Source organism: Nomascus leucogenys, chromosome 14, assembly GCF_006542625.1.
Source record: "Nomascus leucogenys isolate Asia chromosome 14, Asia_NLE_v1, whole genome shotgun sequence".
Lineage (NCBI taxonomy): Eukaryota > Metazoa > Chordata > Mammalia > Primates > Hylobatidae > Nomascus > Nomascus leucogenys.
Window position 1 is genome coordinate 17,105,623 of NC_044394.1, and position 72,089 is coordinate 17,177,711.

Consider the following 72,089-nt stretch of genomic DNA (forward strand, 5'->3'; position numbering starts at 1 on the left):
AAAACAGAATGACATATGAAGAGTGAAATACTATTTCTTTTACTTTTTTTTTTTTTTTTTTTTTTTTTTTGAGGCGAGTCTTACTCTGTCACCCAGGCGGGAGTGCAGTGGTGCAATCTTAGCTCACTGCAAGCTTTGCCTCCTGGGTTCACACCATTCTCCTGCCTCAGCCTCCCCAGCAGCTGGGACTACAGGCGCACGCTGCCGCGCCCGGCTAATTTTTTGTATTTTTAGTAGAGACGGGGTTTCAGCGTGTTAGCCAGGATGGTCTCGATCTCCTGACCTCGTGATCCACCTGCCTCGGCCTCCCAAAGTGCTGGGATTACAGGCGTGGGCCACCTCGCCTGGCTACTTCTTTTACTTTAAATGCTAAATTAAAGGTTACAGCTTAGTTGTGAGAACCAAACAGACACCTAACACTGAACCCAAGCATTAGACAAACTTACCCACCCAGTCCCTCTCATGGTCAGAGGTAGCAGAAAGCAGGCAGTACCTCTAGAAAAGCTGAACAACTTGTGTGCTTAGTAGGCAGCTTACTTCAAATCTAAGAGTTTGAAGAAGCGATAGATCTAAGCAAGCAAGTTTATTTTTTACTTCCTCCCAATTTTACCAGTCATATGTCACTCCCCTGCCCTGGGTTGAAGTGAGTAAAGGGACAAACAGATTCATTTACAGGGAGAAAACAGAGTGAGAATTAAGTATTCCCCATACCTTCCTATTTTTATTCAAAACCCATTAAGCTTTTTCACAAATCCTGTAGTCAAGCAAGAATATGGCTGTCCTCTTTGGAAGATGGAATCAGTGGTCCATCAGGAAAATCCTACTGGACCTTATTAGGCTGCATATCCATTACCAACCACTGCTTTTTGGGAATCATCCTGGAACCACTGGTAGTCACTTTAGATTTCGCTAAAATGGATAGGAACGATGTATTATCTAAATCAGCTCCAAAGCCTCTCTGTACCAGAGTAAAAATCTACTTCCTAACCAATTTGCCATCCCAAATTACAAGCAACCATATTACCCACATAGCATTCCAGAAATTCACAATGACATTAAAACATTCTAACAATAAAAATGCCCACAATAGTAAAGACAACCATTCGAGGAAGGAAACACTCTCCGGTTATCAAATTCCAAGGGAGAATGGTTAAGTCCTCCCGCAAGATAATGCCCAAAAATTCAAATGCCAACTGGACTCGAATTAATTTGCCCTCTTGAGTTAAAAGTCCATATCCTCAATATTTATTTATTTATTTATTTATTGAGACAGAGTCACTTGCTCCGTCACCCAGGCTGGACTGCAATGGCACGAGCTCGGTTCACTGCAACCTCTGCCTCCCAGGTTCAAGCGTTTCTCCTGCCTTGGCCTCCCAAGCAGCTGGGGCTACAGGCGTGCATCACCACGCCCAGTTAATTTTTTGTATTTTTAGTAGAGATGGGGTTTCACTATAATTGGTCAGGCTGGTCTCGAACACCTGACCTCAAGTGATCCGCCCGTCTCGGCCTCCCAAAAGGCTGGGATTACAGGCATGAGCCACCGTGCCCGGCCCCAAGTCCTCAAATTTTTAAGTTAAAGACCAAACCATCTTTTTTAGCAAAATCTTCGTGGTGTGGAACAGGGTTTTTTTAAAGTCTCAGAAAGGGGGATAGTTTCTTTGGGATCAGAAATTGCAATGCCAAGTCTGATATATTTCAATTTGAAACATCCCAATGATAAGACATGCATGACTATTAAGCACTGGCCTCACAATCGCCGAAGTGAAAAAGAAAGCCAACATCCAGGCCCCAGAGCCATTATGTCAGGCAACACCGTGCTCCCCGTACTTAGTGCTGAAAAGGCCACAGTAAAGGGTGATAAGGCTTTGATGGCTTCAGCCTTGCCAAGATAGGTCGATGTCCACATATTTAGAATCCCCAAATGAAGAACGTAAAAAGGAGGGGAGAGCTCAGACTTTCCTTGCAGAGAGAGGCCGGGTGTCCTGCTTCATATAGCTTGGGCGGAATGGGCGCTCAGAGCCAGCCGCCCACAAATTCGCAGAGCCCCGCAGGGGACCGGCCACCACCGCCATTATCGCCTGCGTCTGCGCCAGGGCTCGGCTCCGTGGCGCCACCAACCGCCGGTCCGCGGGAGCCTTCGGTCTTCCTGTGTGTGACCTACTACTTCGACCACGACGCGGTGACTTGGAGGAACTTTCCCAAGTATTTTCTTCACCAGTATCACGAGGAGAGGAAACAAGCTGAAAAACTCGTAAAGCTACGGAACGGCCCGGGCAGCGCTTCGGGAGATGGAGGAAGCCCAGAGCCCGGCCTGCCCCGGCGGGAGGGCAGCAGAGCCGCTCACACTTGGAAAACGGTGTGAACTCGTCACTACCGGAACTGCGCAGTCTGGCTGCCGCCAAAAACGACACTCACAGGAGTGCCCTCTTTGAGATTTATGACCTGAAGGAATAGGTAGGTGAAAGCCATGCAAGAATTGGGTGCGCGAGACGACGGAAGTGCCCCTCCCTGCTGGGGTGGTCCTCCTAGTCCCCTTCCCTGTCCCCGCCCCGCCCCCAGCTGTGCCAAGTGTCTGTGACAAGTTCATCCCAGGAGACAGTGATGACTTAGAGCTGAGCCTGGATTGGCTTCCCCATGGCCATGGGGCCGATACATATTTACCCTGTCAGTTGTACCAGATCATCTATTACTGTCATTTGTACCATTCCTTCAAATGAAATAATTTGGTACCCTTCCCTGTCAAAGATAAAATGAACTGAGAAAAATCTCCCAGAATGGGATTCATTTTGCACCTATGTATATATAATATTTGGGGGAACAAGAAGGACGGGGGAGCCTTTCTCTCCCATGCAGTCTGTATGTTTTAAACATTTTTCCTTTTTTTTTGGAGATAAAGTCTTGCTTTTGTCCCCCAGGCTGTAGGGCGATGGCACGATCTCGGCTCACTGCAAGCTCCACCTCCCGGGTTCACTCATGCCATTCTCCTGCCTCAGCCTCCCGAGTAGCTGGGACTACAGGTGTGCCCGCCACCACACCCAGCGAATTTTTTGTATTTTTAGTGGAGACAGGGTTTCACCATGTTAGCCAGGATGGTCTCGATCTCCTGACCCGATCTCCTGATCGGCCCGCCTTGGCCTCCCAAAGTGCTGGGATTACAGGCGTGAGCCACCGGGCCCGGCCCTAATTTTTGTATTTTTAGTAGAGATGGGGTTTCACCATGTTGGCCAGGCTGATCTCGAACTCACGACCTCCAGTAATCCGCCCGCCTGAGCCTCCCAAAGTGTTGGGATTACAGGTGTGAGCCACCATAACTGTACATTTCCTCTTAGAGTCACATGATTTTTGAATCCTGCTACTTGAATACAAACTCTGTTAACATGCTGAGTTTTTATTTCCTTTCTTTTCTGTCTTTTATTTGTTTGTTTGTTTTCTTTCATTTATAGTGCCTGTCATTACTTTTTGTGATAGATTCTTTGGTCTAAGGCTTTCGCCTCATTTGACGTCACTGCAAATCATGCTTAGCAAATTACAGACATTGCTATGGTTGCTTCTGAAGCTTGTGCCTAGGAAAATGGTTCTCAAGTGTGGGCTCCAGACAAAAACATAAGCATTACTAGGATTTGATAGAAATGCAAATTATTGGACTTGCATCTGAAACTTTGGAGATAGGCCTCCTAATAGGTAAGTTAACAAGCCTGCTGGATAATTCTGATGCATGTTCAAGTTTGATAATTATAACCCACCTCTAAGAGCTGACAAAGTTTTTTTCTATGAAAAGCCAGTGGACATTATGGTTTTTGTCACAACTATGAACCTCTGCCCCTGTGGAGAGAAAGTGGATTTAGACAAATGGCTGTAGTGGTGTTCCAAGAAAGTTTTATTTACCAAAATAGCTGGTTTGCTGACCGCCACCCTAGAGGATTAGAATACAATAATAATTTGCCTATGTCCCTCAAGACACTGTCTTTCTTCCACTTTTCAATCAATTCCATACACTTTTTTTTTTTTTTTTTTTTTTTGAGACCGAGTTTCACTCTTGTCGCCCAACTGGAGTGCAATGGCTCAATCTCGACTCACTGCACCCTCTGCTTCCTGGGTTCAAGCAATTCTCGCCCAAGCAGCTGGGATTACAGGCCTGCGTCACTATGCCCAGATAATTTTTCTTTTTTCTTTTTTTTTTTCAGATGGAGTCTCGCTCTGTTGCCCAGGCTGGAGTGCAGTGGCACGATCTCGGCTAACTGCAACCTCTGCCTCTGGGGTTCATGCCATTCTCCTGCCTCAGCCTCCCAAGTAGCTGAGACTACAGCTGCCCACTGCCACGCCTGGCTAAATTTTTTGTGTTTTTAGTAGAGATGGGGTTTCACTGTGTTAGCCAGGATGGTCTCGATCTCCTGACCTTGTGATCTGCCCACCTCGGCCTCCCAAAGTGCTGGGATTACAGGTGTGAGCCACCGCTCCCGGCCAATTTTTCTATTTTTAATAAAGCTGGGGTTTCACCATGTTGGCCAGGCTGGTCTCGAACTCCTGACATCAGGTGATCCACCTTTCCCGGCCTCCCAAAGTGTTGGAATTACAGGTGTGAGCCACCGCGCCTGGCCCAATCCCATATAATTTTGAAACATGTTCTTTCAGGGCACAAGCATGCCACCAAGAGTAGCTCGATCATCTTGAAATATTCCCACTAGCTCTTTAAGAATTATTCATTCTTATTCATGAAAAAGCTACATTAGAGATAATTCTTTCATCAATTTCTCCTCAGCTCTGAATATGTGATAGAATTTGGAACAGTCATCTGGCAATGCCTAACTATGCCTGGCACTAAGACTTTAAACTAGATTCTGTGAACCGTAAATCATAGAACTATGAGATCTTGGCTCTTTTAATGTTTAAATGCAGCAAATATTTTATGCTTATCAATACAAAAGAAGCATATATTCTCTTTTTCCTATAGTACAATCTTTGCCACAGAAATATCTGTTAGCAAAACCTCAGTTTATGAATTAAGCTTTGGTCACATACAACTGTTAGAAGCACATCCGGGCTCTCTATACTGCAGCTAAGAAGCTTTGTGATTCGTGTGCACCTTTGCTGAGGCCACCCATCTGAGCCATGTACCACTGCTGGTGCCCTCTTGCTTTTCCCAGACTCTTTGGTGTCCTTGCCTAAGGCCTGGGCAGCCTTATAAAACTGGGCTGGCCTTATTTTAGCCTGCAGTGTGAAGCGAAGTTGTAGCAGCTGAAGATTGGTCATTGACTATAAGTCTGTAAAAAACCTCCAAGATCACAAAACCATGGTGACACATAAAAGTCCAGTATCCAAAGATAGAGCTGTGATCCCATCAAAATCTTCCTAATGTACTTTTTTCACTCCAAAATTTTACTCCTTTCTAAATATTCATTGCCTGTAGCCAACGTACCAAATGTTGAGGCCCCTTAGAAGATTTAATAAATAGCTCCCTTCTCCCATATCCAAGTTCTAAATGCATTGAAAACTAATATAGAGGCTAGTTGTCATCAACTTTATTGCTTATAAATTGTGAGTGAGAGAAAACAGCTTGGGTATAAGGACCTAAAGGGCTTTCTAACACGAGCCCCAGAATTGACAGGCATTATACAGTTTTGATACCTAAAGACCTTCCTATCCTAGTTTGCTGCAGAAATAGAGCCTGACCTTGTTTGGGCAGCAGGGTATGTGCTCCCTCTGGAAAGCTCCTTTAAAAAGATAACTGCTGAGTTAAGTACGGCCTGTCTATTCTTCTCAAACTTACCCAACAACTAAATCACTTCCTGCCTTTGGGGTACAGTGAGTAAAACAGTAGAGAGTACAAAGGGATAATATCAATTGAGCTTCTTCCACCTGGAAAAATACATATTGGGTGCAGAAAGTAATTAATTATACCATTTAACAGAGACTACTGACCATTTGTAAATTTTGCCATGTGAATGGTCTGCTCAAGTCCTTGGCTCACTATAATTAGATTTTCTTATTGTTGATTTGTAGCAATCATTTATATATTCTGCAAATGAGTTATTTGACAATTATATCCATTGAGAATATGTTCTCCCAGCTTACGACCAATCTGTTTCTTTCTTAATGGTTTTTTTTTTTCTGATGAGCAGAAGTTTTAAATTTTGATCATTATTATTTAATCAGTTTGTTCTTCTTATAATTATTACTCTCTGCTTTCTTCTATTTAAGAAACATTTTTTTAACCAAAGACTATAAAAATATCATCCTGTGTTTTCTTCCAGTCTTAGTATTTTTAATTTATTCATTTGGGTCATTCATTTATCTTATATTAATTTTTGTGCCTGGTGCAAGGTAGACGTCATATGAATACAGACATGCAGTTGTTCCGGAAAGATTTCCCTTTCCTTCCCACATATAACCGTTACACCTTTTTCAAAAATCAATGGACTGAATACGTGTGATTTTATAAATGATTCCTTTTATCCATTTGTCTGTTCTTGTATTAATAACAAACAATCCTAATTAGTGTTAATTTGTAAGTCCTGAAATCAGCTAATGTAGATACTCTGACTTGGATTTTTATTTTCAAACTTGTTTTGTTTTTTCAAGTAATTTGCATTTCTGTATAAATTTTAGAATCAGCTGACTGATTTCTATCAAAATGTTCTAGGTATCCTACTGGGATTGAATAATATCTGTAAATCTATTTGGAAAAAATGACTTTTTAACGGTTTTGAGGATTACAAACTATAAACATGGGATGTATCGCCGTTTGTTTAGGTCTTATTTAATTTCTCTTGGAAGCAGTGTTTTGTAGTTTTCAGTGTAGAAATTTGAAAACCTCACATTAAATTTATCTACACATTTTGTTATTTTTCCATGCTGGTATAAATCATATCTATTTCATCATTTTAACCGTTTGTTACTCATACACAAAAGTTTAATTGATCTTTGCTATTGGCATTTCTTCCATTAATCTATGAAATGTATTTATTAGTTCTAGTATTTTTTGGCAAATTACTTAAGATTTTTCACACAATCATGCTGTCTACATATAAAATTGTTTGAATTTTCCACTTGTAATCTCTATGACTTTTATTTACTTTACTTACATTGTACCTCTAGTACAATGATGAATAAAAGTGATGAGAGTGTGCAAATCTTGCACATTTCCAAATGTATTAACTTTAGAGAAAAGACTTAAGTTTTCCACCATTAATTTTGATGTTAGCTCCAAGTTTTCCATAAATACCATATTTCATTTTGTGGAAATTCACTTTCATTTCCCATTTGCTGAGAGTATATATGAAAAATGTTGATTTTTTAAAATGCTTATTTTGATTCTATTAAGATACACTTTTTAAAAAATGTTAAATAAATACTTCTGTTAGAATAGATGCGAGGAAAACAAATTCAGCTTTAGTATTGTCTGTCGTATTTCAGTAGGTTTTCTTTTTCCAAATTGAATTTTGAGACCTCTTACATTTAAATGGAACGGGATTGATAAATTAAAAGTCTTATACTTGGTAGAGTAGCTAAACAAAATTATAATGAATAAAGCAAAATAGTGAAGTATTTACAACAATTTCAATGGAACAAGTGACTAATCTTAAACAGCCTGTATTGTCAATTTCAAGTTGGATTCACCAATGGTCATTCATTCCTTTATTCATGGTTTTATTTACAAAAAATCTATCAAGTACTTATTACATTTTAGTAATAAATAAATGTGCATACATATAAAGGAAAGATTGCTGGAAGGTTTATCAAAGTGATAACTATAGTTATCACTAGGTAGTGTGAGTAGGCCTGGCTTATTTTCTTCTCTAAATAACTGTATTTAATGAATTATCTTCAAAAGCAATATTTTATTTTTATAAATTGAAAAAAGTTACTTTTAAAAATTGTTCTGAGATGAAAACAGTATAACCTCTCAATCTCAACATCAGTTACCTAGGACAGGAATTCATATGGTAGAGACTGGCAAATTGCCATGTACAGACATATAGCCTCTGTAGCCCCTAGTTTACTGTGATCCGGAACAGCATCCATCATGTTTGTGCTAGATATCTGATATGGTTTGGCTGTGTCCTCCCAACCAAATCTCATCTTGAAATGTAGCATAATCCCCATGTGTCAAAGGAGGGAATTTGTAGGAGGTAATTGAATCACGGGGGCAGCTGTCCCCTATGGGCTGCTGTTCTCGTGATAGTGAGTGGGTCTCACAAGATCTGATGGCTTTATAAAGCACAGTTCCCCTGCACATGATCTCTTTTCAGCTGCCATGTAAGATGTGCCTTTGCTCCTCCTTCACCTTCCACCCTGATTGTGAGGCCTCCCCAGCCATGTGAAACTTGAATCCATTAAACCTCTTTTTTTTTATAAATTACCCAGTGTTGGGTATTTTTTTTATAACAGTATGAAAATGGACTAATACAATATCACACAACAACTTCTTCCCCTTTATTCCATTATACCTGGTAGTAAATTAAATGTTTAGCATATGACAAAAACAGGACAAAGGGAATGGAGAATCTATTTCTAATGCCCAAGCCCAGGTTCAATGCATACTTTTCCTGAAGTGCATCTAATTTTATATACTTTTAAGCCAAATAGACTTTCAGTAGGGAAAGTCATAATGTCTCTTTATTCATGCCTGATTTTTCTAAACTGATTCTATCTATTCCTTAGAGCCCTGCTCATTATTAGCTCAGTCCATTGGATCTATGAAGGTATCAGAGGCATCAAGAATGTAGGAGAGGCATTCTCTCCTTCAACAAGGACTTAATGTCTTCCTGGAAATATCCTAAGTATTGAGAATATACAGATGAACAGCACAGAGAAGACTCCTGCTTCCATAGGGTTTCTATTCTAGTGAAAAGTGGGAGATAGAAAATAAAGGAATAGGCCAGGCATGGTGGCTGATGCCTGTAATCCCAGCACTTTGAGAGGTTGAGGTGGGCGGATCACATGAGGTCAAGAGTTCCAACACTAGCCGGGCCAACAAGGTGAAACCCTGTCTCTACCAAATAAAAATTAGCTGGGCTTGGTGGGATATGCCTGTAATCCCAGCTATTTGGGAGGCTGAGGCACGAGAATCACTTGAACCCAGAAGGAAGAGGTTGTAATTCATTATGCATAAAAACGAAAACAAACAAACATACCAGAAACTATTAAAGTACTATATCCACTCTAGAAGTGCTGATCAGAAAAGGCCTGAGTAGTGACATTTAAGCTAAACGATAAGAAAAAGTCAGTCATGAAAAAATCTAGGTGACAGCATTCCGCGCATAAGGAACATAAGCATGTAAGCACTGGGACAGAGAAGAGCTCACTGTGTCAAGACATAGAAAGAAGGCTGGTGAGACTGAAATACAATGGACAGGGAAATGCGGTTTAAGAGGTAGACAAGGGTGGTCCCTGTATGATTTCCAAAATTACTACAGATCATGACAAACTATTCATTTTCCTTTCTAGCTTTTTAGTTTCTTTACAGAAATGACCTCACTCGTACCTTATAAATGTATCTCATAACACTAATTGTGGGAATAATTATCCAGCAGTAGAAAAAAATGACAGATAGTTGTATCCATTCTGCAGTAACTTACAATAGAAGAGCAAATGATATTCAAGATTCCAAATGTTTGTTTCATTTTTTCCTGCTCTCAATTTTACACTGTTGTATGTCATCTCTACTGGTTCATGAATGTGAGTTATTGAAGCTCTTTACCCTTAATTTGCTGATACGTTAAATGTGTATAATAATAGTTTCTATAATAGCAACTGGGTAGTCATGATATGAGATTTTAGTGAGATAACAGATGTGAAAAAAACTTTAAAGAGCTGGAAGCACTAAGCTGACAGTGAGAAACTGGTATTAAAGTGGAAGATGGTAACCTATAAAAGATCTCTTGCAAAATAGAAACTAGGGTTTTTTTCTTCCTCTTCCCATTGGTTAGGAGACTGTTGTAACTATCAATGAAATCACCACCTTGATTAGCTTCCTACTGCTGCTATAGAAGATTATAACAAACCTAGTGGCTTAAAAGAACACTAATTTATAATCTATTCTGGAAGTCAAAAGTTAGAAGGGTCTCAATGAGCTAAAATCAAGATGTTGACAGGGCCACACTTTTTCTGGAAGCTTTAGAGAACTTCTTTCCTTGCTTTTTCTAGCTTCTAATGGCTGCTCACATTCTTTGATTCTGGGACTATTCCTCCATCTTTAAAGCCAACTTAGTCCATTGAATCTAATGGGACTGGGTGTTTCCCATGCTGTCATATCTGTAGTTCTCTCCCTTCTTCCTTCTTCTTCCACTTATAAGTATTCTTGTGATACTGGCTTCACTCAGATAATCCAGGATTAACTTCCCATCTCAGGACTGGCTGATTAACAACCGTAATTCTAGCTTTAGCATTAATTCCTCCTTGCTATGTAATCTATTTACAAGTTCCAGGAATTAGAATGTAGACATTTTGTGGAGCTGTTATTTGGCATCTCACACCACATTAGAGTGGTTTATTGTGGAAGTCTAATGTAGACAGTCATGGATAACACAGTGACGGTTTTGAAGTAGGCTAAGATTGCACTGAGGTTTCGGTGCTTAGATGAAGAGATAGTCCGTATCAGTCTGAGGTAGACACACAGAGAACAAAAAACTGTCTCAAGGGGAGAAGGAAGCAGTCAGTCAGTTCTCCATTAGTAGTAGCTCAATCTATATGAAGAATAGCACAAACCTTCTGGTACTTAGGCCCTCATGACAAAGAACACATGTGATGGTTAATATTGAGTGTCAACTTGATTGGATTGAAGGATGCAAAGTATTGATCCAGGGTGTGTCTGTGAGAATGTTGCCAAAGGAGATTAACATATGAGTCAGTGGGCTGGGAAAGGCAGACCCACCCTTAATCTAGGTGAGCACCATCTCATCAGCTGCTAGTGTGGCTAGAATATAAGCAAGCAGAAACATGTGAAAAGAGAGACTGGCCTACCCTCCCAGCCTACATCTTTCTCCCCTGCTGGACGCTTCCTGGCCTCAAACATCGGACTCCAAGAACTCCATTAGCTCTGTCCCTCTAGAGAACCCTGACTATGATGACACATGAGGTGAGATTTTTAAAAAATCTAAACTCCACCAATCAGAGGTCCCTTTTTATAGCGTTTTCAGTCCCTGTTTCTTTTTCTCATGCAACAGTCTTCCAATCTGAACCCAATCAAGCTTTGCTGTTTTTGTAAGTATCTTCTCGTTCGGCCAATAATTCTTTTGGTTGGCTTTTAATTTAGGAGTTGGTTAATTATAAGAAAAATTACTTTGGACCAAAATGTTTATAGTTACTTTGCCTATGCTAACATATAGGCAAAGCAACTATAACATGACAAATACAAATTCTCCCTAACGCCAAGGCTGTGACAAACCAGGAACTTAAGTGTAACATATGATCTGTACATAACTAAAACTTATTAAAATCATCAGCATCAAATATTAATCATGAGCACACTACCTACAGGGCTTTCCATATCAGGCAATGAAGATAAATAGTTATGAGATATGGTTTCTGCTCTTAAGAGGCCTGTCAAGCTCTTTGGTGTGACAGGATTCATACATAAAATAAGCAAAAATGTAAGGCAAAATGCCAAGAGAGGGGCTGAGACAATGAGTACTACAGAATTTCAGAGAACAAAAAAAAATCACTGAAAGAACATTTATGGCAGGATATATGGAGCTTAGTTCAGTTAGTCTTGAACAAGTATAAAGGAACAAATAGATTATTCCAGGCAAAGAGAATACCTTGATGGGTACAAAGGTACATAGGTAAAATCACATGATTGTTCTGAGGGACAATGAAGAGTCCATTTTGACTAACACAGGAGATGTGTGTCAAGAATACAAGGAGTTCACCTTGACACATGACTGTGTAAGACTATATCAAGGTAATTCATTTGATCCTTAGGTTTACCCAAAAGGAAAGAGCTATGAGTAAGGGAATACCAGTGTGAAGAGCCAGTTCAGGAAGAAAATCTAATGGAATGTATTAGTGAGAGGATATTATTATAATGATGAGTCTCTGATTAAATCATCATCTATTTCATTATCTCCATCTGTATTTCTATATCTGTACAGTCATGTACTACATAACGACATTTTGGTCAATGACGAACTGCATGTGCTACAGTGGTCCCACAAGATTAAAATGAAGCTGAAAAATTCCTGTGGCCTAGTAATGTCATAAGCATCAAAATGTGGTAATGCAATGCATTTTCACATGTTTGTGGTAATGCTGGTGTAAACAAACCTACTGTGCTGCCACTCAAAGTATAGCACATAATACTTGGTAATGACAGTAAGTGACTATGTAACTGGTTTATGTATTTACTATACTTTTTATTATTATTTTAGAGGATAGTCCTTCTATGTTTATAAAAAAAAGAATTAACTGTATAACAGCCTCAGGTAGGTCCTTCAGGAGGCTTTCCAGAAGAAGGCATTGTTACCATGGGAGATGACAGTTCCATGCATGTCCCAAAGACCTTTCAGTGGGACGAGATGTGGAGGTGAAAGAGAATCACACTGATTATCCTGACCCTGTGTAGGCCTAGGCTAATGTATGTGTTTGTGTTTAAGTTTTTAACAAAAAGTTTAAAAAAGTAAAAAATAAATTAAAAATACAAAAACAGAAAAAGTTTGTAGAATAAGGATACAAGGAAAATATTTTTGTATAGCTGTACAATGTGTTTGTATTTTAAACTAAGTTTTATCACAAGAGTCAAAGTTAAAAAAGTTTATAAAGTAAAAAGAGATTCCAGTATGCTAAAGTTAATTTATTATTAAAGAAAGAAAAATATATTTTTAAAATTTATTATATCCTAAGTATGAAGTGTTTATGAAGTCTAGAGTAGTGTAATGATTTAGGCCTTTACATTCACTCACCATTCACTCACCAGCTCACCCAGGGCAACTTCTAGTCCTTCATGCCCCATTCTTGGGACGTGCCTAATACAGGTGCACCATTTAAAAAATAAATCTTTTATACTGTATTTTAAATATACCTTTTCGATATCTAAATATACAAATATTTACCATTTTGTCACACTTACCTATAGTATTTAGTATAGTAACATGTTGTACAGGTTTGTTGCCTAGGAACAAAAGACTACACCATATAACCTAGGTTTGTAGAAGGCTATACCATGTATATTTGTGTAAGTACACTCCATGATGTGCATACAATAGTGAAATTTCCTAATGATACATTTCTCAGAACGTATCCTTGTCACTAAGTAATACATGGCAATATGTGAATTTACAAGCTTCTATCTATATTTATTTACTTATTTATAGTTTGACCTATTTTTCCCATTAAATAATAACTTCCTTGGTCCAAAAGATGATGCTGTTTTATTTTTATGAAGCTGAACCATAGCTTTCTTAGTAGCAAGGAGGTACCAAGAAAAAATATTGGCCTTTAACATGTGAGTATATTGTCTAATATTGCTGCAGTTGAAAACTGTAATAACGATGCCTTCTAAAGCTGACTGCCCTCCTGAAAGCAGAAATACTCCTCTGGTAAATATATTTTAGTGAACAAGTCTCCTGGGAACAAGCAGAAAAATCATACTCTCAGTACCAGGTTTCAAGTGGCTACCTGACACTCTCCACTCCTTTAAATTTGCTCCTTGCCATCTTTCTAAAACTGAAGGAGTTGGGTGGGTATGTGAATGTGGATCTTAACTAAAAATGCCTTCAGCTTTGGTGGTTTAGCTCTAGAAAAGACAGTGATATGGCTTAAAGGAGATGAATTCACTAAGAATCAAGCTAATACACAGTAGTGGTTGAAAAAACAACCTGAAAGTTAACGGATTTTGTGAATAAACAAGCAATGGAAAATAAAGCATTACCAATGTCTCTGAATTTTTATAAACCTTCAAATTTGGGGAGCATTATTTTGTTCTTACGTGTGGCTTCTTTTCCTAATAATGGCAAAATAGTACACAAAATTAAAGGAACAGTAAGTGCATTAATAAAAATATTTAAAAAGAGGCATAACTTTTTCCATTCAAGACAAAAATTCGTATGCCTTATAAGATATAATTTCAAATAGTGTCAAAATTTACATAGATAGATAGATAGCTAGATAATCGCAGATATTAAGCTATGCAGGGTACTTTATACATGCCTAAGATCATCAAACTAACCCTGCAGATTAGACAACAAAGATTTTATGAGTTTTGTTTTATGAATGAGAAAAACTTTTACAGAGAGTCAATGACTCACCAAGGTCGTATAGTCAGTTAATAAAATTATACTTACATATGTAAGCACAGGCTTTTCGTTCTAATATATCCTGGGTAGGAATCCTTTCTCAGTCCCTTTCTATTAATAACTGAGAAATGTTCTAACAGAAACTCCCTGAGTTTCACTTTCTTCATATCTAAAGTGAGACTACTATCTAATATATAAATTTTGGTGAAGATTAAATGAGATAAGAAATATAAAGTTTCCAGCACAGTATCTGGCACATAATGAGAGCTCAATAAATGCAGATATTTTGGTTTATTGTTTCTGCATAACAAAACACCCAAGATTCAGTAGCTTATAACAACGAAAATTGTTTATTATCCCTTGAGAGTCTGTGACCTGACAGTGTTCGATTAGATTCTTCTGCCACAGGCTTGCTGAGCTTTGGCTGGTGGACGATCCAAAATGGCTTGCTCATATGACTGACAGTTAAGGCTGGTGTGTTAGCGTGGGGCTCAGCTGGGGCTGTAGCCAGATCACCTCGGTTTTACTCTATCTTGTCTCTGTGTGACGTGAGCTTCTATCGACATGGTCAAAGAGAGAGTATTCCCAGTGCACAAAAGCAGAAGCTGATGATCTCTTCAGGCTCAGTCCTTGAAACTATATAGAATCATTTTCTTCATAGTCTGTTGATCAAACAAAGGTATAAATTCAGCCTAGATTTAGGAGGAAAAGGAATAAGCTATACCTTCCATGAAGAGGTGTGGCAAAGAATTTATAGCTACTTTTAATCTACCATAGCCCTCCCTATGACCAAAAATTATTTACATTCTTCCCACAGGCAAAAATACACACACCCTGTGTCAGTTTTCTAGGGCTGACATATCAAACTGCCTCCAAATGGGTGCCTTAAAGCAAATATTTACTGTCTCTCAGTTTCAAAGGTGGAAGTGAGAAGTCAAGACATCCACAGGGCCATGCTCCCTTGGAAACCTGGAGAAGAGCACAGTTTCTTTCCTTTTCTAAATTTTGAGTTTGTCCGAAATCCTGGTTGTTTCTTGGCTTGTAGGTGTTTCATTCCAGTCTCTGCCACTATAATCACATGGCCGTCTTCTTTGTGTGTCTCCTTTTTTCTTAAAGCATATCAGTCCTACTGGATTAAACGTTTCACCCACCCTACTCCTTATGACCTTATCTCCTTATAAGCTCCTATGACCTTATCTTAACTAGTTACATTTACAATGACCTTATTTCCAAATAAGGTCACATTTTGAGGTATTAGCGGCTAGGGCTTTAACACACGTTTTAGGGAACACAATTCAACTAAAGCATACCACTTCCCAATTCCCTCCAAAGTCTGATTCCATTACAATATCAGACTCTGGCTCAGCATCAAGGATTACATATATATACATACATACATACATATATCTATACACACACATACATACATACGTATATATATACATACATACATATATATACACACACATACATACATATATATATATAAATATGTATATTATATAAATACAGTCCAGAATTTCTTGGTTCATATTCTTAGGTGCCACTCCATGAATATAGTTATTTTCATTTGGAAGACATGGAAACTAAATGGATGAGTTATTCCACCTCAGGACAGTTCTCCAGGTGACTTTGACTAACGCAGTTCTCCCTCATTTCTTGCCTATAGTTCTCAAGAATAACTGTAGAATATGCTGGTAATGCAATATCCTGAGATAATGGAGTTATCTCTTATTAGGTTTTGTTCCAGTCACTCACTTCCCATCAGCAACAGGATGTCATCCTTCAATGCTTTAGCTCATTCAGTCACGTGACCCTGAGGTATATAACCCAAGAAGGTAAGTTTATTTTCCAGGTTCATCATCTGTGGTGCAAGTGGGGCACATGCAGTCAAGACCCCATCTGCCCCAGACAGCTTTCTGTCTTGGCAGACGAGCTCACCATAAATCTTAGCCTTCTGTTGTCCCTTGCTGTCTATCTGTAAATAATAAATCCATTTTATGCAACTTGCTGCATATAAGTGGGTGGTATCTCACTGGACTCAGATGAATTGGTAACCAGGGCACAGTTGACCTGCTTCACACCACACACCCCTCAACAGACAAAGCACACAGGTAAAATGAAGTTAGGATTATTACAATAAACACTCCTGTTAAAATAAGAGTAAATGAGAGGCACAGGACAGTCACTGGTTCACATCAATTGTGGTGTCCAATTGGATACTTTCTTTCAATTCCTCCTGCTCTGGGGGAAGGAAATGTTCCATATTAATGCTGTTTTGTTCACTAATAGCTTTTCTCTCTTGCTCATGGCTCTAACTTCTGAGTCACGTTTGTAACCAGGTTTCTCAGCCTTATTCCTTTTATTTTGAGTTTTCTTCTGTCACTTTTCATCCAAGCTGGTACAATCCCTTTAAAAACTCTGTGGGTTTTCTATGCACAAACTTATGAACCACTCCATTAGGCAAAGCCACACCTACAAAAATCCCCTTCAAATCAGGCTCAAGTCTAGTTTTGGATGTGAGTCAGAAAACTATGGGAAGACATTGCCAAGAGTCTTAGATGCCTTTTTGTTTAGCTGAAAGGGACTAAGAGGCTTTGCTGTAAATATTGCTAAAAAGGCACCCTGGATTTGATCCTGATCTTGGGCCACGTTTTACTGACACTGCCCTGAACTGGACCCTTGTCCTGGGGCATTTTTTTACATTGAGAAACTTGGTGGCTAGAGATACAGTCCTGAGCCCTCTATAGTTCTTTTATAATCTGCCTGAAAATTTTCTAATGTTTTCTTGTGCTTACCATAGGTAGCTTTAAAAATCCAGTTGTGACTTTCAAGATTCTGCCTCAAAATCTTCTTAACCAGATCCAAAGTTGGTTAGGTACATTTTCTATCCTCCCCATGGGAATATAGAACATTTTTTTCATCAGTATATAACTATTTCATTATGCAAAGATAATAGAAAAGTAAAATAATTATCTATTTAGCATGTCATTATGAGTTAATATGGGAAAATAATGGGTTTGTAATCTAATGTCCATTTTTTAAATAAAGCATGTCTAGTAAGATTCCTCCTCATCTACAAACTGATATGTAATCTGCATCATTGTATTTAAATTATCCTTAACTTGTTTAAAAATAAATTTGGAGCTAGTGATTTAATGAGGTACTTTATAATATTTATTCCAAATCTACAGTTATGATTTTGGTGGTCTATAATAATATAATTGGATATTTTTAATCCTAATCCCAAAGAAATTACATATATACTGTTAAGGTTTGGGTATAACATTCCCTCAACATATACTTATAAAATAATGATGATAATGGTAGTAACAATAATAATAATAATTGACGTAAGTGCATACTATGCTCCAGACACTGTTCCTTGATCTTTGCCCTAATTAATACATTTAATCTTCAATACAACCTAAGAGGTAGGTAGTCACTATTATTATCCTCTACATTTTACTGATAAGTAAACTGAGGCACAGGAGTGTTAAGAAATTTGTTCAAGGTCACACAAATAAGAAAAAGCAAGTCAGGATTTCAACACAGATAATTTAGGTACAGGGTTCACAATTGTAACTACTTGTATTGAATGAACTTTATATGCTAGCAAGCACTTTGCCAAAATTAGTAATGAGAAAGAATGATTAAACAGATCCTCAACTCCCTAGGTGTTTATATTCAGAAAGAGGTTATATACATGATGCCAATTATAATTCAGTATTATGCTTGAGGAAATAAAGGTAGGTATACACAGAGTTACAAGAGTGAGGAAAAGATATGCCAAACTCTGCTGGAAGAATGAGCTGGAGTTTGGGATTCAGATAAATTTTATGTTAAATAAATTATGTTTGAATTCAGTCTTAAAGAATACGTAGAAATCACAAGACCCACAGAGGTAATGAGAACATCTCAACCAAAAATACGTGAAGCACATACTAATAATGCTATTTCAAGAGTGAAATATTAAGTATCACCAAATATCGATGAGCATGCATCCATTCAAAAGCAGTTTAAGTAACAAATTTAAATTATGAACCCAAGCCTAAGAAACTCGATTAAAAATAGATATGTTCAGTAATTTTTTTAAAAGGCAGGATGTAAAGTTATATATTCATTGATTACGAAATAAAAAACAATTTCATGGGAAAATGAATGGAAAGAATCATAAAGTGCAGCAAGGGACTTAATTTGCTTTTTTGTTTAAAAATGTAATATTGTAATGAGATTTGCAAGGCAAAATATGCATGCTATAAAAATAGTAACGGGCATGGAGAAAGATAGTTATATTCCTCTCTTAAAAGGCAATGTTTCTCATTTATTGCAGTACATATAAACTTAAAATATCACGGATATTAAATGCTGTTATAAAACAAAAGTTTCACAGATGGTGTGATGATGTGGATGACTAGAAGAAAAGATTATCATAGAAAGTTATAAATAGACTCCATGTTATAAAAATATAGTATATGATAAATGAAGCATCACAAAATAATGTGACAAAACAAGATTTCTGTAAAATAAATGAAAGCCAAGGGAAAGATGACTTTATACACATGTGTTAAATCATATTTACATTACCTTTTATGAGAAGCAGTGGATATACATAAAATTAATTCGTTAGAATATTAGAGATTATAGAAGCTAGTGTGAACAGAAATAGTATGTGACTATTTTCCTAGAAGGATCAAGATAAACTCAGGTTATTGTTGTCAAATCAATTATACACCTCACAATCATTGAATTTATTCTAATATCTAGGACATATAAATTTAAAAGTGTATGTCTGAGACTTGTTCTTTGTATTAATTCATTCTCACACTCATAAAGTATCTCATAAAGATACTAACCAAAACTGGATAATTTATTAACAAAGGAGCTTTACTTGATGCATAGTTTCAGAGGCTAAACAGGAAGCATGGCTAGGAGGCCTCAAGAAACTTACAGTCATGGTGGAAGGCAAGGGGGAAGCAGGCACCCTCTTCACAAGTTGTTTGGAGGGAGTATGTGTAAGAACAAGGAAGTGCCACGCTTTAAAAAAATCAGGACTAATAAGAACTCACTCACTATCATGAAAGAGCATGGGGAAACTGCCCCCCATGATTCAATCACCTCCCACTGGGCACCTCCTGGGACACATAAGGATTATGGGGATTACAATTCAAGATGAGATTTGAATGGGTAAACAGCCAAATCATATCATTCCACCCCTGGCCCTTCCCAAATCTCATGTCCTCACATTTCAAAACAAAATTATTTCTTCCTAATAGTCTCCCAAAGTCTTAACTCAGTCCAGCATTAATCCAAAAGTCCAAGTCCGAAGTCTCATCTGAGACAAGGCAAGCCCATTCCACCTAGAAGCCTATAAAATAAAAAGCAAGTTAGTTACTTCTAAGATACAATGAGGGTACAGGCATTGAATAAATGCTCCCATTCCAAATGGGAGAAATTGGCCAAAACAAAGGGACTACAGGCCCCATGCACGTTCAAAATCCAGCAGGGCAGTCATTAAATCTTAAAGCTCCAAAATAATCTCCTTTGACTCCATGCCTCACATCCAGGGCACACTGATGCAAGGGGTGGGGTCTCAAGGCTTTGGGCAGCCCTTCACTGGCTGGCATTGAGTGCCTGAGGCTTTTCCATATGCATAGGGTAAGCTGTCGATGGATCTATCATTCTGGGGACTGGAGGACAGTTGTCTTCTTTTCACAGCTCCACTATGCAGTGCCCCAGTGGGGACTCTGTGTGGGGGCCACACCCCACTCTTTCCTTTCACACTGTCCTAGCAGAGTTTCTCCATGTGGGCTCCACTCCTGAAGCAGACTTCTACCTGGACATCCAGGCATTTCCATACATCCTCTGAAATCTAGGCAGAAGTTCCCAAACCTCAATTCTTGACTTTTATGCACCTGCAGGTCCAACACCATGTGGAGGCCAGCAAGGCTTGTGGCTTGCACCCTCTGAAACAACAGTCTGAGCTGTACCTTGACCCCTTTTAGTCATGGCTGGGACACAGGGGGCCAAATTCTAAGGCTGCACAGAGCAGCACTGGGGCCCTGGGCCCAGCCCATGAAACCATTTTTCCCTCCTAGGTTCTGGGTCTGTGATGAGAGGAGCTGCTGTGAAGGTCTCTGACATGCCCTGGAGACACCTTCTTCATTGTCTTGGTGATTAACAGTGGGGTTCTAGTGACTTATGAAAATTTCTGCAGCTGACTTGAAGAAAATGGGTTTTTCTTTTCTACCATATGGTGAGGCTGCAAATTTTCCAAACCTTTATGCTCTGCTTCCCTTTAAAACAGAAGTTCCAAGTTCAAGCCATCTCTTTGTAAGTGCATATAACTGAATGTTTTTCAGAGCACCCAGGTCAAATTTTGAATGCTTTCCTGCCTAGAATTTTTTTTTTCTGCCAGATACCCTAAATCCTCTCTCAGGTTCAAAGTTCCATAGATCTCTAGGGCAGGGGCAAAATGCTGCCAGTATCTTTGCTAAAGCATAGCATATATTACCTTTACTCCAGTTCCCAATATGTTCCCCATGAAGTTTGCCTCAGCCTGCACTTCATTGTTCACATCACTATCAGCATTTTGGTCAAAACTATTCAACATGTCTCTAGGAAGGGCCAAACTTTCCTACATCTTCCTATCTTCTTCTGAGCCCTTCAAACTGTTCTAACCTCTGCTTGTTACCCAGTTCCAAAGTCACTTCCACATTCTTAAGTATCTTTATAACAGTGCCCCACTAGCTCAGTACCAATTTACTGTATTAGTCCATTCTCACATTGCAATAAAGATATTCCCCAAAATATAAACAAAGAAGGTTTAATTGACTCATAGTTTCACAGGCTTAACAGGAAGCATGGCTAGGAGGTCTCAGGAAACTCACAATCATGGTGGAAGGTGAGGGGGAAGCAGACCCCTTCTTCACCAGGCAGCAATAGGGAGTGTGTGCAAGAATGAGGAAGTGCCACACATTAAAATCATCACCTCTTTTGAGAACTCACTATCATAGGAACAGCATGAAGGAAACTGCCACCATGATCCAATCACCTCCCACCAGATCCCTCCCTGGATACATGGGGATTATGGGCATTATAATTTGTATTAGGGTTCTCTAGAGGGGCAGAACTAATAGGGTAGGTATATATACGAAAGGGAGTTTATTAAGTAGTATTAACTCATACAATCACAAGGTCCTACAATAGGTCATCTACAAGTTGAGGAGCAAGGAAGCCAGTCGCAGTTCCAAAGCTGAAGAACTTGAAGTCTGACGTATGAGGGCAGGAAGCATCCAGCATGAAAGACAGATGTAGGCTGGGAGGCTAAGCCAGTCTATTGTTTTCACGTTTTCCTGCCTGCTTTACATCCTGGCCATGCTGGTGGCTAATTAGATGGTGCTAATCCAGATTAAGTGTGAGTCTGCCTTTCCCAGTCCACTGAATCAAATGTTAATCTCCTTTGGCAACACCCTCATAGACAAACCCAAGATCAATAGTTTGCATCTTTCAATCCAATCAAGTTGACACTCAGTATTAACCATCACAAGTCCACCCCTTTTCAACTTGAACCCATACACATCTCCTGAGATCATACATAATCTTCAAATAAAGACAATAATAAGGTCATAATTATGCCTAACATAATGCAACTAACCTTCATACAACCAGAAATGCACCAATCCCCTACCCAAATTCTATTACATAAAGCTAATAACACTTAAATGCTGATAGGAAGTCAATAAATCTTATGTCACATGATAAATGAAGATATTTTCTTAGTACTAGTTTATACCTGCACAAACATGTTTTTAACAAAAGGAGGAGGAAATACTCATGACAATTACAGTCCCCATTTCTGCAACTGATCACATGGTCATAGCTGGTATCGATGACTAACTTCTACGACACATTGTGTGTTCCCTTTGCCTTCAGCAAGCACCTCAGCAGGTTATGGCTTTTTTTGTTGCTGTTGTTCCTGGTGGAGTGACCCAAACCTTCATTCCTGAAGGGTCCTCACCATTTGTAATTCTGCCTGGATTGGGCTGTTGTGGTTTCCCATTGACATTAATCACAGGGCATGGTAATACTAAGAGATGCCCCAATGGATCTCCTATATTTAATGCATACTCTTCCTTACCTCCGTTGTGGAGTAGTAGGCTGATTTCATTTTGATAGTCCAGGTCAATCGCCCCAGCCAACACTATAACTCCCTTCTTAGCCTGTTGACTTATAGGTAGGAGGAGCCCAAAGTGTCCAGGTGGCAACCTTAACTTCCAGTTTAATGGAATCATTGCTGTGTCTCCTGGTGGCAGCATTCCTCCCTCTGGAACTAAGACTTCTAGGTCCACAGAATGTAATGTTGAAGGAACAGGAAGCAAAAATTTTGCTAGTGGATCAGTAGGGGTGATGGTGAGTGGTGTCACTTCCACCCCCAGCCCTTGATTATTCCTGAACCTGTGAATCCCAGCTATGGAAGAAATGGTACCATACACTGGAGGCTGATTCAGAACATGCATGGCCTTCTGGAGAACTTTGTCCCAGACCTGCAAAGTATTGTCACCTAGTTGACATTCTAATTGTGACTTCAAAAGGCCATTCCACTTTTCTATCAATCCAGCTGCTCCAGGATGATGGGGAACATGGCAAGACTGGTGAATTTCATGAGCATGAGCCCACTGCCACACTTTTTTAGCCATAAAGTGAGTGCCTTGGTCAGATGCAATACTGTGTGGAATACCATGATGGTGTAGGAAACATTCTGAGTCCACAGACGGTAGTCATGGCAGAAGCATTGCGTGCAGGATAGGCAAACCGATATCTGGAGTAACTGTCTATTCCAGTGAGGACAAACCTCTGCCCTTTCCATGATGGAAGAGGTCCAATATAATTAACCTGCCACCAGATAGCTGGCTGATTACCCCAAGGAATGGTACCATAACTAAGGTGTTCGTCTCTGCTGCTGACAAATTGGGTGCTCAGCAGTGGCTGTAGCCAGGTTAGCCTTGATGAGTGGAAGTCCATGTTGCTGAGACCATGTGTAACCTCCATTCCTGCCACCATGGCCACTTTGTTCATGGGCCATTGGAGCGATGACAGGGGGGCTGGGGAAAGAGGCTAAGTGGTGTCCACAGAACGGATCATTCTATGCACTTGATCATTAAAACACTTCTCTGCTGAGATCAAACATTGGTGTGCACTCACATAAGATACAAATATTTTCAGTTTTTGACCACTCAGAAAGGTCCATCTACATATCTCTTCCCCAAATTTCTTCATCACCAATTTTCCAATCATGTTTCTTCCAAGTTCCTGACCATCCAGCTAAACCATTGGCTATAGCCAATGAATCAGTATATAATTGCACATCTGGCTATTTCTCCTTCCATGCAAACTTCACAGCCAAGTGCACTGCTTAAAGATCTGCCCACTGGGAAGATTTCCCCTCACCACTCCCCTTCAGGGATGTCCTAGAAAGGTGCTGTAATGCTGCGCTGTCCATTTTTGTGTAGCGCCTGCATATTGTGCAGAACCATCTGTGAACCAGGTCCTAGTCTTCTCATCTGTCAACTAATCTTGGGAACTCCCCATGAGGCCACCAGTGCAGGTTGGCGGAGAGAAGGCAGGGTAGCAGGAGTGGAGACCATGGGCATTTGAGCCACTTCATCATGTAATTTACTTATGCCTTCAGGACCTGCTCAAGCCCGATCACATATATACCACTTCCATTTAATGCTGGAATGCTGCTGTGCATGAGCCACTTTATGGCTAGATGTGTCAGAAAGCAATCAGTTCATGATAGGCAGTTCAGGTCGCATGGGGACTTGATGACCCATAGTGAAACATTTAGTTTCCACCAAAGCTTAGTAACAGGCCAAGAGTTGTCTCTCAAAAGGAGAGTAGTTATCTGCAGAAGACAGCAGAGCCTTGCTCCCAAATCTTAGAGGCCTCCACCGTGATTCACCTACAGGGGCCTGCCAGAGGCTCCAAATAGCATCCCTATTTGCCACTGACACCTCAAGCACCATTGGAACTGCTGGGTCATATGGCCCAAGTGGCAGAGCAGCTTGCACAGCAGCCTGGACCTGTTGCAGAGCTTTTTCCTGTTCTGGACCCCACTCAAAACTAGCAGCCTTTTGGGTCACGCAGTAAATGGGCTGGAGTAACACACCCAAATAAGGAATGTGTTGCCTCCAAAATCCAAATAGGCCCACTAGGTGTTGTGCCTTTTTCTTGGTTGTAGGAGGGACCTAATGCAGCAACTTATCCTTTGCCTTAGAAGGAATATCTTGACAGGCCCCACACCACTGAACCTCTAGAAAATTTACTGAGGTAGAAGGTCCATGAATTTTAGACGGATTTATTTTTCATCCTCTGGCACACAAATGTCTCACCAATAAGTCCAGTGTGTTTGCTACTTCTTGCTCATTGGATCCAATCAGCATAATGTCATAAATGTAATGGATCAGTGTGATATCTTGTGGAAACAAAAAGCAATTAAGTTCTGTCCGGATAAGATTAAGACACAAAGCTGGAGAGTTGATATATCCCTGAGGCAAGACAGTGAAGGTATATTGCCGGCCTCGCCAGCTGAAGGCAAATTGCTTCCGGTGGGCTTTATGGACAGGAATGGAGAAAAAGGCTTTTGCCAAGTCAGTGGCTGCATACCAGATACCAGATGTGTTGATTTGCTCAAGCAATGAAACCACATCTGGTACAGCAGCTGCAATTGGAGTCATCACTTGGTTAAGCTTATGATAATCCACTGTCATTTTCCAAGATCCATTTGTCTTCTGCACAGGCCAACTAGGAGAGTTGAATGGGGGTAGAGTGGGAATGCCTATCACTGCACCTTTCAAGTCCTTGATGGTGGCACTAATCTCCACAATCCATCCAGGGATGCAATGCTGTTTTTGATTTACTATCTTTCTAGGCAGAGGCAGCTCTAATGGCTTCAATTTGTCCTTTGCCACCATAATAGTCCTCACCCTACCAGTCAGGGAGCCAATGTGGGGGTTCTGCCAGCCACTAAGTATGTCTATGCCAATTATGCATTCTGACACTGGGGAAGTGACCACAGGATGAGTCCGGGGACCCACTGGACCCACTTTAAGTTGGCCCTGAACTAAAACTTCATTAATTACCTGACTTCCATAAGCCCCTACTTTAACTGCAGGACCACAGTGACATTTTGGGTACCCTGGAATCAATGTCAGCTCAGAGCCAGTGTCCAGTAGTCTCCAAAATTTCTGATTATTTCCCTTTCCCTAATGCACAGTTAATCTGGTAAAAGGCCAAAGGTCTTCTTGGGGAAGAATGGGAGAAGGATTAACAGAATAAACTGTCAGTGATTTAGTGGAATCTTTCCTCCAGGTGACCCACCTTCACCTTCATTCAGTGGGTTCTGGGTCTGTAAAGTAGCTCAAGTCTGGAAATTGATTGAGGGACCATGATTCTCTGTTTTTATAATTCAAATTAGTCTTTTTCTACTCAACCTGGAATTTTTCTGCTTATATAAATTAAGTAGGAATGCAGTAGGTTTCCTATAAATTTCACTTCTAGGAACACAGTGATTAATTAGCCAATGCCAGAGCTTTACAAGAATCAGACTATTCTGATTGCTGTTTTGCCTCTGCTGTCTAATATGGTAGCTATGTCCACGTTGCCTTTGAGGAGTGCCACCACTTGACCCCTGCCACCTTGGGATTCAATTATTCCCACTGTATTTACATTTTGTAGTTGAGTGACTGCAGTTCCCACTATTAGATCTGACATACAGAGAAGAGCAATTACAGGACTCTTAAAAAATGCAGGTGCTGCCCTCACAAATCTATTTCTCAAAGCATTCATCAAGGGTATATCTTCTGGACCCTCCCAGCTGGTATGAGTAGGTCTAAAGTGACTAATCCACTCCACCATCCCAATCTCCCTAAGCCTTTGGATCCCTTCCTCTACATTAAACCAAGGAAGATCAGGCATTTCCAGTTCACTCACAGTAGGCCATCCTTTAATCCACGTTACAACTAACCAAGTAACCAAGCAAATAACCTATTAGAAACTTTTTAAACTCCCTGAGCTGCAACATTAAATGCAGAATCCCTATTAGTGGGCCCGAATCAATAAATTCAGCCTGATCCAACTCTATGTTCCTTCCAACATTATCCCACTCCCTTCATATCCATTCCCATGCAAGTTCTCCAGATTTCTGCTTATATAAATAAGAAAAGTTAAGCAGTTCTTTTTGAGTGTAGTGCACCCCGTCATAGGTCACACTCAGAACCTCACCTCTAGGGGCCCACTAGGACTTTGGTTATAGGCCTAGAATCAAACAGGGGTGTTGGAAATGGCTCCTGAGGAGAATCAACATTATCTTGCCTGGCAACTTCCTCAGGGGAGGCCATCACTATTGCCTCAGGCAGCACAGGGTTTAATCTCCTCAGAAAAATGTGGGAAGGCTGATGGAAGCATGGGTTGGAGAGAGGGTGTTGCCATTACTGGGGATGGGGAAATTATTTCTTCTGCCAAAAAAAGGTTCATCAGAGTTTACAAGCCCAGTGTCCCCACCTTCATCAGGGTCCTCCCACATGTCCCCATTCTAAGTTACAGGGTCCTTTTCTTTTCCAATCAATGCCCTCACTTTAACAGTAGACACCTGGTGAGGCTGTGCATGCACTTTTCATTTCAGGTCAGCTGCTCACTTGATAAGAGCTTGTGTCTGTTTTTCCACAATTTAAACTCCTTCTCTACAGGAGGTAAGACTCACTCAGGGAAATCTTAGCAGATTTGTGTCTCAGTATCTGCTTCTGAAACTGGGAGAGAGAATCCCTGACTTCATCATTTTCTTTCATCACTTTGTCCAGTGAACTTAGGAGCAACCAACCAACTTCATTATTTTCCTTGGTTCTCCACATATAGTCAAAGGTATTATGTATAGAGTCACTAAACTCCTTGGATCTTACAAGCAGTGAATCAGGAGTGTCAAGTGCATTTATTTTGCATAACTCTCTAAACAGTTCATACCAAGAACTATCAGTGTTCTCCACACTATTAAAAGTAGAATCCTTAGCAATTTGGGGTCTAATCATATTAAGCAGCCAACCCCAGAAATCCCAAAACTAATGAAAGAGCTCCATCCTTACTATTCTCTTTCTCTAGAACCACTCCTGGTATCAAAATCTGTATTAGAGTTCTCTAGAGGGACAGAACTAATGATATATATATATATATATATATATATAATATATATATAAAGAAGTATTAACTCACACAATCACAAGGTCCCACAATAGTCCTTCTGTAAGCTGAGAAGAAAGGAAGCCAGTCTGAATCCCAAAGCTTAAGAACTTGGAGTCTGATGTTCAAGGGCAGGAAGCATCCAGCATGAAAGAAAAATGTAGGCTGGGAGGCTAAGCCAGTCTAGCCTTTTCACGTTTTCCTGCCTGCTTTACATCCTGGCCATGCTAGCAGCTGATTAGATGGTACCCGCCCAGATTAGCTCTCGGTCTGCCTTTCCCAGCCCAATGACTCAAATGTTAATCTACTTTGGCAACATCCTCACAGACACACCCAGGATCAATACTTTGCATCCTTCAATCCAATCAAGTTGACAATATTACCCATCACACAATTCAAGATGAGATTTGGGTGAGGACACAGCCAAACCATATCACTCTTTGAAACATTTCCCAGCAATATATGGACAATGACTGCTTAAAGGGAACTCAGTCAACACAGGAAAGATAGCCTTAGAACAATTTGGAGAACTGGTCTTGAACACAGAATCTTACAACTGAATTTATTCCATTTAAATAGTACTTTTTAGAGTCTAAATTGTACATGGGACTATACATACAGTATTCAGCTATGTAGTTACTATTAAATGAAATTAAGTCAGATTCTGGGAATTTTGGGAACAATATGTAAAACAGAGTATATATCCTAGAGGAAGTTATAATATGGAAAGACATGGGAAAATAGACACGGATATGTGGTGAATGATACAGAAAACAAATACTATAATCCAAATGTTGAAGAAGTCACATGAAAGCACACATTAGGGAGCATTTGTTTCTGCCTATTAAAATGCCAGAAGTGCTATGCCAAATAAGGCTATATAATAGGTCCACATGTTAGCTAGAATTTTAAGAAAAATGCAAGTTTGGTAAGCAATGAAATGTATTATAAAGTCTTTCCAGGATGATAAAATTTCAAAAGCAAATCTATGGGATCTTATAACAATATGTCACATGGATTAGTTTCTTGTAGCTGTTGTAACAAATTGTCACAAACTTAGTGGCTGAATACAACATAAATGTATTACCTTACGTTCTGTGGGCCAGAAGTCCAAAATCAGTATCACTGGACTGGAGTGAAGTGTTGGCTGGGCCATGCTGTCTTTGGGGACTAAAGGATGAATCCATTCCTTGCCTTGTCCAGCTTCTGGTCACAGCCAACATTACTTGGCTTGTGGCTGCCTCACTCCAATATATGCCCAGGGGATCACACTGCCTTCTTCTCTTCTTCCTCTTCTTCTGTGTGTCTCAAATCTCCCTTTCTCTCCTTCCTATAAGAATACATGTAATTCATAGTGAGCCCACCAAGAAAATCTGCGAATGCCTTCACCTCAAAATTCTTTTCTTCATTACATCTGTAAAAACACTTTCTCAAATAAGGTAACATTTACACGTTCCATGGATTAGGACTGGATATCATTGGGGGCCATTATTCAGTTTATTACACTATGTTTAGCAAGTCTTATGATCAGGCAGAATGTCCCGATTTCTGTACTGTTGTATTACATTGAGATCTAGATAATTTTTATAGCAATTATTAAAACGCTTCATCAAGTGATCAATAAATTATATCACCAAATATTTCTTAAATGCATGACTGTGACTTTCAAGGTTTATTATTTAGCAATTGGAACATTCTATAGCTGTGCAACAATCAATTCCTGAATATTTGACTTTGCTAATTTGGCAGCTAGATTTCTACTGGAGAAAGAGAGAGAAAAGTGAAAGATTCAGGAGACGACAAAATGGGGCATAATATATGAGGAGCAAAGCTGGGCAAGAAGAGCAGTGAGAAAGAAACAGAAGGGGGAAAGGGGAAAAAAGAGAATGGGGAGTCAAATTGTTTTGAATATAAAATTAATTTTCTAATTAATACAACAACATATCTATTCTAAAAAATAATATACTACATGAAAATCGAATCAGGCATAATTATTCTTAATATTTTAATAAATATTCTTTCAAACGTGCTAAACAAAGGAGATTTTCCACACACACCCACCCACACACACACACACACATACGAAGCCTGTTTTGCATGAATGGGATCATTTATTGTTTTCTGTTTTCTTTCTTCAGCTCTTTGTTGTACAGACCTTCACATGTTAATAAACATGAATACATGTATAATTAATTATAATAGCATAGTGCTTTAATATCATTTAAGTTTTGTACAGTTTATTACAAAAGCAGATAATTCTTAAATAAGTATCTTTTCATGAATATTCTTACATTATTCTAAAGGTAGAATTGCTAGTTGAAGACAATGCTTGGTACTTTCAATGTTTTTAATTATTCCCAATATAAAATGTGAAATATTTAGTTTGTATTTGTGGTTGCCAGCAACATGAAACATCTGATTCATTGGTTATTGCACATTTCAATATCTTCTGTAAATTGCATGTTTCTACAGTAACATTTTATATATTTCTTATTGATTCATTAACCAGCTCTCTATATTAGAAATACTAGCCCAACAATATATATTTTGTGATAATTTTACAAGTTTGTTGTTTTTTATAATTGTATTTATAGTATACACATGCTTTTAATTATTACAACACAATCATTACAAAATATATACAGTAGATGTGCATTTTCAATACTTAAGTATAGGGTGATTCTCAGAAGACGGTAGTAGTGGCAACATAGTATTATACTTTTGCTAAGTCTCTCAATATAAACACATAGAACAATAGGATAGTGCAGGGTGCAGAGGTAGTCTATGAGACCACCCTTCCTTTTAACACCAATTGCAAGTTTGTAGGTTCCCAAAAACGTCTTCAGTTGTGATAATTCACTAGGAGGAGTAATTCACAAGGAGGACTCACAAAAAACACTGAAAGCAGTTACACTCATGGTTGTGATTCATTACGTGAAATAATGTAAATTAAAATCAGTCAAGAGAAGAAATGAATGGGAAGGAGTCCAGGAATGAACCACATGTGGAGCTTTCGGTTGTCCTCTTCCAGGAGAGTTACTGATAGCATTAAATTATTGCAGAATAATATGTGACAATATACTTGGAATATTGCCAATTGGGAAAGCTAGCTTGAACCTTGGGTCAGAGATTTGATTGGGGTTGGTCAAACACGTGGTTGACTGTGCACATGACTCAGTATAAGTCTGCAGCTTCTCTGGGAGTCGAGCTGATACCACATGACTCAAAGCCCCCATGAATGAACCACATAGTTATATTGTGGGTTTGGTTCAAGGCTCTCAAGTAAGCAAAAACACTCCTGTAAGACAGGACATTCCAAGGGTTTAGCCATCACCTCTCAGGAGCCAAGAGTAAAGGATGGAGCTAACTTTTGTGAGGTCAATATTTTACTACACAGATAGCAAAACTAAAATCCCAAAGCAAATATTACCAAAATGTCTAAGTAACAAGATATCACCATGAATCTGTCTCTGTGCAGGAGAAAACAAAGGGAAGCAAGGGAATATGTGACAATCCTGAAAACTATAAAATTACTAATGGGTACTCATTTGAAAGCCAACCTAAGGACAGCAGATGATATTGGAAGGAATTTCAGTTTCCCAATAGCAGTCAAGTATAGTTAATCCAAAAATATAGATCAGTATGGAATGCTTAACATTTTCACAGAAGCACATACTTGGACGTCTTAGAGAATTAGATTCAGAAAGCCAGAAATGACCAGAGACACATTGTTATAAAGATATAAAAACACACATTCCATAAAGAGTATAAAAATGAGACCACATGCCAAAAATCTTTTAACTATTTTCAGTTATTATTTTAGTGCTAGTAATGGTGTTGTTACTCTGAAGTTACTTTTGTAATGCAAGATAAAAAAAAACAGGTAATTATATGATATACAAATTCTGTGAATAAAGATATCTGTGAGACTTATTCTCTCTGTGGGAGAAAAACAAAACAGACATAGATAGAGGAAGCTAAATAAATATCCAATAATCACATCTGAATTGAAAACAGTGACTGAATCAGAACCAATGTGCATACCTAACATCCAGATCATGGCTTTGGTATATACATTCCTACGAAGTGGAAAATGGAAAAATGTTGGATTCCAGACTGAAGCAAGAAAAGTACAAAATATGCCTAGAGTATCTGTAATATTTGATAGCAAAAGACTATCAAAGACTAATAGAGTTATATTTAAAGTATAATCGTCCCTCAGTAGAGATGGGGAATATGTGAAAAATTGGTTCCAGGATGCCATGCACGCCAAAATCCCCACATACTCAAATCCATCAGTTGGTTCTATGGAACTGGCTGATTTGAAAAGTCAGCACTCCACTAAGCAAGTTTCACATCCCCAAAATACTGTATTTTCCATCTGAGTTTTCATGAAAAAAATCTGTGTATAACTTTTCCATCCCCAAAATACTGTATTTTCCACCTGTGTTTGGACCTGCACTGTTCAAACTCATGTTCCTTAAAGGTCAACTGTATATTGTTGCTAAATTAAAGAAACTACAATGGCCACAGAGTAGCAAATTGAGCCCCAATACATAAAACCTCTGCAAATGATCAAAACACATAAAATATGTTTAAATCTATCAATTCATAAGGATACTAAAACTCTAACTAGTTAATTTGGAGGATGCAAGGGAACCATCTTTTTATTTTCAGAACAGGTAACTAAAGAAAATAGTTTTTTAAAAATTACCCTGACACTCCTATCCAAGCTTCACCACTAGGTAACCACATAAAAGATAAGGTAATGTTTCTCCTTAAAAGTGCATTTCAACAAATAAATAATGAAAGAATGATAGAACTGGAATATCATTATTTGGCTACTTTTATTAAATTAATAGATTGAGTCATTAAGACTCAGTGTCTTCCGACATCACATGAAGGAAGAGATAATCAGACATCATGAGTTAGCTTTGTCCAGAAGAAATAAAATGCAGGTGCACATATGTAATTTTAAATTTTCTAGTAACCTCATTTTAAAAATGTACTAGTCCTCAAAATCCAGTGTATATCCTACATTAATCATATGCTTCAATTTATATATGAGCTCCCATTTCAAGGGTTCAATAGCCGCATGTAATAGTAGCTACTATATTGGATGGAGCCATCATGTGCTTCATAATACAAAAAAGTAAAGCACTTAAAAAGAAGCATTATCAAGATAAATTGAACTGCAATCTGAGCTTCTATATCAATATATATAGAAACTATATATTTATGAAAGGAACACTAGAGTGGCACCACGTAAATGAACTCACTAACATGCAGACTGTGAGAAACCCCACAGAACAAGTAATGTGGTTGCTTTAAGAGATGAACTGAGGCTGTAGACGGTGGCTCACACCTGTAATCCCAGCACTTTGGGAGGCCAAGGTGGGCAGATCACGAGGTCAGGAGTTCAAGACCAGCCTGGCCAACATGGCAAAACCCTGTCTCTACCAAAAATACAAAAATTAGCTGGGCATGGTGGCGCTTTCCTGTAATTCCAGCTACTCAGGAGGCTGAGGCAGGAGAGCTGCTTGAACAGGGACCTGGGAGGCAGAGGTTGCAGTGAGCTGAGATTGCACCACTGCACTCCAGCCTGGGCTACAGAGCGAGACTCCATCTCAAAAAAAAAAAAAAAAAAAAAGAAAAAGAGAAAGAGAGAGAGAGAGAGAGAGAGAGAGAAATTGCAAGGGGAATAATATGGCATAGAGAAGTAATTATTAAAAATGAGACTTAAAAGACATTACAAACAGGCAAAATTAAAGACTTCTGGAAAAGATGGAACCATATTTACCCTTTCACCTGAAACTCTCGAACAAACAAACAATAGTTTTTAAGATGCTAGTCATTAGGGAAAAAAAGGCAGTGATTCTTAAGAGAAGGGCAACATAAGGTAAGCTCAACTATTGAAAAAAAAAAAAAAGGAAAGATACACAGGTTGCCAAAAACAGGAATGGAAGAGGTGACATCAATACAGAGTCTACAGATTTTAAGAGAAGATATGAAAATATCATAAACAACTTATGCCAATAAGTTTGACAAATACTTTGAAAAAAATATCGAACTTCACTCAGGAAGCAATAGCTTATATAGACCAATAATCTATTAAAAATGAATGTATAGTTAAAAACCTTCCCACAAAGAAAACTCCAGGCCTATATGGCTTCACTGACAAACTTGGCTAAAAATTTATGGAAGAAATAATACCAATTTTACACAAACGCTTCAAGAAAATTGAAGAGTAGGAAATATTTTAAAACTCACTCTATGACGCCAGAATTTTATATCAAAATGACAAAAAGACATTACAAGAAAACAGTAGATTCATAATCCTCATAAGCATAGATGTAAACATTCTTAACAAAATGTTAGCAATATTTTAAAAAATGGCACATAAGCAAATGGGGCTTACCGGAAATTCAAGGTTGATTTAACATTTGAAAAAAATTAATGTTAATATAGTCTCCATTACTTAACAAATTAAAGTATAACCATATAATCATCTTGATAGACACAGAAGAAGCATTTGTTGAAATTCAACAAATAGTTCTGATTTTTTGAAAACAATACAAAGCAAAAAACTTCTCTGAAAACTAGGAACTTCCTCTGCTTGATAAAGGACGTCTACGAAAAGCTTCAGCTAAGATTATACTTTATGATGAAAGATGAAATGCTTTTCCCCCAGGAAAATGGCAAAGATATCTGATCATTCCAGTTTTATTCAATATTGTGGTGATGGTTTTATCTAGTAGAATAAGGAAATAAAATAAAATAAAGAGCATCCATAAAGGAAGAAAAACATCAAAGTGTTTTAGTTAGCAGATAACATGATTACATATAAAGAAAATCATATGGAAGCTAAAAAAAAGTTACTAGAACTATTGGTAGGCAAGTTTAGCAATTCAGCAGAATATAAGATAAAGAACAATAATTGATTTTATTTCTATATACTTCAGTGAACAATCAGAAATTTAAAATGTTAAAGGCCACTTACAATAGCATCAAAATATGATACATTTAAAGTTAATCTAGCTAAAGATGTATTATCTTTCCTCGCTGAGAAACATTCAAGATCTAAAAAAAATGTACTTTGTTCACAGATTAGGGACTCAAAATATTTAAGATTTCAGTTACCCCAAAATTTATCTATAGATTCAACACATTCTCAATCAAAATTCCAGCAGCTTTCTTTTTGGTAGAAATTGACAAGATGATTCTAACACTCAGATGAAAATGCAAAAGGATATTGAATAGCCAAGATATCTTTGAAAATAAACATTTGGAGGACTAACATTACCTGACTTTAAAGCTTCTTATAAGCTACAGTTATCAAAACCATGACAAATTTTCTTCAAGATAAGGGACAGATAGGTCAATGGAACATAGAGGGTATAGAAATAGATTTATATATATATTTAATTGAGTTTTGGTAAAGGTACAAAGGCAATTCAATAGGAAAAATAAGAAGATTCTTTTCAATAAAATAGTGTTATAATAATTAAATATCCATAAGTTAAAAAGTGAACTTCAATCCATATATCACACCATATACAAAAACTAACTCAAGATGGATTACAGGCCTAAATTTAACACCTAAAACCATAACTGTTCTGGGAGAATACAGAGGATAAAATCCTTGTGACCTTGGATAAGGCAAAGATTTCTTAGGTATGACACCAAATACATGATGCTTATAAGAAGATACTGATAAATTGGACTTCACCAAAATTAACATCCTTTTCTTTTCTAATAACTTAGTGAGAAAGTAAAAAGAAAAGCCACCACTTTGAAAAAATATTTTTGATTCTTATACCTGATAAAGGCCTTTATTCTAGAATAAATTAAAAACTCTCAAAATGTAGTGATAGAAAACAGGCCGGGCACAGTGGCTTACGCCTGTAATCCCAGCACTTTGGGAGGCTGAGGCGGGTGGATCACGAGGTCAGGAGATCAAGACCATCCTGGCTAACAAGGTGAAAACCCATCTCTACTAAAAATACAAAAAATTAGCCGGGCGTGGTGGCAGGCGCCTGTAGTCCCAGCTACTCGGGAGGATGAGGCAGGAGAATGGTGTGAACTTGGGAGTTGGATCTTGCAGTGAGCGGAGATCATGCCACTGCACTTCAGCCTGGGCGACAGAGCAAGACTCTGTCTCAAAACAAAACAAAACAAAAAACTTAGTAATAGAAGACAAATAGCTCAAATTATTAAATAGGAAAAAAACCCAGATTCTTCACTAAAGAAGATATGTGCTTGACAACATAAGCACATGAAATAAGGTAAACATCATTAGTCATTCAGAAAAGGCAAATTAAAACTGAAATGTGATACAACAACACACTTATTAGAATTATTAAAATTGAAAAGACCAACAATACGAAGTGCTGGCAAGAACAGAGAGAAAATGAAATTCACACATTCTGCTGGTGAGAATGTAAAATGCTACCATCACTTTGAAAACAGTTCAGCAATTCCTTAAAAAGCTAAACATACACCTACATGTGATCCAGGCTTTCCACTCCGAGATATTTATCACAGCAAATAAAAGCATATGCCCATATGAAATCTTTTACATGAATGTTCATAGCAGCTATATTTGTAACAGCCAAAGACTGGAAACAATTCAAATGTCCATAAATACATAATAATTATATATTGATAAACAATATGATAAACAAAGTATATGCATACAGTGCAAAACTACTCAACAATAAAACAAATAAACTTGATGCATGCAAAAACATCAGTGAAGATCAAAATTATCATGCTGAGTGAAAGAAACCAGACAAAAAGCATACCCACATACTGTATGACTCCATTTATATAAAATTCTAGAAAATGTAAGCTACTTTATAGTGATGGAAAGAAGATCAGTAGTTGCCAGGAAGTATGGGTGGCAGTGAAGGGTGTGGAGGCAAAGAAATCAAAGAGACATAATGAAAATTTTGGTGCTGATAGATATATTTATTATCTTGATTGTGGGATGCTTTCATAGTTATAATTACATGTAAAAAAATCAAATTGCACTGTTCAAATATGTGTCATGGATTATATATCAATTATACCTAAAAGAAACTGTTAAAAAATAAGCTACAGATTAGATATGCACATTTGGGTGATGAAACTACAAAGACAGTTAGATGATTTCCATAGAAATCAGGATGCTGATTATCCTTAGGGACAGAGAAGACGCTATTTTTTTGGGAAGGGCACATTGAGGGCTTCTGGAGTTGCTGATAAGGTTGTATTTCCTGACATGGTCATGGCTATTCAGGTGTTATATTTATCTTAATGCATTCAGCTCCCTACTTTTTTATATAGTTTGGATATTTCTCCCCAGCAAATATCATGTTGAAAGGTGATAAAATGTTGGAGGTAGGGCCTGATTGGGGGTGTTTGGGTTATGGGGGCAGATCCCTCTACCTCATGAATGGCTTAGTACCCTTCCCAAGATAATGAGTGAAGTCTTGCTCTATTAGTTCCCATGAGATCGGATTATTAAAAAGAGCCTGGCACCACCTTTCCCTTTCGCTCTTGCTCTTTCTCTCTCCATATGACTTTTCTTAATTTAGAAAACTTTTTCCAACTAGATAATTTGATATTTAAAAACTACACAAAGCATCATTTTCAGAAATATTCATAATAAAATATTTCTTTCTTTGTAATTTCCAAACTGTCTACAAACAGTATGACAATAAGATTTCATAAACTCACTGAAGATGAACAACATGAAATATTGAATAACTACCAACTGCTAACTAAAAGTTGTATCTGTGCTACAGTGCCAACTGTATAAAATAACATATGGAAATAGACAAGGTCTAAAAGGAAATATTTTGAGTAAGAATGCTTTTGTCCCAGAATTGGTGACTAGTGCTTAAAAGGTAGGAACAAGGAAAGATAAATTCCCCCCAATCTAAAACTCACTCAAATTTCTCTCAGCTTGTTAATAAGTTTCCCAACAGGTTCTCTGTATCAGCCCATTTTCAGACTGCTATAATAGAACTTCCTGAGACTGGGTAATTTATAAACAAAAGAGGTTTAATTGACTCACAGCTCTGCATGCCTGGGGAGGCCTCAGGAAACTTACAATCATGGTGGAAGGGAAAGCAGGCACATCTTACATGGTGGCAGGCAAGAGAGAGCATGTGTGAAGGAGGAACTTGCCAAACATTTATAAACTCATCAGATCTTGTGAGAACTCACTCATTGTCATAAGAACAGCATGGCAGAAATCATCCTCATGATCCAAGCACCTCCATCCCTTGACACAGGGGATTATAGGGATTACCATTCAAGATGCAATTTGGGTTGGACACAGAGTAAAACCATATAATTCCACCCCTGGCTCCTTCCAAATCTCACATCCTTTTTACATATGAGTGATCCGCACTGCCCTAGCAGAGGTTCTCCATGAGGGCTTAGCCCCTGCAGCAGACTTCTGTCTGGACGTCCAGGCATTTCTATACCTCCTCTGAAATCTAGGCAGAAGTTCCCCAACCTCAGTTCTTGACTTCTGTGAATCCGTATGCCCAGTACCACATGGAAGCCACCAACGCTTGTGGCTTGCACCCTCTGAAGCAACAGTTCAAGCTATACCTTGGCCCCTTCTAGCCACAAGGGAAGCTGGGGTGGCTAGGATGCAGAACACCAAGTCCCCAGGCTGCACAGAACAGTGGGACCCTAGGCCCAACCCACGAAACCATTTTTCCCTCCTAGGCCTCTGGGTCTGCGATGGGGGAGGCTGCCTTAAAGATCTCTGACATGCCCTGGAGACATTTTCTCCATTGTCCTGGTGAATAATATTTGACTCTGCATTGCTTATGCAAATTTCTGCAGCTAGCTTGAATTTCTTCCTAGAAATTGGGGTTTTATTTTCTATTTCATTGTCAGGCTGCAAATTTTCCAAACTTTTATGCTATGCTTTTTCCCTTTTAAAAATGAGTTGCAATCTCAGATCATCTCTCTCAAGTTTGAAGTTTCACAGATCTTTAGTGAAGGGGCAAAATGTCACCAGTCTCTTTGATAAATCATAGGAAGGGTGACCTTTGCTCCAGTTCCCAGTAAGTTCCTCATCTCCATCTGAGACCATCTTGGCCTGGACTTCATTGTTCACATCACTATCAGCATTTTGGTCCAAACTATTAAACAAGTCTCTAGGAAGTTCCAGACTTTCCCACATCTTCCTGTCTTATTCTGAGCCCTCCAAACTGTTCCAACTTCTGCCTGTTACCCAGTTCCAAAGTTGCTTCCACATTTTAAGGTATCCTTATAGGAGTACTCCACTTACTTGGTACGACTTTATTGTATTAGTCCATTTTCACACAGTTAGAAAGAAATACCCAAGACTGGGTAATTTATAAAGGAAAGAGGTTCAACTGACTCACAGGTCAGCATACCTGAGGATGCCTCAGGAAACTTACAATCATGGCAGAAGGGGAAGGAGGCATGTATTACATGGTGGCAGGCAAGAGAGTGAAAAATCCAGGGGAAACTGCCATTTATAAAACCATCAGATCTCGTGAGAACTCACTCATTATCATGAAAATAGCATGGGGGAAACCACCCCCATGATCCAATTGCCACCCACCCTTGTCACATGGGGATTATGGGGATTACAATTCAAAATGAGATTTGGGTGGAAAAATAAAGCCAAACCATATCACTCTGTAACCCCAATCATCACCCTAGCCAGTCCTTGCCTGATGGCTCCTAAAATACTAGAAGGCAGAAAGAGAGGAACTGATGATGATGATGATGTTGTAAGAGATATCATCTTTATTAAGAGAATCACCACACCCACCACCATCACAAAACTAACTGAGAGGAATCTTCAAGAGAAAAAGTTGTACAGGTTGGAGACACTTTGAAAATGAGGAGATGGGCTGACTACACCTGACAGACAGGTCACTGAGCTGAAATTAGCAGACCCACCCTGAAGTCTGTCTTGGTGCAGCCATAGGGGCACACCGGGGTATAGTGATAGCCTTGTCAAGAACTTGACAAATGTTCCCAGAGTGTTAGGGACATATATGGAGGTAGAATGTGGAACCTATCACTCACCTGGAGATTTCTTAAGATGAAAGGTTTGAGGAAGTAACCCTCTGCCTAGGGCTAAAAAAGAACTGTAGTAGAATGGGCTCAGAGTAAAATGTCCCTCATGTCCCTTGGAGGGCATGAAAGAGGAACCTAGTGTTTTTCATGGTTCCCTATAAAGAAGCACAGAGTTTGAAGAGATGAAGATGACATAGAAGACACCCTTAGATATCCAGGAAAGTATGCATCCCTTTAGTCCAACAGCGTAGAGTTGAGGCTGGGATATGGATAATATCTCATCACTGGATTTTCTAATACCCTTTGCACACAGGCAGATAACTAAGGTCTTGTCAAGAAAATGTAAATCACAGTGATGTGTGCAATTTCTGCCTCACTTTCTTAAGAGGAAGTTTCTGAGATTAGTCCTTCATTCTGTTCTCCTCCCTAATGGCCAAATAGCAGTAACCATAGAAAGCTTATATCCTGTATAGAGACATATAAATCCATGTGTATAAGTAACTGTGGAGCTGTATTGGAACACACACTGCACCACTATGCAAGAAGGAATAACCTTTTGTTTTGTTTGAACTACTGAATTTTGAAAATTCTTTATTATAGCTCTTTTGAGTATGTACTCTCTCTAATCCAGACAGCTTAAGTTATGGGCCAAAACTCAGATAGGATAATTGGACTACTGGCAGGATGCAAAGAAGTTGTAAATGCCTGCTCAGAATGATACATACTTTGGTATTTCTAGCAAAGTGAGTCCAATTATGGAATCAAACTACTGAGATACACATTTTCTTTTGAATATTCAAATATTATTTTGCTTCCAATTGGCAAATCATTATAAAATATCTCAGACACTTTACAGCAAACATATACTAAGTGCTAACTTGGTTTGCCCCACAAGGTTATAGAGAATTCCAGGGGGATAGTAGGGAGGAGAATAAAAATCTCCAGGGAGGATACCAATCATTAAACTGCGTTTTTGTGTTTGCAGAGCCAAGACATAGCTATGGGGGAATACCACTGAGGAGCATTAAAGAAACATCAGGCTGACTAATAATAAGAATTTCCATCCAAATCCATCTACCAAATCAAGTGAATCTTCAATAAATATAAATCCACATGCAGTAGTGTCTCTCTGGGGAAATCTAACATTTTCCCACCAGACAGGATTGTTCTGCATAGCAACCATTTTATGGGGAGGATGACTGTCTTTACCTATTGAGATCAGATCAGAATGTCAGCTATGCTACCAATCAAGACTGCTCTTCAGGCTAAAGGTAGTGCCAATTTGCCAAAAGGGAACATTCTCTTAGCCATACCACCAATCGGCAGGACATTACGAATAAGTTCAGCCAATATAAATGCAATGAAATCTCTTAATACATTTATAGAAAACGTCTTAAATTCAAAGTTCAGAAAAAAAGGCACACGATTTAAAGATGTTCTTTAGTAACAGGATACCCTCAGTAGGATTAGTGATTTCTTCAAGAATAATTTGTTTTATTATTATTTAGAGATAGTGAGCAGGAAATGGAGCTGTAACTAATTTTCTGAAGCCTTGCAGCTTTGAAATATTTTGTATTTTTAGCCAGGAAGCTCTTTTAGTAAAAAATAATAATAGCAATTATTTCAATGTTTTGAGGATCAGTTGGTATTGAAATGAAGATGAATGGTTCATTTGGTTCTTTATATTATTCATACCTACAGAAGAGTTTCTCCTTTGTGATTATCTAGAATAATATATTTTAAGTTTTCTAGACTCACCATTATAATGAAGCATTGATACTGTTGTCATATGCTGTGTGTCAACATGCAAATGGCTTGGTTTTTGTTCAATGCCAGTGAATAAAATAAAACAATTAATACAAAAAACTTTCTCTGGAAATCTCTCTCATCCTACTTACACCATGAGCACAATTAAAGTATTCAGTTAGGAGGAAACTAAATTGCACTGATGTGTTTCCTACAACACTGTTACAAAAATATGGTTCTATGTAGATTCTTAGTTAACTTGCCAGACAGAAGCATACAACCCAATGTGAACTTGAATTAGCATTTGAATTCACTTTTTGTTTTTCTTTTTGAGTTTTTGGCTTGTGTTTGTTTTTCACAACCTTGGTGGTACATTTATCTTATGTAAGAGCAGATGTCACTCACCTTCAAATAATAGAAAGTATTCCATAATATGCATCTTTCTATATGTAACATTATGAAGGAAAAATATTTTTACAAAGATATTGGGCTCATTGTGTACTGAGAACTCATTAATTTTCCCAAACATTTAGTTATGTTTTTATTGATTAAGTGAGGATGTGGGCAAAAGGTTAGACCTCAAGCAGAGGCACAGCACAGCAGAGATTACTTATAAGGAAAACTAAATTGTATTCTGGAGGAATTTATCAGCACATATCAGGGTGCTGTGACACAAAGGTGTCAGCTAATGGAAGCAGTAATATTCACAACGTGATTTCATATTTCTAAAATTTGTAGTGGTATTACTAAACAATATAAGGAGCAGAATGACACTTTCTCAAAATTGGAACGAGAAGTTAAGAAGATTATTTGACTGTTAATTATACTATAATATTTTATATGCACTAATATTATCACCAGGTGTATATATCCTCCTTATCTGCCACCTGATAATATTAAAACCTTTAGGGTCATTGAATTGTGAATACTAAAAAGTGAGAATGAGTAAAAACAATTTTAGGCAACAGCAGAACAACGAAAAGAAATAGGAGCTTCAAAATTGCATGAATTTTGTCCTCACACAAAATTTTCCAAATGTAAATGCAACTAAGCATTTTTGTTCTTAATGCTTCATCTCTATAAAGCTTCCAGAAAAACCTTCATACATGACATGAGTTTACATATTTTAAAGTTTTTTTTCCTTTTTAAACTGAAATAAAATTTGTTCATTTGAAAATACTTAAAAGTGCAAATAAGCAATATATAAATTGAAAACCATCTCAAATCTCATCACCCACTTTGTTCAAGAAGATGTATGCTTGAACTCTCAGTTAGAAAGAAACCCTTTCTTCCACTCCTGGTTTTCTGGATGAATGACTCACCCATCACACACCTCTGTCCTCTATCTAAGCCTTCCTTCACTCAGTCTCTTAGGAGCGGAGTGACTGACAAATAAGAAAAAGTTGCCATGTTTATCTCAAATCCTCCTACCTCCAAGCTCTGAGGCCCTTCTGGTAGGGTGAGGGGAGTCACCGCCCTGGTCCAGTGCATACATCTACCTAATCTTGGGGTTTAATTCACAGGGCCAATAAGTCTGACACAAGCCACACCCTCCCATTGGACCATAATCAATACTGAAAGGTGATCCTAGAGTTACTTCTCTTAATTTTGTTTCTCAGCTTACTCAGAGCCCAGGAATACTAATAGAAGTGCCATTTAATTGACTCCCTAAGAGATTGAACTCTTATCTACCTTTTTATAATGATAGAAGTGAGTTTATAAATAACATAAAAACTTATAAACTGGTCATTACAGGCTAGAGAAGTTTTATAATTAGCCGTGCTCTGTAACCGTAGTTAAATAACAGAAACTCTACAGGCTTCTGACTCTTAATACAGGAGTTGGCAGACTTTTTTTTTATAAAGAGCCAAATAATATACATTTTAGATTTTTTGCACTATTGAGTTTTTGTCACAACTACTTATCTCTGTCTTTTTAGTGAGGAAACCTCCACAGACAATACTTAAACCAATGGGTGTGGCTGTGAGCCAGTAAAATTTAATTTACATAAATAAGTGGCCTACAGATTTGGCCTGCAGAAAGTAAACGGTTTGCCGGTTTGCCAACCTCTGAATATGAACTGAGAGAACAGAAAGACATGAGCACTAAAGACTCTGCCCAATACAATGTGGCATTCTATTTTAACTCCTGAATAAACTGATTGTTATTCTGTCCCTGGATTTTTCATTTTCCCTTTTACTTTATATTTTTTTTAGGGAAGTAGCTGAGTGAAATGTGACATTTGGGGTCTAAGAAATTAAATTGTAGCATATTGGATCCTGTCATTTCAAGAGAAATGAAATAACTTGGGCAATGCTGTAAAGCTGTCCTGTAAATAGTTCTGGGTCTAGCTGAGAAATTTAAACCCATGAAATGGTTTGTTGTCTGCTCCGTCTATGGGATGATTTGGGCCATAGGATGGCTGACATTTCGATGGCAGGGTCATTAATTTCAGAAATCTCCCAGTTAGTTGGCACTCACTCTTAGCAGATTGGACCTGGTAACACTGATGAAACAAGTCAGCTCTCCACTTCCCTGCTTTCATAGATAGGCTATTTAAGTCCAGTGACATCTTCCACTTCGTATCCTGTTTCCAGTCTCTGTAGAATAAACCTTTAGCTCACCCTAGTTTAATGTAGGGGTTGAGAAAAAGCAGGAGATATCAAAGAAAAATTGCATGGAACAAACTCAAACAGGGGAAAAAGACTTTATTCAAGACTACTGCAATAGGGGAAAGCGAATGAAGTTAGTTCCACTGAAACAGAGGACAGGAGGGTTTTTAAGCACTGAGATGAACTAGTGGAAAAATATTGGAGAACATCAGTATGAAAGGTTAACCAATAAAATGTGTTGAACACATTGTGTTATTCCTGAGTTTGCCAATGTTTTTCTCTATTATGAGGCCGTCTGTGTTTCCTAATGGGTACCCATTGAAGTTAGGCTCCTATCTTCCCCACAGAAACTGAGAGATAGAGGTGTTATCTTCCTTCAAAGGGATGATTCCCTGGTCTTTGAGAAACACATTCCTGGTTGTAAAACTAACAAGATGCAGGGAAAATATTTACATGCATTTCAAAGAGGCTTAAAAAGAATTTGCAATTACAAGTTTTCTGAGGTAAATGTTTTAAGAAAACAGAGGTACTACAGTTACAGCTAGAGTTAGAAAGGAGCCTATTTAAAGTCCAGTCAAGTGAGGAGAACATTAAGATTGTCTTGACCAGAGCCAATCAACTAAATTTAAACTTCCATAACCTTGGGAGAGTTATTTAAAAGCTTTACTATATATGTAACTGCCCATGTGTGAGATTTTTATATTTGTTTCTTGTTTATGTAAACAAATAAATAGTGAAACAAGTACATTTCTGTTTATTTTCACAACAGTTCATTGGTTGGTACTATCATCTCCATTTTTTAAAGAAAGAAATGAGAAAGAATAAGGTATATCCCAAGACTATAGCACTAATAAGTATAAAAAATCAAAATTTTATCCCACATATAATTCCATATCTTCTCTCATCACTGCACCAAGCTGTTTCTCAAAGAAAAAAATCATCCTGGGATTCTTCTAGAACATAAAGAAAAATAACAATCATGATACTGTAAAATCAATATTTCCCAGGTCTTCTGAAGATAATATAGAGCTGTTATAGAAATCATAGTTCTGTTTTACAGGCGGGTTTCTCAACCATGGCACTATTGGCATTTTGAGTCAAATAATTCTATGTCATGTGGAGGCTGCCCTTGTCCTGTATACTGTAGAATGTTTCACAGATTCCTGACCTCTACCAAATAGATTCCAGTAGCACCCCCGAGTAGGGACAACCAAAAAAAAAAAAAAAGTCTCTAGATATTGTCAATGTCTCTTGAGGGTAAGATATCTCCTACTGAGAGCCATTGCTTTAGAGGAATGTTCTTCTATAGTATTTTCAGTGATGGAACCCTTCAAACAAAGAAATATTTTACAGAACACAGATATTTAAAAATTAAACAAAGTAAAGAAGATGCCCTAGAAGACAGAGCTCTACTCAATTCATTTTGTTCTCCCCTTCTCTCACCAACCTTCTGAGATCCTTATACCAACATGACTCTAGAAACGGCTGCTCAAACAGAACTTACACCCTTCTCTTGAGATGTTGCCAGACATAGTTCTACAATACATTCTATCTACCTTTCGCCTCATCAAAGATAGATTTGCCGTTAGTACTTTTGGCAGGGTAGGTAAACAGAGCTATTATCAGATTGTTTTTGTTTTTAAAACCTTATCCAGTCCAGCAAAAGGATTCCAACTGTTCAAGAAAATGGCTGTTATATTCACTTGGGTGAATCTAGTAACTCATTTGCCACAGAGCTATTTCCAACGGTGATGCTCCCAGCATGCAATGGATCTGGCTCAGATTTCATTAAGGGCAAGATGGATCCTTGGCTCAGCTGGTCCCAAACTTAGTCTGCAGTTTATAAGCATTTTAGATGGAAATCTCCATTTTCTTTGTGGTTATTGTTTGATAATGGCTTTTTCTTTCATTACAATTTAAATATTCTACAACTACCTGTTTTACAAGGTGAAAAATCCATAGAGTAGGTGAGTTCTTATAGAGAGAATGTTTTACACTTCACCAGTCTTCAGAAATACTGGAATACATTAAATTTCACGCTGACTGGCTAAATCCAAAAAGGTCAATAGTGTTTAGTATTTGGTTATTTTTGTCCAAAGCTTATTCACATTACTAGACCCACACTGAATGCTCCTGTTGTAAAAATCATGTATTTTAAAGTACCTCATACAGACCAGAAAGTGAATATTGTGAGTAAAGACAAGACAGTGGTACTGCTTAGCAAAACGTGCAGTTTATGGGGTATAATCTGATGTAATGAAGTGTCCACGTTGACCCCCCAAAAGAGTTGATGCTAAACTGCCATGGTACCTGAAGTCATTAAAAGTTTAATTCCTGGAAGGGACAATGCCTTTAGCCACCAATAATTCAAAGTGAATGAATACACTCATTTTCAGTTTTTTCACTTATCAAATACTTGATAAAATATAACAAAGTTTGAAACAGGTGAATTATTTGTTTTGAGAGAAAAGGGACATTTATTAAGTTCCCACAGAAGTCCCAAACACATATCTTGAATAAAATTGAAAGTACCAGAACCTTTTCTTCTAAAGTTAGCACAATTAAGGGAAGACTTTCATTTATTTTCCTTTATTTTTTGAATGAAAAACTCTTAAAACAAATATCAAGTGGTCCAAGTTTGAGCCACTTTAAGAATTCTCAAGTATTATTCTATCATTGTTGTTATCCTAGAATAGGAACACTGAGTTGAAAGAGTGAAAGAAATAGAGGCTAATGTTCATCATAATTCATGACTAAAGCACAAAATATAAATTTGCTTTTGATAAATTTGATATGACTATTTTTCTGTAGCTACTTCCTTTTCTAAAGGTTTGTTGGAAGTTTTTCTTATTGTTTTTATCTATTTAAGTCCCAGATTTGAAACTATCAGTGAAACATCTCCTACTCATAACTCATAAAATCAATTATTCTTTTATTCACAATAATAAAGCTCACTCCTAGTGAGACCAATTCAGGCATACAATCAAGTCAAAATCTTAATTTTCCTATTAACCTCTACATCATCTTCCAACTATAAAAAATAACTTAGGCTATAATCATGACTCTCACACAACTATAAAATTAACTCATGTCAAAGGTTCTGTTTAACTTATTAAAGAGTCAATCAGAACAATGTCATAACTGGTTCAAAGAAAAATTCAAAGTCACATATACTGGCAGATAAGAAATGCTAAAATAAACTTACCATAGATGGAAAACTGAAATATTACACAGTGGGGGAAGGAGAATTGTCCATTGTAATTCCACCAAACAAAATGTATTAGTATGCCTATGAATAGGAATTATCTGCATCCCTATCAAAGTTGCAAAATAGCTCAAAGATAATGAAAGGCGCAGAGACCTATAGAATCAGATAACCTGGAAGAGTGTTCCTGGACAATACCGTATTTTCCACAGAAGAAAACTGGCAATCTTTTTGGTTCCTATTAAGTTCTTCCACAATATTTTCCTATACAAATATCTTTTTTCCTTTTCCAGACCAGCATAATAAAATCTGAATTGAGTATTCTCCTTTATTATGTTTTTAATGAAGGAACTAGGACTTGAGTTAAACAATTCAATGCTTTGCTGGCAACTGATATGAAAAGAGATTAGACAAGGTAAGAAATACTCCTTTTTCATCCGGACACAGTGAAAGAATTTATAATTTTGTCAATGACTCTTTTCCATTTCCTACTTAGCCACAAAGCAGACATACAGTTTTTGTATTTTAAAATGATGATTAATAAGTGTTGGCCTCAAAGTGCAGTCAAGTATATGAGTTATTGGTGTAAAATATTTGTGGAAATCAAATTCCTGATTTTGTCACATAGCTTTGGATCTAGAGGTAACCACATGATCCAGTTCTGCTTAATAAGATACAACGTCAATTATTTTAAGAGAATAATTCTGAAAAAGCTGTTGATTTTCTCCTAAAGCACACCACACATGGTGGGCCTTATTATTTAGTCTTTTTTTAACTACCCTAAATGAATATGTAATGGCTAAAGAGCTGGTAGCCATCTTGCCACTGTGATGAGACAAGCACAAGGATAAAAACTAATCTAAGGTAAGCATGACACAGCATGACACAGCAGAAAAATAGAATCAGCAGCCCTGATAGAATTGTTCAATAGCTGAGTCAATGCTGGAAGCAACTGCCAACATACAGATTTTTTCTAAAAGCAATTGTTTCTTTAAGCCACATTTATTTTGAATTTAAACTACTGTTATCTGCAGCTGAAAGCATCGCTTGGTGATACGTGTTGTCTTCCACAATGCATGGCTTTCTGTACTCATTCTACATAATAAAATCAAAATATTTCTTTCTGTACTCATTCCTACATAATAAAATCAAAATCTGCAACACAGCAATTGCGACTCATAACATTCTTAAAATTTGGTCTCTCTCTCTCTTGCCCTCTCTTCTTCTTCTTCTTCTCTCTCTCTCTCTCTCCATATATATATATATATATATATACACTCACACATAGAAAAATCATATTGATAAATCGGACTTTAAACATTATCTTGCAACTTGTTTTTACCTATTTTCTTTATAGTCTATAATTCTAAATTCTAAAATGTAAAAAACAACTTGTTTTTACCTATTTTCTTTATAGTCTATAATTCTAAATTCTAAAATGCCTACTATTCTATTAGATGGATGGATTTTCATGAGATTAGCCAATCTGCTATAGAAGCTTTGTTTCAATTTATTGTTAGCCATTTTAGTATAAGGCCAATCTTATATTTAATCTTTATAAGCATCTGTAAGTCTTTTCTTAGAATAAAGTTTTAGAAATGTAATTACTAGAAGAAAAAATAGGCAGGATTTTGAACCTATTAATACTTGTTATGAAATTGAGTCCCAAAAAGTTAAGGATGATTCTATAGGAGACTTCCATATCCTCTTCATTCTTACCAATAATGAATAATATAATGTTGTCATGTTACAATTAAATTCTCATTCTATTATATCCTTTAAAAAATCTGACATAACAAAAATCCCCATTTATTTATTACAATTCATTTAAAATCAGTGAATGTGAATATGATTTACATTTTTACAACATTTAATCCAAATGAAATCCAAGAACATATCTATTTTTGTTGTTGTTTTCATTCCATAGATCTAAAACATATTTTCTTTTGTTCATTCTTTGGAATTTTGTTATTTTTTCTTATTTCATACTTTAGCCTAAATTCTGTTTGGATATAAGCGATGATTTTTTTTGAAGAAATGGCCTGTTTGCCCTCTCACTGTCAACCTAGGTATTAATCTGATTATCTTCTCAGATTATAATTGAGAGGATTGATAGTATAAATTCAAAACCACCCTGCTCTCTGATAGCATTTGAAGTCCATATAGCCTCAGCAGAGTAACTTTTACCACTATATGCTCCATGCTTTGCCTGCCCCTTCTCCTGTGTATAATGAAACTATTATCTTGAAAATATCTTTGTTTGACCTCTGCTAAAGCATCTATAGTCCTAAGGGTGTATCCGTACTCTGACCTCTATAACGATCAGGAGTGAAGGATGGCATCTGAGTTATGTTTTTAGAAATATAAGGGTAAGGTCTAACACTAGAAGTTGAGTTGAAAGTATTTGTTGATTCATTTTGTTCCACTCTTAAGTTTTTAAAAACTTGCTTATCTCAAGACTCAACCCTCTGTGATCTTTAGACATGATAGGTAGTTTTCTTATAATTTATGTATTATCTTTAACATTACTGTTGGAAGTGCTCTCTCAAACCGAATCCTCATGAATATTTAGCATGGCTTCACTTATGATAAAAATTGGCTCCTATGCTTTGTTATTGACTTATTAGGACTCACTTTAGGGCATTCCTCTAAGTAAATAGTTCTTTATTAGCATAATAATAGAGCATTTGTATTGATCTCTTTAAATTTTTTTAAAATTTTTCTGACTTTGGATTTGATACCAAAGCAAACATGGCTAGGCAATGCTAGGTATCAGTCATTGTATATTCCCATCTTTGATCTTCCTCTTTCTATTAACTGGTGAATTTCAATCACCAGCTAACACAGAGCAAACACAGGGGCATGATAGCTGGGAAATAATTCAGCTTTTGGCCTTTTCCCCATTCTCTCCTGTAAATCAAAATAGTAAAATATCATGGTGATAATTAATTGTCCGTAAACACCTGTACATTGAGTCATCTACTAGAAACTTAATAGAGGAGTGTTTATAAGAAACCACTCCTCTTTGGAGAGATTTCCTTTATTTAAACACAGTAGTTTTTCAGCTCTAGGTGGTGTAGGCAACAAACTGCAGCCTAAGATAGATATTTATAATCTATGCTAAAGCAAATTGAAAGGAAGCCGGTATTAGCCAAGCTTTATAGATACTTATTGGCTAATTATTGGTTAAGATATTTACTGATTGTCACTTACAGGGGTTAGCAGGCTATCCTCCCACATACACTGGGATACAGGGGCCCTATCTTTCTTTATGATTACATTTCAAAAGGATAGGTCTCAGGTCCTTGAGAAAGACATTTTTGGTTTGAGAGAATTTATATCTCAAAGGAACAGAGAAAAGCTTTACAATCCCTTACAAGTTTTCTATAGTAAATACTCCCAGAAAAGAGAGGGGGCCTATATTAGGAACAAAGACATTAAAGTTTATTCAAGCTGAGGAAAATGTTAAGCCTGTCTTGGTCACCCTATGATTGCTATGGTTCACTCTGGTCTTATTTCTGACCAAATTAGAGATGGCAATGGCAATAGAGAAGTTCAGAGGGAAAATATATTAGCATTCAGAAACAAAAATGGGAATAAGGCAGTTAGAGTTCATATTAATATTCCCAAGCTCAGGACCCAAAAAAGCATGAATAAATATGGCAAAGATGAAGATTCAGATAACTAGTGGGAAATGACTTACCTGATAAAAACAGGCATCTCTTTTTACTGACATTAAAACCTTGCTTCAAGTTGATAGCCCCTTCAGGATTTATCCAGTAATGTATAAGGTGACTCTAGCCTGTTTCCTTGCTAATTACAAACAAATGACTCATAATTTCTGAATGAGTTTATTACAGACATTAATGGTTTAGTTTTATTATATGGAAAATGGCAACAATAATAATCCCTCTCCCATAGCCATTTTGTAATTAGCCCCTCAAATACATGAATGCCATCTCTCTAGCAAAATCACCTCAACTAATAAATAATTTATTGAAGACCTACCATGTACAAGTTACTATGTTGTGCAAGTTGCTATATTGTTAGGAGCAGAAAAGATAAAAAGTTTTATTAACACTCCTCAAATAATCTACAGTCTTATAGGAGAGATTGTACATATTACCAAGCTGGGGTAGTATGCAATATATGCCATAAATGTTTCCTCCCTGGAATCGGGGTGGGAGAAGAGAGGCCCTCTGTGTTGACTAGAAAGAAAGTCATGGAGAACATCATATTTAAGCTAGACTTTAAGAAAAAAATTCAAGGACATGAATAATGGCCAATAATCAGAGAGCTCATGTTATGTTTAAGTAACATCAGAGTCAAATTTCCTGAACTGTAGCACTGGGTATCATTTTAGTTAGTTCTGGCTGCTATGACAGAATGCCACAGACTAGGTGATTAAATGATAGAAATTTATTTCTAACTGTTCTGGTAACTTGGAAATCCAAAGTTAAGGTGTCAGTAGATCTGGAGTCTGATGAGGGCTCTCTTCCTGATTTGCAGATAGCATATATATATTGTTGTTTTTTTTTATACACACACACTACACACACAATATATATATATATATATTTAGGCTTCAACATATGAATTTTGAAATTCACAAACATTCCATTCAAAGCAGGTGTACATAAAAGGGATGCAGAGGCTAAAACCAGAAAAACACTTGGAGCAAAAATGTTAAAAGCCTGCCATGTTAAGAGGGATTTTGGTTTGTTTGCTTTTGTGTGTGTGTGTGTGTGTGTGTGTGAGAGAGAGAGAGGAGAGAGAGAGAGAGAGAGAGAGGGTGTTCAAGTTACAGGGAGTTTTTAAAGGTTTCTGAGCAATATTGTTGACTTCATCAATAGCATACACTGTAAAGTATTTATATTTTTAAAGTATGGAAGAGGGAGGAGCTTCAAAATAGCTGACTAGATGCATCTGGTGCTACCCTTTGCCAGGGAGAGGAACCAAAATAGTAAATAAATAATCACAACTTGAAGAGATTATTTAAGATGAAACAGTGGAATTCAACAGAGAAGTGACAGGAAGCACATAAAGCAAGGAAAGAGAGGAAAGTGAGGTAGCCTGTTCCTCAGGGATTGGTGGGGGGTGTGGAAAGGCTCCCAATTGCAAGGAAAGGACAGGGAGAGACCTCTCCAGTGATCCACATTCCTGCCACAGACTCCTATAATCCTATCCATGGAAGAGCCCTAGACCCTGGTGGGCCTGAAGACTAACATGTGGAGTTCATTGGAAACCACACAAAGGCATTGTTCTAGAGAGAAAGCTCATGCTGAGTCCCCTAGATCCCCAAGACGTAAGTGGTGGTAACATGGGGCCTTTTTTCTTTTTTTTTTAGAGTGAGACCGAGTCTCGCTCTGTTGCCCAGGCTGGAGTGCAGTGGCACAGTCTTGGCTCACGGCTCACTGCAACCTCCACCTCCCTGATTCAAGCAATTCCCCTGCTTTAGCCTCCCGAGTAGCTGGGATTACAGGTGCATGTCACCACACCCAGCTAATTTTTTTGCATTTTTAGTAGAGAAGGAGTTCCATAACATGGTGTCATTTTGAGAGCCCAGGTCACACAAAACTGTGTCCTGTTCTGCTGCTGGTGCTGAGGTGAAAGATGGAGGCAACAACGCCCACTGTGCAGCAGAGGGGCAGCCACATCCTAAGAACAAATTTCACTGCCCACAAGGTCTGCCACTGTTGACTGCTGTGGGCTAAGGTGCAAGCAAAGGCCACACCCTCTCAGCTGTGTGCCTATGCTTTTCCCAGGGAAAGCCACCCCACTTTTTCCAGTAGCAGGACCACACTGGTGCTGCTGCTCTCACCTGAGCATTATGTCAGTGGCCTGGAAACCACCCATCCTTGCCTATCATAGCCAGCCTCAGCATGCACCCCTTGCAGGCCTAAGGGGACCACCCAGCTTGGCTCCACACTCCTTAGTACCAAAGGACAGTATCCAAGGGTCTGAGAATTGCCCAGCCCAGTCCACCATGGTGGCACCTGAACACTCCTTCTGAGGTCAGAGGTCAGACACATTCAACCTGCCACTACTCCCACAGCTGGAGAACCCACTGTAAGTGCCACCTGTGGGTCTAGGGACAGACCCATCCACATCACAGCCACCACCAACAACAGTGCAAACCACTTGTATCCCAAAGCGTTGTTCCATCACTGCTACTGCAATCACTGATGCCACGCCTGCTGCCCAGGGACTTGAGAACCCACCCCTCCACCAAGCCCACTGCTGTCATTGCTGGCACCTGAGCAAGCTACCTGGAGGCCCAATAATTGGCCTGCCTGGACCTGCTAACATTGGTGCAAGTGTATGCTAACCTGGAGCCCAAGGACAGGTATGCTAAGCTCACCACAGACACCACTGGGGCCCTAAGACTGGCATACCTGGTCCTAGACCCTAACAAAACTTCACCACAGTCTTCATTAATAACAAAACCCTAAACTACCAGAGAAATCACAGATGCCACTGACACTGTTTACAGTATAAGAAATTATATAGAAACTCCACTACTGCACTCACCCAAAATCAAAAGCCAAAGTGCCCCACACAACAAACACCTCAGATACACCTTCACAAAAAAGTTCTCTCTTATGAAAGCGAGTTCAAAATATTGAAAGAGATGACCGTTACACTAGATGTGCATATATCAACATAAGGACACAAGAAACATGAAAAAGCAAAAAACAAACAAACAAAAGACTTGTCCAAAGGGACAAAATAATTCTTCAGCAACAGATTCTAAACAAAAATAAATTCAAAATATTGATATCAAAGATGCTCAGTAATATACAAGAGAATTATGAAAAAATAATGCAGAGATTTAAAAAATATCATGGCAGGAATGAGAAATGTACAGAAAAGATAGATATCAAAAGAATAACCAAGCAGAAGTAAATCTAGAAGTAAAAAATATATTGAACAAAAAACAAAATACAAGTGAAAGCTTCAACAGTAGACTAGATCAAGCAGAACAGAATCTCAGAAGTCAAAGACAGGTCTTTTGAAATAACCCAGTCAAACTAAAATGAAGAAAAAAGGAACAAAAAGAAATAGGCAAATTCTATGCAACATGTGAGAAAACATAAAGTGACCAAACATATGAATTATTGGTGTTCAATAAAGTGAAGAAAAAACTAAAGGATTACAAAACCTGCTTAATGAAATAATAGATGAAAACGTCTGAAGTCTAGCCAGAAATTTAAACATCTATTTACAGGAAGCTAAGAGATCGCCAAACAGATACAATGCACAAAAGTCTGCTTCATAGTACATTATAGACAAATTATCTAAAGTCACAGACAAAGAGGGAATTCTAAAAACAGCAAGAGAAAAGCATCTACTTACCTATAAGGGAACCTCCATCAGACTATTAGCAAACTTCTCAGCAGAAACCTTACAGGGAAGGAAAGGATGAAATGATATATTAAAAGTGCTGAAAGAAAAAACTTGCCAGCCAAAGATATTGTGTCCAGATACTATATCCAGCAAAAGTACAATTTATAAATGAAGAAAAAATAAAGTATTTCCTAGACAAGCAAAAGCTTAGGCAATTTAAACCTACCAGACCAGCTCTAGAAGAAATGCCAAAGGGAATCCTAAATCTGGAAGCAAAAGAACTACATCTAGCATCACAAAAACCCACAACAGTATAAAACTCACAGATAAAGCAAAAACACAAATCAGGCAAGGAAAGGACTCAAATGATACTATTATAGTATACCACCAAATCACAATGACAAACAATAAGAAAAGAAGAAAGGAATAAAGAATAACACAAAACAAAGTCCTGGAAACATACAACCTACCAAGAATGAATCAGGAATAAACACAAAAACCTGAACAGACTAATAACAAGAAATAAGATTGAATCAGTAATAAAGTCTTCCAAGAAAGAAAAACTCAAAATTGGATGGATTCACTGCTGCTAAAAGAAAAAAAAGGGGGGATTAGCTTCAATATTCCTCCAACTATTTTTTAAAAATTGAAGAGGAGAGAATATTTTCTAACTTGTTCTGTGAGGCCACTATAACTCTGATACCAAAACCAGACAAGGAAATGATTAAGAAAACTGTAGGCCAACACACTTGATGAATGTAGACACAAATATTCCCATGAAAATACTAGTAATTGGAGTTCAACAGCATATCGAAAAGATAATATACCATAATGAATTCAGATTTATACCAGTGATGCAAGGATGGTTCAATGTACACAAATCGATAAATGTGATATAACACATCAACAGAACGAAGGGCAAAAACCATATGATGATCTAAATGATGCAGATAAAGCATTCAATAAAATTCAACATCTATTTATGATAAAACCTCTCAACAAACTAGGCATAGAAGACACATGCCTCAAAATAATAAAGGTTATATGTGACCAACCCATAGGTAACATCAGAATGAACAAGGAAAACTTGAAAGCATTTCCTTTAATAACTTGAACAGGGTAAGGATGCCCACTTTCACCACACCTATTCAATAAACTATTGGAAGTCCTAGCCAGAACAATCAGGTCAGAGACTAAAATGAAAAAGTATCCAAAATGAGAAAGAAGAAGACAAAGTATCCCTCTTTGCAGATGGCATGATCTTATGTTTAGACAAACCAGAACACTCGACCAAAACCTCTTAGATCTAGTAAACAGATCCCATAAAGTCACAAGACACAAAATTAACATGTGAAAGTCAGTATCATTTGTATATACCAATAATAAAATAGTCAAAAAAATTATAAAGGCAATCTCATTTATAATAGCTACAAAAAAACCCACCTAGGGATAAATTTAACTAAGATGGTAAAAAATTTCTACAAGAAAAAGCACAAAATACTAATGAAAGAAAGTAAAGAGGACAGAAACAAATGAAAAACAATCTTATGCTCATGGATCAGAAGAATTAATATCACTAAAATAGCCACACTACCCAAAGCAATCTACAGATTCAATGCAATCCCTATAAAAATACTAATATCATTTTTTTCACAGAAATAGCAAAAAAGAATTCTAAAATTCTAATGGAATCAAAATAGTGTCTAAATAGCCAAAGAAATCCTGAGCAGAAAGGACAAAGTTGAGAGCATCACATTTCAAAATATATTATATGGCTACAGTAACCAAAAGAGTATGGTATTAGTACAAAAGCAGGCACATAGACTAATGAAATACAATAGAAAATCCAGCAGTAAATCCACATATTTACAGCCAACTAATCTTTAACAAAGCTGTCAGGAACATATGTTGGGGAAAGGATATGGTCTTCAATAAATGGTGCTGGGAAAACTGGATAACAACATGCAGAAGAAAAAAACTAGATTTCTATCTCTCATCATGTATAAAAATCTACTGAAGATAAATTAAAGACTTAAATGTAAGACTTGAAACTACACATCTACTAGAAGGAAACCTAGTGAAAACTCTTGGACATTGGTCTCTACAAAGATTTTATAGCTAAGACCTCAAAAACACAGACAACAACAATAAAATAGACAAATGAGACTATATTAAACTAAAAAACCTTCTGCACAGCAAAATAAAAAAGCAAGAGAGTGAAGAGACAACCTCTTCAGTGTGAGAAAATATTTGAAAATTCATCTCACTGGAAACTAATAGCGAGAATATATAAGAAACTCACACAACCTAACAGTAAAACAGAAATAAATCCATATTTCTCAAAAGAAGACATACAAATGACCAATAGGTGTATGAAAAAATGCTCAACATTACTAATCATCAGAGAAATGTAACCTGCAATAAGATATCATCTCACCTGTTAGAATGACAATTTTTTAAAAAGACAAAACTATAACAGATGTTGATGAGGATATGGAAAAAAGGGAACTCTTGTACACTATTGGTGGGAATATAAGTTAATATAACCATTATGAAAAACAGTATGGAGATATCTCAAAAACTAAAAGTAGAAGTGCCATATGTCCCAGCGATCCCACTACTGTTTATTCACCTATAGGAAAAGAAACCAATATATCAAGGGATACACTCCTATGTTTACTGTAGCACTGTTGACAAGTGTTGACAAGCCAAGATATGGCATCAACCCCAGTGTCCATCAACAGTTGAATAAAGAAAGCTCTTAGAACTAATAAACAGATTCCATAAAGTCACAGGACACAAAATTAACATGTGAAAGTCAGTAGCATTTGTATACACCAATAATAAAATAGTGAAAAAATTATACAGGCAACCTCATTTATAACAGCCACAAAAAAACTCACCTAGGAATAAATTTAACCAAGGTGGTAAAAAAATTCTACAAGAAAAAGCATAAAATACTAATGAAAGAAAGTAAAGAGGATGGAAACAAATAGTCTTCAACAAATCATACAAAATGTAAGTTAGGTAAAGGACACCATATTCAGTAAATAGTGCTAGGAAAATTTGATAGCTACATGTAGAAGAATGAAATTGGATCCCTATTTCTCACCAATACAAAAATTAACTCAGGATGGATTAAAGACTTAAATCTAAGACCTGAAACCATAAAAATTCTAGAAGAAAACCTAGGAAGAACTTTTCTGGACATGGCCTAAGCAAGCGATTTATGACCAAGACCCCAAAAGCAAATGCAACAATAACAAAAATAAATAAATAGGACCTAATTAAACTAAAAAGCTTCTGTACAGCAAAATAAAAAACATCAAAGTAAACATACAACCTATAGATTGGGAGAAAATATTTGCAAATTATGCATCCAACAAAACTAATATCTAAATTCCACAAGGAAATCAAATCAGCAAGGAAAAAACAAATAATGCCATTAAAAAGTGGGCAAATGACATGAACAGACATATCTCAAAAGAAGATATTCAAATGGCCAACAAATATATGAAAAAAATGCTCAACATCAGTAACGATCAGGGAAATGCAAATTGAAACCACAATGAGATACCACCTTTCCCCAGACATAATGGCCATTATTACAAAGTCAAAAAACAATAAATATTGGCATGGATCTGGTGAAAGGCAATGTTTTTACATTGCTGGTGGGCATGTAAATTAATACAACCTCTGTGGAAAACAGTGTGGAGATTTCCCTCAGAAATGAAAGTAGAGCTACCACTGCTGGGTATCTACCCAAAGGAAAAGATGTCACTACATCAAAAAGACACCTGCACACATGTTCATCTCAGCACAATTCACAATTGCAAAGATATGGAATCAAGCTAAGTGCCTATCAATCGATGAGTGGATAAAGAAATGTGGTGTATTTATAGCATGGACTGCTACTCAGCCATAAAAAAGAATTAAATAATGTATTTTGCATCCACTTGGATGAAATTGGAGGCAATCATTCTAACTGAAATAACTCAATAATCAAAAAACCAAATACCATATGATCTCGCTTACAAGCGGGAGCTAAGCCGTGAGTATGCAGAGGCATACAGAGTGGTATAATGGACACTGGAGTCTTAGAATGGGGGAGGGTAGGAAGGGAGTGAGGGATGAAAAACTAACTATTGGGCACATTGTACACTACTCAGGCGACTGGTATACTAAAATTCCAGACTTCACCTCTATACAGTTCATCCACGTAACCAAAAACCACTTATACCCTGAAAGCTACAGAAATAAAATTTTAAGAGAGAGAGAAAATGTGGTATATATATAAACAATGGAATACTACTCATTCAAAAACAAGAAAGATATCATCTTTTTTGTAGCAAAATGGATGGAACTGGAGTCATTATGTTAACTAAAATAAGCAAAGCACAGAAAGACAAATATCACATGTTCTTACTCATATGTGAACTAAAAAGTTGTTCACATGGAGACAGAGGTGGAATGACTAATACCAGAGACTGGGAAGGGTGTACAGGTGGTAGGAGAGCGTAATGAAGAGAGTTTGCTTAACTGGACAAACATTGAATTAGATAGAAGAAGTAAATTCTAATGTTTGATAGCAGAATTGGGTGGCTATAGTTAACAACAATGTATTGTATTTTTCAAAATAGCCAGCAGTGAGGACTTCAAATATACTCAACAGATAGAAATGATAAATACTTGGGTGATGAATACTTAAATAACCTGAACTGACCATTACAAATTCTATGCATATAACAAATTTCACATGTACCCCATTAACATCTACAAATACTATGTATCAAAAATATAAAATAATGAAATAATAAAGTATGAAAAATTGATTCTTTGAGGCAGTAATGACTTATAGTAGGCTAGTATCAGTGAAAATTTAAGGACGTAGTGGACTTAAGTTATTTGAAGGAATCCCCATGAAACAGGATAATCAGGTGGATGAGCTATCTTTGGCTCCACATAATAAAGTGTATTTTGTCACAAAAGTTGATATTAAAAGTTTCCATTAAGTCAAACTACTGTTTAATGTTCACATATCGAAACTTTGCATAACTGTTTCTATAACTTTGGGTCAGATAATTTTATGACAATCCTTTAAAATTCATGTATTTGGATTCAAAGCAGCTACTGCTTCTTTTCTATTGTTTTGGAAACATAAAAGAATTAAAATATAATTTTTTAAAAATATCGAGGGTTTTGTTTTTGTTGTTTTTGTTTTGTTATGTTTTGTTTTAGAGTCCGGGTTTGGGGTTTTGCTTTGTTGCCCAGGCTGGAATGCAGTGGCACAATCATGGCTTACTGTAGCTTTGAACTCCTGGGCCCAAGTGATCCTCCTGTATCAGCCTCAGAAGTAGTTGGGACTACAGGCATGTGCCACTATGCCCAGCTAAAAATACCAAGTTTTTAAATCATGAAAAAACAATCCATATTTCAAATTTGATGCTTCCGTATTTCAAAGACTTCTTTTTTTATTTTAAATGGTTCTATTTTAATACTGCCAATCTTCAGATTTTTGTATTTTGAAATTTTTCATACTTTGTACAGGAAACAGAAGTGAAAGTTTGAAAAATATAAATTTTAAGAAGAAAAATACAATGTTAAAGATTTCTGCCTTGTGCTCTGCTTAGTTCAACATACACAAAGATAAATATGAATGCATACTCTCTCTCTCTCTCTCTCTCTCTTCCCCACTCTCTCTGTCTTCATGCAAACACTTCCAAAATTCCAGTTAAGAGGGTGTTTCAAGGGAATACACGAGACGAGCTGACAGATCTACTAGAATATCCATTTCTAATAAATGTATACAAAGTGGTCTCCTGAGAAATATTTTCAGGATCCATTTGGCCTGGAATTACGAATTATTTTGATAAATATCTCTACTTAGTGAGATTCATTGAGTCAGTATGTTGCTTCAGCTTTTGTTATTTAAAATTAACCATTTTATTCCAAATTGCAGTCTAAAATTCTAAAATCATTCTAATGTAAAATTCAATTATTTTGGCTACCAGAAGTTTCAACAGTCTTACATTTAATTAAAATTTGTATACAGACACATGTATTTTCAGCGTAGCATACCACCTAACTGCTTGAAGGAATCTCAAGTAGCACTACCAATTACTTCATCAAATCAACTAATAATCTGCTGAAAACCAAAAATAACCATATAAGTAATGAGATAAATTGCAAAATTGGCCACAGTCTTTCTTCCCTTCCTTTGCACTGTGACTTCGGTGATCTATCTTCTCAAAAAGACATGGAGTCTATTTCTCACTCTTTGAATCTCATTGGGTGTGGGCACTTGCTTTGGTAATAAGAATGCGGCAGATTGCAAAAATTTTCTCCCACTCTGTAGACTGCCTGTTCGCTCTGATGATAGTTTCTTTTGCTGTGCAGAAGCTTTTTGGTTTAATTAGATCCCATTCGTCAATGTTTGCTTTTGTTGCAATTGCTTTTGGCATCTCTTTCATGAAACCTTTGCTGCAGCCTATGTCCAGAATGGTATTTCCTAGGTTGACTTCAAGGGTTTTATAGTTTATGGATTATCCTGTGTCATGGGGATTCCACCCTTCAAATAATTTAAGTCCACTAAATTTGTTGGAAACTATATTTTTCTGATCTTACTTACATAGCAAAATTTCTATTTAAAAACAAACTTTTTACTTCTCAATAGTGATCATTATTGTTCCTATCTGAGTAACTTACAAAGGATGTAATTATAAATTACATAAAAGATAGACCAATTGTTTTTATTTAAATGATGTCCACATTTTATAGAGAATGGCAATATTGTTTCTTCAGTTTAGATCACTCCATCTAATCAAATAGTACATAAACACACCGATGGGAATGATACAACAGGTTCTAATCCTAGTTCTAACAAGGACAGACTAAGATAATAGTCAATTTCTTTTCCTTCTGTTGTCTCATTCATGAAAGAAAGAGAATGAAGCCTCCTCACTAGTCTTTGAGGGTGGCTGTCAGGATAAGGTGAAATGGTACATCTTCAAGTACTTCAAAAAGCATAAAGGGCTATGTAAATGTAAGGTAACGTCATTATTACATCAGGAGAATAGACTCTCCTAGGCTGCATAAATAAACAGAGACAGGAGAGTTAGTCCCTACTTAAAAATTAATCACTTTAGTGTGATACAAAAAGCACTTTCTTGCTCTCCCTGGGAAGTTGAGGGGAGACCCTCTGGTGGGCCCTCCACGCATTTCACAATAAATCTTGCATTTGATTAATCAACTATGGGCATTTAAAAAGGCCACCTGTTTTCTAGTTGTTGCTTAAAATGAAAAATGCTGCCCTAGGTGACTACTTTCTGATTAATCTGGATATTTACTGCACTATTTCTCACATTATCATCAATCCACACAAATATGTAAAGTCAAAAGAGGCTTATAAAAATATTATGCTCAGTAAAGACAACAAGAGGGAATGGAGTGGCAGAGAGATAGAAGTAGAGGCATAGAAAACGATGAAGGGGAGATAAGTGTCTGGAGGAGTAGAATTTTCAAATGCATTTCTTCTGGCAAATCATGATTTTTTAGGAGAAAATCAGATAACCCCTTGTTAACTTTGTGAACTTCATAATGACTAGATCTGTTTATTATTCTTTGGTAGATCTACTTACCTCAGAATGAAGTCCTGATAAAATTAGAGTTTTAGGTATCATGTCCACATGGACCATTTTTCTTTGTCTTATAATATGGCTTCACACTGAGCAGGGCCTCTAACCCCAACTAGCTATGGCAAAAGTATGTGGTATGAGTCCCAGTGGACTCATAGTGGAATAATAAGGCCTATAGTGGAATAAGCAGTCACATAAAACAGCTATGAAGTTTGTAAGACCTGAAGGTTGTGCTGTCACATATATTCTCTCTCTTGTTCTCTCCTCCCTCCTCTCTCTTTTCCCTCCCTCCCCCCTCCCTTCCTTCCTTCCTTCCCTCCTTCCTTCCTTCCCTTCCCTCCCCTTCTCCTTCCTTCCTTCCTTCCTTCCTTCCCTTCCTTTTCTTTTCTTTCCTTTCTTTCTCTTTCTTTCCGTTTCTTTTCTTTTCCTTTCTTTCAGTCTTGCTCTGTCCCTCAGGCTGGAGTACAGGGGTGCAATCTGGGCTCACTGCAACCTCCCACTCCTGGGCTAGAGAAATTCTCCTGCCTCAGCCTCCCAAGTAGCTGGGACTACAGATGTGCGCCACCACACACAGCTAATTTTTGTATTTTTAGTACAGACAGGGTATCACTATGTTGGTCAGCATGTCTTTAACTCCTGACCTCAAGTGATCTGCCCACCTTGGCCTCCCGAAGTGCTGGGATTATAGGTGTGAGCCACTACACCTGGCCCCTCGCCTTTCTTCCCCTTCCTCCCAATCCCTTCCTCCCAGCTTACTAATGCTCAAGATTCCTTGATTCCCTTTACAGAGGCCAATCTTTTGGGACACAGTTAAAATAACACTTCAAATTAAACTGCCCCTGAGTAAGTTAACAGAAATTCATTCTAACAATTGTTTAAGTGATCACTAATAACTCCTTCCTGAAAGCAGGAGGCATACAGGAGATTGTTAGGTATCCTGATGGGGAATTGAGAGAAGGACAATGACAGTAAAAGAATGTCACCAATTTTTATTTCAAAGATGGACTTAAGAGACTTCACAGTTTGGGCAAGGAATTGCCCTACCTAGGCGGTGATATGGTTGGATCAAATAAAACAATTTCCAGTACAGGAACAGCAAGTTGAAGGGAGTATGCTCCCAATGGTGGATCTCTCTAGCCACTTTGGTAGACAGCACCATGTGAAGTTTAGCACCTTCTGGTAGGTGATTTACTGTCCAGTCATTGCATGGCATAGACTCAGCCCTCACCCTTCAAATCCAATTGATTAAAAGTTTGCCTTCAGTTACACAGAATACTTTCAATTCATTTCATGAAGGAATCAGAGCTGGAGAAAGGAAAAGTCAAATCCTAAATTGGTCTAAAAAGCCAAATCACCAGCAGAGGATTTAAAGAAGTAGAAGACAAGGTCCTCTGAGGACATTTGGTGTGAAATGATCTGGAGCAGATCTTCTTACTCACAATAACCAATTACTGGCTACACTGCACTCTTCCAGCAGATAGTATCAGCAATTGCAGTTACTACAGGATTCAATCATTTCAGCAGAGACACCAGGATGTGCAATGGGTGCTGATTATGGTTGGCATGTGAATGGAATATTCTTCTCACACATGACTAAAGATCAATTCCAAATTCAAGGTGTGGAGGTCCTTGGAAATAAATCAAAAGCAAGCAAAAACGTCCATCTTTGTTAAAATTTTGATAACTGGACCACATCTATCATTTCTTGTGGCAGCTCTGATAGCAGCCAATTAGAAGAAAACTCTTGCCTTCCTATTTAGTGCATCTGAGCAGTAATCTGAAGGGTAATTACACAAACCCTATGGTGAAAGTTTAGCTAACAAGCTTTTTCTGCAGAGTAAAAAATTTATTATTTTGCTTGTGGCAAGGTCTCAATATGAAATCCAAAAATTAATCCCATGTATTCTGTGGTTGAATTAATATTACCATTTGAAACTGTAATTCTGCCTGTGAAAGAAATAGCCGCTTTTCATTCACGTCCTGTGATATTTTGCCATTTTTAAAATTTAGCTTCACACTACAACTTTATGTAAAGCAGAGACTTTGGAGTAATATATTGACTGTCACTGCACTTCAAAAAGGGAACGATTAAAATAGACCCCAAAGAATTAATCATCTCTGCCTGCAATAAAATCTTACGTATCATTTTTGGTGTATACTGACATACTTTGAACCACATCAGAAAGTTCACCTGACAGAAAATAAGCAATATTTCTCATTAGATAAGTTGTTTAAAAAGATTTTGGAGATAAAAATTTGTTTACTTCATCTTCAGTCACTTTGATTCTATTACTTATTCTTCTTTATAATTCACATAGAAAAATTGGCTTACCTTAAAACCTGATTTCATTTGACATATAGATAACATTGAGTATAAAAGGCACTTCGGTCTGATTGGAAAAGTAAGAAGTTAGAAGATAAACCTACATCCTAAAGTTGGAAAGTTTCAAAAGAAAATAATAGAATGTTCTTGGGCTTCAAATGCTTCATCTGAAAAATGAGAATAATAATACCAAAATTACTGTGGAAGGTAAATGACAAAAAATTTCAAAACACATTTTAAAGTTAAATGTGCAATATGAGTGCTGATAAGATTGTATTTTTATTATTTAATGAAAGAGTATTTTTATGAAAAATGCAAAAAAGTATTCTCGTTTGTATTTTATAACTGGAACATGCTTCATGCTGGAGTTTACTAGTTAACTATAATCAATAATAAAAACATGTACAGGCTCTGCATTTATATATTGTATAAGAAAGAATTCTTTTAACAATTTGCATGCCACAATTATAATCTGAAAAATTTTAAAAAACACAATTTTACCAAGCTGTTCATGTTTGAATTAGACAAAATATGGACACCTTAGCCAATGGCAGTAATCATTAAGTTTGCCAAAGGCCTATGGGAAATCTCACATTGGAATTGTTTCCATGGGAAGTTTCTCTATATTAGATATTAACAGACCCATCAATCCAATCTTGTAAAGAACTTGACATGACTTATGAAGAAATGGTCACAGAATGGTGACATGGAAGCTGAAATACCCACTAAATGATGTCCATAGAAGGAGGGAAGGAAGGGAAATAATGGGAAGGAAAGGGAAGGAAAGGAAGGGAGGGAGGAAGGAAGGAAGGAAGAAAGGAGGGAGGGAGGAAGGGAGGGAGGGAGGGAGGGAGGAAGAAGGAAAAAATAAAAAGAAGTTACCAGGCATAAGAAAGTTGAAGCCATAAGAAAGCAAAGCCAGAGTCTGAGAAAGGAGTGGAGAGTTTAGTGGTTGAGAGCGAGAGCATGAACCATGAGGAGGGTTTACTTATTCACAGAAAGAAAACAAGAAGCGGTAGAAGGAGAGATGGAGACTTCTCATCACAGTGTGACAGTGTAAGGAACTATAGATTCTTGGTGCTTGAGGGACAAGGTAACATACTTTTGAAAACTGCAGCATATCATAAACCGTATCTACTTAAATTAGACTGTATGGCCTTTGAGCTAATTCCTTGTTCTTCATCACTGTTTTTCCCTCAGCTTCACAATTAGGCAATAATCTCCATAAAATGAGGCAATGTCTCCTTTCTTCTCAACCTACAATAACTTAGCTTGGCAAGATGGACCCTTGACAATGAGATCAACATTTTTTTACCTCAAAGTTAGTCCATTCAGTTGCCTCAAAGTTAGAAAACGAGAGATTCAGACATCAGATTTTAGCTTTGCCAAGACTATTATTTACCTTCTTCTCAGTTAAATTTTAAAATGAAATAATTACAACCTCAAAATATCTAATAAATTCTGAGTTGACCATTCAGGTTATGGCCCTTGCTCTTATTTTCTTCATTTCTGTATAATCTGAAGTCGCACCACTACCTTTTAAATACTAGCAAAAACAAATCAAAAGAACTAAGTTTTAAACTCAATTCCTTGTACCATCAACATGGTAATTATTCAGAACCAGCCATTTCAGAGGGGGAAAACATGGATTTAGAGGAATATAATATCTCATATGTATAACCCATTATATTAAACACTTATGCATACACTTATACATACACATGCTATTTTAAACCTCATTTTTCAACCATAAACGTGGTCAGATTGGGTCGTCTTTACTATCCACTTGTCAAATAAAGCAGTACAAGAAGTTTAAATGCTTCATCCAGGACCCCAGAACAATTCAACAGAAGTGGAACTAAAAGACAAGTGTTCAACTCATAGTCTATTTCCCTTTGTTGGTACTACATTTCCAGTCACGTCTGTTGCAGCCAAGAGGACTTTGGAAGAATTTCAAATATTACTGGTGGCAAGATAGTAGACTTAAACATGCTTGAATTATTGAAGGCAAGTGAAGAGATACTAAAAAAGATACAGCTCTGTGTGGAGAGAGATACAAGGCTGTGTTCTTAGAAATTTCCATCCCTCTAGAATTGGAGAACATTACACTAAGTAAAATAAGTCAGGTGTAGTTTGTCAAATACTGCATGTTCTAACTTATATGTAAAATCTAAAACCATTGAAGTTCTAGAAGCAAAGAATAGAGTGGTGGTAACAGAGGTTGGGGATGGAGAGAACAGGGAAGTGATGGCCCAATGGTACAAAATAGATTAGGCAAGAGAAATATATGTTTTCTTCTTCTGAGTTACATCGCACAGTGTGGTGAATATGGTTAAGAATAAAGTATTATACATTTCAAAATTGAAGAGAGAGTAAATTTCAAATGTTGTCACCACAAAAAAGTTAAGCATTTGAGGTGATGGTTATGTTAACTAGTATGATTTAATTACTCCACATTCCATTCATAAATGTTGACATTATTTTGTACCCTGTATAATTATAAGTTGTCTATTTACAACTAAAAAAGAAATTCCCATCTCTCTACTCTTTATATAACACCTATTGTGCTGTGAGCTGCACGTTCTTTAATAGATTAACCATCTCTGTCTCATAGGTTGTGGTCTTAATCCCAAGGCAGTCAATTTTAGGCCTGGGAACATTTTCTTAACTCTCTCTCAGGGCTTGCTTCCCAGGGGCAGGAAGAAAAAAGGATTTATTAATGAAAAGAGAATAGAGTGTTCTTTTCACAAAGATGTGACTGTGTAGGTATAGAACACAGCCCAGGAATCACAAATAACTACTGTGAACTGATGATGAGAAACCTTAGGGATCAAAATAAAAGGCTAAGCCACCATTCTAGGGAAAAAAATATCACAGAATAGTTTAAAAAGTAGACAGCAAGCATGAATTTTTCATTACTTTTGAAAGAAGCAGATGAATTCTATTGTGATAATTTCACTGTCTTTCAAACATATGAATGGATAAAATGGTTAATTTATTTTATGGGAGAATGATCAACTGTTATGAGATTGCTCTATGAACACTTCAATTTTAAAGATGCTAGATGTTTCTGAAATATTCCACCAAGTCAATCTGTGATGCACTGAACCTTCTTTGAACCATACTAGTCTTCAAATGCTTTGACCAGGATGGGTTGATTGCTCTCTAGTTGTGACACAAAACCGTTAACTTAGACCTTCTTTCATCAACAACTTGGAACTCACTTTCATCTCTCTGGTATTGGAAGCCCTGGTTTTTTTTTCTTTCTTGGATGCTTTCCTACTTTAGCTCAATAGCTTCCTGAAAAACATACATGGAAGGTAATTTTTAAAGATCTTTTATCACTAAAATATCTTTATTCTACCTTATACTAAGAATTGCTATCAGTTACCATAGGCTAGTCATGTTAAAGTGTTACATGACACCACACTTTATGTAGATATGAGTAATTCTGGTCTGAGTCTGTAATTCTCTTTCTCTTCTTTGCTTTTAACCAGTATTTTCTGGGAGACCCAAAACTTACTTTTTACGCTTTCTATTGAGTTTTTTATATTTTAAAATCATATTTCTATTCCCTACAGCTCTTGTTAATACTCTTTAATAGCAGCATAGCAACCTGTTCTGGCTTCATGGATGTATTTTATCTCTCTAAGAAAATTAATAATTTTCCAAGTTTTACAAATGCAATATCTGCATTTCTTTCAAATTGAATATTATTGTTTTGTTTGCTTTGATGTCTGACCTCAATATTAAAGGACTTTCTCAGTGTTTGGTGTTTCTTGGCTAACTACTGATATTTATGGATGGAAATTGAAAGTTAACTGAAAACCAGGAGTAGCCCATGAAGTCTGTTAATTGTAGGTCTTTCGAGAGGTGACTGAACTTTTATGCTGGAAAAACATGACTATACACATCTTTAGGTCCTTTCTCTTGGGCTAAGCTGATGCCAGGGCATAATAATAGCAATAAACACCTGGTATTTATTACATGCCAGAGTTCCAAGTACCTACAAGGTAATATTTTACTTAATCCCAACAAATTTATGAGAAAGGTACTGTTTTTATCCCAGTGTTATAAATGAGGATACTGAGATAAAGAGAAATTGAGTAACTTGTCCAAAGTCATACGGCTAACTACTAGCACGCAACCCAGCAGACTGGCTCCAGCATCTAGAACACCACATTGCCTCTTGTGTTCCCATTGAGAAGATATAAGCTCAGAGTTATATGGGTGAAAGGGCTAGGATTTCAACATTCTTTGTGTGGACAGTTTTTACTTAATCTCCCCGTGTTCCATAAACAGCCTTCAGCACTACTTGGTGTTGCCTCTTGTACTCATCCAGTACCGAATCTCTGTGTTTTACCCTTTCTAGAGGATAAATCTTGAGGCTTCTACAGGATCACAGAAAGTTGTCCCACTGCTTGGAGGGAAGATCTGAAGTCTAAAGACCTATTAAACAGATTTTTGACCAATCTTTTCATTATTACCACTATCTTCTCCTGACTTCCAGTGGATCTAGTGCCATGGATTCATGAGATGTGATGTGCGTGTGTGTGCAAATCATGGTACTTCACAGCTTTTACAATGGCCAGCTTAGAATTTAGATTTTCAGATTGGCCAAAGTATCTACCATATATTCTTTTGGTTTCCAGTTCCCCAAATTTTACCATCTCCTTTCCCATTTCTGAAAATCTTTTTTTTTTTTTTTTTTTTTTTTTTTTTTTTTTTGAGATGGAGTTTCGCTCTTTCTGCAGACTTGAGTGCAGTGGCACCATCTTAGCTCGCTGCAACCTCCGCCTCCCTGGTTCAAGCAATTCTCCTGCCTCAGCCTCCCATGTAGCTGGGATTACAGGTGCCCACCACCATGCCCTGCTAATTTTGTATTTTTAGCAGAGATGGCATTTCACCATGTTGGCCAGGCTGGTCTTGAACCTCTAATCTCAGGTGATCCGCCCACCTTGGCCTCCCAAAGTGCTGGGATTACAGGCATGAGACACCACACCCAGCCCTAAAATATATATATTTTAAAAATTCCGTTATTGTTTTAATGAGTTATTAGTAGGGAGCAGAGACAAACTTTATATCAAATAGCCTATTTCAACTGGAACTTAGTTATGTTTTTTCATTCAAAAACATATATTTTAGATGAACTACTCTCCCACGGCAAGCATTGGAACTTACCTTGTGTAAGCAAATTTACTTACAAGATATTACACCTGGAAGGGAGAATGATTATTTGCTGAGTAATCACCTGTACACCAGGCAATGGGAAAAGACAATTTAATTACCTTCACTTTTTAATGTATTCATTCAATAAATATTAATATGCCAGACTTTATGTATAAATTAAAATAAGCTGTGGGGAGATGCTGTCCTCAGGGGGCATTTGGCAATTGCCTGAAGACATTTTAGTTGTCACAACTGGGTGGGGGGTGCTACTGGTATCTATTGAGCATAAGCCAGAGATGCTTCTAAACATTCCACAATCCACAGAATAGTCGCGACAGCAAAGAATCATCTTGCACAAGATGTCAATAGCACTAAGGTTACGACATTGTGAAATAAAGTCTTGTGAAAATAATAACCAGTTGAAATTGTAAAGACCTGGTTTCTCCTAGCAGCACTGCTTTAGCTCCTCTGATATTTGTATCTTGGTTGCCTTTGATTTTATTTCAAAAAGGGAGTCTCAGATTGCATTGCTGTTAGCCTGTTACTTCATCTACAGGATGCTTCGGCTCAAAGAGGGAACGTTTTCCCAAATCCTTTACTTCTGCTTTTATCGGAATGAAGTAGAAGACTGCTCTCCTATAGCAAAAAATCTTCTACAGCAACAGCAATGAAAATCCAAAAGGGTGACGACCTAAAACAATCTGCCCCCAGCCTTGAGAATACTGGCTGGAAAGTGTGGGGAAGAAGTGACTTTGGCAAGAGTACTTCTGCTCACAGACAAAACAGGAAACAGCTTCCTCCCCTAAAGAAAGCCAGCTCTTCCAGGGAGTGTGAAAGCCTACATTACCTTTTGTGAATTGAAGAATTGGTCTCATTGTGCCAAAAACTTAAAATAGATTCCACAACTGAAGATTTCTAAAGTTGCTATACTTTTTGAAGAACATCTCATGGGAAAAAGTTTATTTAGGCAAAAAACAGACAGTTTTCTCCAGTCATAAAAGATTTACTGTGTGAGGGATTTGCTATACCAGAGACTGGAGATACTGTAACAAAATTCATCTGACACAAAAATGTACAACTACTTTCAAAGATAATGAAAAATTCATAGCTCAGTTTTTTCTTTAACAGAGTTGGTATCATTTTCAACTAGAGTAAGAAGGCATATGTTCTACATTATCTTCAGTTTTAATGTGGAAAAGAAAAGCGCTTTATTTTTCTGTGAAACTAGATGATAGTTCATTTCCCCATAATGACTTAATACTTCATCACTCTGTCCTGACCAACCTTTCCCTCCATTTTACCTGAGACTTTAAGGGAGTCCACATCTTTCCTATTCTGACCTCCTGGATGGGGTCTTCATCACTAGTTGTGTGCGTGCGTGCACATGTGTGTGCACGTGTGTCCTGGAGTGGGGAAGAGGCATGCATTATTTCTAGAATTCTAAAAGAACAAGTAACCAAGTGCTTTAAATTTATAGCTTTGTCCATGTTGCCCTGTTTCTCTCGGATTTTAAAATACGGGCTCATTATATTGACCAATTTTCACAATACTAACAGCAATTTTGAAAGTTGTACGGTCACTTTTTTTTCTAAGGAAAACTCAATTAAGGTAAATACTTCTATAATTATGTCATTTACACTTCACTTATTTTCTAACTTAACTATAAAAATGAATATAAAATTACCTTCTACTATCTTGTCTAAATCTTTATCTTTCTCTCCTAAATATACTATCAATATTGTGAGGGCCATTGCCCATTAGAATATGATAAGCAGTCGATTTTCTTCCCACAGAACAGATATTTGAAACAACACAGTGGGTTCTTAAGCAAAGTCTATTATTTTCTCCAAGCTGAACTTGAAAGTTGCCAGACCAAGCAGGAAACAGATTGGTGGTGTTTCAGTAAAGGCAAAGTGGTATAGAGAAAATAATACAGTCTTTGAAGTCACACAAGCCTGATTTCAAATCCCAGCTCTGCCATTTACAAGCTGGGTGGTCCTGGATAAATTACTTAACCTCTGTGGTCTTCAGTTTCCTCCCAACTTTGTAGGGTTATTGTGAGCAATTGAATTATACCAAGTTATAAGTGCATAGGTATTCAATCAGTGTTCATTCCCTTCTGTATCAAAGATTTATAATGGACTTTTCATGGAATTGTCTCTACCTATAATTATGTGACTGTGCCTTCAGATTATCAAAATTATATGAATTGTTCATGTGCCCTTGGTTTTGAATGTTCAACTCTGTATTGCAGGAATGCCTACTCAGTTGCTTGAATGGGTCTTTGGAGTTAATAAAATGGCTGTAGAATTGAAAAAAAAAATACTTAAATACTTAATCACTTCAAAATTTTAGCTAACCCTTTGAAAAAGAAATGAATTTTCTGGGATCTTTTATAATTCAAGTAATATACCTTTTCTTAAGATCTTTTGCTACTTAAGTGAACATGAACATTTTCCTAAGACATACTAAACAAATAAATATGCACATAAAATTGAAATATATAATTGTATTTTATGACAGTGTTGA